General features: G+C 35.3%; 4 protein-coding genes and 1 pseudogene across 4 annotated transcripts; 3 read left to right on the top strand and 2 right to left on the bottom strand.

Annotated features, from left to right (window-relative positions):
- LOC126018330 (olfactory receptor 51M1-like) overlaps positions 1 to 626 on the bottom strand; it is a 910-nt pseudogene extending 284 nt beyond the window's left edge.
- Positions 627 to 20,175: 19,549 nt separating this feature from the next.
- On the bottom strand, positions 20,176 to 21,111 carry LOC126018474 (olfactory receptor 51B6). The gene has a single exon (XM_049780608.1). The coding sequence runs from the start codon at positions 21,109 to 21,111 to the stop codon at positions 20,176 to 20,178; it is 936 nt and encodes a 311-aa protein (XP_049636565.1).
- Positions 21,112 to 38,821: 17,710 nt separating this feature from the next.
- LOC126018473 (olfactory receptor 51B5-like) lies at positions 38,822 to 39,760 on the top strand. The gene has a single exon (XM_049780607.1). The coding sequence runs from the start codon at positions 38,822 to 38,824 to the stop codon at positions 39,758 to 39,760; it is 939 nt and encodes a 312-aa protein (XP_049636564.1).
- A 15,157-nt stretch (positions 39,761 to 54,917) lies between these two features.
- LOC126018268 (olfactory receptor 51B5-like) lies at positions 54,918 to 55,850 on the top strand. The gene has a single exon (XM_049780413.1). It carries the CDS (start codon positions 54,918 to 54,920, stop codon positions 55,848 to 55,850), a length of 933 nt encoding a protein of 310 aa, XP_049636370.1.
- Positions 55,851 to 60,905: 5,055 nt separating this feature from the next.
- LOC126018262 (olfactory receptor 51B2-like) lies at positions 60,906 to 61,841 on the top strand. Its single transcript, XM_049780406.1, has one exon. It carries the CDS (start codon positions 60,906 to 60,908, stop codon positions 61,839 to 61,841), a length of 936 nt encoding a protein of 311 aa, XP_049636363.1.
- The last annotated feature ends 10,248 nt before the right edge of the window (positions 61,842 to 72,089 follow it).

The following is a 72,089-nucleotide window of genomic DNA, read 5'->3' as shown; positions in this document are numbered from 1 at the left end:
TGTCCCCATAGACAGTGCAATGAGTACTAGGGCCAGCATCATGGTGAAAACCACCAGTGTCACTCATATAGGTTATAGAAAGTAGTATCTCTGCATGCCAAGTGTATCACTTCCTGATGTCTGAAAGAATGAGAGAGAACTCAAGATCCATAGTAGGAAAAAGTCTTTAATAGAAATGGGAACAAGACCCATGGATCCCAGAAAGATGACAACAAGGCATGTTCTGACTGTTTGCTGGCCAATAATAATGACTGGGTATTTTAAGGGGTGACAAATATCCACAAAATGGTCAAAAGACATGACAAGGAGCACTGCAGACTCCATGAAGAAAAATGAGTGGATGCAGAACATCTAGATTTGACAAGCACCGAAGTTTAGACCATTGTAATTAATCCATAAATTCTCATAGTAGTATGCAAGTTAGATACTGATAGTTCCAGGTCAGTGAGGGCCAGTAATGAGAGGAGATAGTACATTGATGTGTGCAGACAATGGTTATTCTTAAAAGGCATCAGAATAAAGCAGTTGTCTGAGATGGCCACTAGGTACATAAGAAAAATTAAGATAAAAATTCAGTGTTGGATAGTTTCCAGTCCAGGTAAGCTGGTGAGGTAAAACATGGGACTAAACTTTTGGTGTTGGATAAATCATGGATGAATACTGAGAAGAGGTGAAAGCAGAGTCCTTAGAGAAATTAATGACCTAAAAATAAATGTATATACTTTGCTATTAATTCTTCAATTTCACAAACATTTAATCTTTATTCCTCCTCAGCTTCTTTTCTGAAATCTCTTTATTGGTGAATAATTTTCATTTTAGTAATTTTCTAATCATATTATATTATTCCTCCCAACTAATGGTTATCACCCTCATGACTTTAGTTACTATACTATATGGATATCAATGTGTAGCATCAAAATTTATCATCTTTTTTATTTCTAATCTTCCTCTTATCTATATATAGATATTTAATAGTTATATAAAGTGTCTGCAAAATAGTTAACATAGTAACTTATCTCAGTAGGGCTTACATATACTCAATTATAAAATTGTAGGCTTACAAATTACTTTGACGAGGAAATAACTTGAGAAATGTCATACTGAGTGACACCAAATATTCTCAAGTAGATGCTAATTAAATGTCTCTCATGAAGGTTTTTTTTTGTTTTTTTTTTTTTTTTGGTTTTTGGTTTTTGGGCCACACCCGGCGGTGCTCAGGGGTTACTCCTGGCTGTCTGCTCAGAAATAGCTCCTGGCAGGCACGGGGGACCATATGGGACACCGGGATTTGAACCAACCACCTTTGGTCCTGGATTGGCTGCTTGCAAGGCAAATGCCACTGTGCTATCTCTCCGGACCCCTCTCATGAAGTTTAAGGGATCTAATGCCAATCTCATCATATACTTTCCTCTGCCTGATTCTCCATATAGTCATGTATTTATAATGGCAATTATACTTTTCAATACTCCTAGGCAAGATTTCTAAATTGAAATTTTTTGTTTGTTTCTTTGGGGGGGGCACACTCAGCAGCACTTGGGGTTATTCCTGGTTCTGCACTCAGAAATCACTCCTGGCACATTTGAAGAACAATATACCATGCCAGGGATTGAACCTGGGTCAGCTGAGTACAAGGCAAATGCCCTATCCCCTATGCTATAGCTCCAGCTCCATGAAATTGAAACTTTAATTATACCTTTCCCTCTTTCCATAATTCACTTTTTGTTTAAGTATTTTATGCCTCTTGATTACCCTTATGATTTTTAAGACTGAGCACCTCAATAACTCACTGTCATAATTTAAAATTTCCCACACCATGGGGCCGGCGTGGTGGCGCTAGAGGTAAGATGTCGGCCTTGCCAGCGCTAGCCTAGGACGGATTGATCCCCCGGTGTCCCATATGGTCCCGCAAGCAGGGAGCGACTTCTGAGTGCATAGCCAGGAGTAACCCCTGAGCGTCACCAGGTGTGGCCCAAAAACAAACAAACAAAAAAAAAATTCCCACACCTGCCAATTGATCTCTCTGTCACATAACTGTACAACTTGACAACCTTTGCCTCTTAATCTTTCCTTACTGCACTTTTGCATATTTATGATGCAGAAAACTCTAATTTGTTTTTAATGAACTGCTCTTAGTTCTAACGTAAATTTATAATAACAAGGTTGGAGAGTTAATATAGTGGGTTTGGCAATTGCCTTGCATGTGGTCAAGCCCACTTTGATCTCTGGCAGCACATATTGTTCCCAGAGTACCTCCAAAAGTAAGTCCTAAACACAGAGCCAGAAGTAAGGCACAGCTTACTCCACCATAGGATGTGGCTCCAGTACAAAATAACAGTTTTCTAGCATAAAGTGCAAACTTGTAGAAGAATGGTGGTGACACCATCATTAGCTCATGCATGATTCAGAAACTGTACATCTTTACATAATCATGTTAATGTCTTATAATTATTAGGCATTTTACTCCTGTTTCTCAGGGGAAAAATGCAGAAGAGATAAACAATTATTCTAAAGCTTCCCGAGGAGTTAAGATTAGGGAAGGGATTCTAGTTTAGTTTTTGCATGTTTGATTTCAAATTATGTATGGTCCTAATATTATAGTACTTTATACTTCCTTTCTGCTAATAAATGTCTTTTCAACTCACATTCTCTCAAGATTCTTTATATAATTCCTTATATGTCCTTATATCTTTTATAACATTTCTTTCTTGTTTGTTTTTTGGTTTTGGGGCCGAGTGACTCTAAAGGGTTACTCCTGGCTATGCACTCAGAAATCGTTCCTGGCTTGAGGTACCAAATGGGACATCGGGGATCAAACCAAGGTCTGTCTGAGATCTGCCATATGCTCGGCAAATGCCCTACTGCTGCGCTATTGTCTAGCCCCTAAAATTTCTTCTATTTGCTTCTTTTCTTACTTAAAAAAAACTCTACATTTTTTACCATTAAATATTTATTGATCCATTAGGATGACACACATAATCATTACCTCTGAGAAGTCTCCAGTGACTTTTCTGGGTAGAGTAATACAGATTATATTCTTTGTGTTTGGGTGGTTTCTTGATATAGTAATATAGTGCTATTAAAGTAAAAACAAAATTATTTATCATATTTTTGTATTATATATAAGTATATAAATTTGTTTATACTTATTGGTAGTCTATACTTATAGATGCTTATCAAAGTAAAATCATGTTCAAGTAATTAGTATATAAAACATGTGCTTCATATAATATATATTCATTATATTAATACATTATTTATGTTTTTATACATTTCTTTCTATATTATAAAAGTTAAAGCACATAAAATATAAATATATACTTAAACATGATTTTCTACATATGTAATCAGAAAAATCTATATTGATGTGTATTATAAATATTCTTTATATATATTTCTAAATGTTTGTGCAAATATGATGTTTCTGACTAATGATTTTAAAATGTTTTTTATTGGCAAGCCTACATTTCTCTCAAACCTCTGGAGTCTAAAACAGTATCTAATATATGATAATTGCTAGAGTATTTTGCAGAAAATAAACAGCTGAGGGAATGAATTCAGTGCACTGCTCTCCTCTTGTCCTAATTATTTATGCCTGGAATTCGTTTTCAATCTTATTTTCATTCACATCAGAGTAATATTAAGGAGAAAGAAAGAGCTCTGGGTAAAATTATGTCTATGGAGAGACTATGACAGGAATAGATCAATGAATTCTGAAAAAAAATGTTTCTTCTAGAAATGAGAAATAACTGTCTATGCAAAGGAAGCCATAATTATTTTCTCCATCTCTACTAAAAAACAGGAAACCATGAATCAGTGCATAAACATATATAATTATATTTCAATTATATATTTGGCAACACAGAGGAAACACAGGCCTGACTCAAAGAGGAGATTCTCACTCTGACCTTAATAATTAGATCTCTATTTCATATGTGTTGTATCTTTTATTTCATTTCAATTGACTTTTTTTGTCTTTTTCAAATGCATTGGTAGTAGAAGCCATTGTTTGATTTTTCTTATTTTTCTTTAGGCCACTATATCTTAGGTCAAGACAATATTCAAATGAAGCATTACCTAAACACTATAGTTCAGGTCAAATTGTTTATTCACAAATCAAGACTATTTCAATAATGCTCATTTTGTCTTAAGTATGCTTCTCATAAAGGCTGGAGGAGAATTTTAAATAAGGAATCAATATTAGAAAAGATAAAAATTATGTATTAGATAATACATGTAATTGAACACGGAAATCTGCTTTGCTCTGTTCACTAGACTGGCCATAAAATTTATTTAATAAACTTGTTGAATAAATGTATGATTGCTTAATCAATATTAAGGGAATATTTTACAGATAGCTTGACTGGACTAGATAGGAATTTTTTTCTATTGAATTTATAGTGATTTCATAACTTTTGGAAGGTTAATTGTCAATCATTATCCAGGAAGGGCCTGATCTAGCCCTGCAGCCATTTAAAAAGATTAAAATAGCTTTTCTTCACTTCCTTTCTTTTTTTCTTTTCTTTTCTTTCATTTCTTCTCTTTTCATTTTCTTTCTTTTCTTTTTTCTTTTCTTTTCTCTTCTCTTTTTTTTTTTTTTTTTTTTTTGGTTTTTGGGCCACACCCGTTTGACGCTCAGGGGTTACTCCTGGCTATGTGCTCAGAAATCGCCCCTGGCTTGGGGGGACCATATGGGACGCCGGGGGATCGAACCGCGGTCTGTCGTTCCTTGGCTAGCGCTTGTAAGGCAGACACCTTACCTCTAGCGCCACCTTCCCGGCCCCTTCTCTTCTCTTCTTTCTTTTCCCCTACCCCTCTTCTTATCTTTTCCTCTTTTCTTTCTTTTTTGCCACACCTGGCTGAATGCTTGGGAACCATATGGGGTGCTGGTTATCTAACCCAGGTCATCTGCACATAAGACAAATTCCCTATGCATTGTACTATTGCTCCAGTTCCAAAGCAACTTTTTTATTGACCTGAGTAACAAAAAATTGGAGGAACTAGATATGTCCTATTCCCTTATGAGATTACATTCATATTTTTTCTCTAGCCATGGTTTTGTGCAGTTACTGCTACTCTGATAACATTATTGGTGGAAGAGATTTTGTAGGACCCTGAATTTTCAGGTAGCATATGGTCATTCAGTATATAGAAAAGTGCTGAAATTAGAACAAAAAAAACACCTCCTTACAGAATCAGATTCCTAAATACTCTCTTCCCGCTGCATTTTATCTCTTTTTTATATAATACCCTAATAGCTATCTTGAAAACATATCACAAAATAATTGGAAAGACTCACCCATAGCTGTTCAATTAAATAAAGTAAAAAAAAGTGAAAAAGTAAGATGCTGGACCAAGTTGGTACTAGACCCACTGAGAAGGATAAGATAATGGCTGCTAAGGCAAGTTTTATCCTTCTTCGTACTCTGTCCATGTGAACCAAAGAACTCCATCTGGGATAAGTGGAAGACAAGTGTACCCAGGAAGAAAATTGTGAAGGCAAGAGTTTGTCAGTGTTTTCCTTCTTGGTCTCCATCCCTCTTTCCAAGGGTTCATGACACATAAATTGTGATGCCTGTGATTTTTCAATATTTCCACCAGAGGGAGTCTTTAACCCAATATTTCAGGTTCTATTTTCAGGTTCTCAGGCTTCCTAGCTTCTAAATCTCTGAAGTGATGCTCAGTTTGGTGGTGGGTCTATCATAGGAAACAGCTGTAGGCTCTTTTCACTCTTATTCTGATCCAAGATCCATATCTGTTAAATGAAGCTTTTCCTAAATAAAATTAATATTAACAGTCTTAGATTGATGTTGATATTTTAAGTGGGACAAAAACCAACAATAAAACAGTTGGAATTATCAAAGTAGTCTTTTAGCTTGGTCTGGGGACTCCGAAGAAAATTTCTGTTAAAGTTTGAAGTTTATTCCACTTCCTTCATCCTTGATACCCGCATCTGTGTCAGCACAGTTTGGAATATTTCTTTAGTGGGCAACCTCTTTCCAGAGTAGCGAAGTATATACTTCCTCATTATATTCTGTCATTAAAAACTAGAACCACACTTATTTTCTTTTTAATATTTTGATTGATTGTTCTGTATTTAAACTGTACTCAATAGTGATGGGAGTTACTACTGGCTCTGCTTTCAGAAATCTGCATTTCCTAGTGGGCTGGGAAAGAAGATAAGGAATGCCAAAGATAGAGCCTGGGTCTGCTACTTGCAGAGCAAATGCCCTACCTGATGTATCATCTCTACTACACTTCATTTTTAGTGTGGGAGTTTTTCCAGAGAAACCTTTTTTGAGAAGCCAAGAATTCTTTCCTTACTTGCATTCTCACTCCTTTCTGCTACCAGTTACCTGTCTTTATTCTCATTTTTCACTTATGGCTCATCAAACTCTAAGACAGGTCTCACCCAAACACTCAAGTTCTTACACAGAGATGGCTATTTCTAAGATATTTTGAACACTTTCTCAGGCTACTCTATCTTTTTTTTTTTTTTTTTTTTTTTTACAAACTCTAGGAAGAAGTAATCTGTCTGTTTGGACTAAGTAAAAATATTTTGGACACCACTATACATCCCTATACAAGGGTGACAAAGCTGAATTTTGCCATGGTGAGTACATGTTGCCATTTATTTTTGGTGAAATGATAGCAAGAATTTCGAAATTTATGTAACTACTTTATAAAGATTCATTTTTCAAAAAGATATGGCACAACATGTTAAAAAATGGAAATATTTGGTGCCAGAGTAATGACCCAGCAGCAGGGGTTTGCCTTGCACGCCACTGACCCAGAATGGATCACAGTCCAATACCCCGACATCCTATATAGTCTTCCAAGCCGAGAGCAAATTCTGATAACATAGCCAGGAGTAACTCCTGAGTGTCACCAGATGTGACCAAAAATAAGAAAAGAAAGAAAGAAAGGAAGGAAGCAAGGAAGGAAGGAAGGAAGGAAGGAAGGAAGGAAGGAAGGAAGGAAGGAAGGAAGGAAGGAAGGAAGGAAGGAAGGAAGGAAGGAAGGAAGGAAGGAAGGAAGGAAGGAAGGAAGGGAAGGAAGAATATAAAGCATTCATCACCTGAATCATGAGCAAAGAGGTAGCATTAGAGAACAGAATCTCATAATCAGTGTGAAATTACTATCAGAGTTTAATTTTTGTAAAATTCTGGTAGAAAAAAAACTATCCTTTCCTCCCAAACAAATATGAAGCTGAAGCATAGTGGTCAGATCAAGAATAAACAATTATGTTGTTTATGCAAAGTTCCATTTAAGGAGGTGTCTCATTTTCATGGTATTACAAGTTCAGGAAGATAAGCCCCTGAAAAGTAATGGCTTTTTTTAATTTGCACACAAATGTTACCTTGCTCCAAGATGCTTCAAGCAAGTACATTTATTATTTAAGTGTTAGAGACACACATATTAGGAAGTGATTTTAGCATTTATATGCTCCCCAGATATTTATAGTCAGTTTTAATAAAGAATAAATGTTTCTATAGAAAAAAGTTTAAAGTACAGAAATTAAAGGTTTAGAAAAGGCTTTCTAGAAATGTATGAAGATTCATTAATATAAATAATAATAGCATGGTAGGGGAAGAATGAGAGGACAAATTTTTTCAAGTATACAAATAACTATTAGAATATTTTCCAAAAATAATAAAATTATCTTTTTGGAAAATTACATAAAGAAAGAGAAGTTAATAATATGTAGAAAGTCAGTTTACTTTAATTGAAATCTAGCACATATTATTATTATAATTTATATATATAATTATAATTATATTTAACTGTTCCAGTATCATTCTCAATAATATTTTAAATTCATATTAACACTTGGTTCAATATGTAGTAGAGACTATAATCTGTGAAAGTATATAGCAGAATAGTTATTTGTATGGAGAATTAACAACCCTCCCACCCCATATGCTTTTAGAAAACCTGAGGAGAAATTCAACTGTGTCCATGTTTCATTGCTTTCTAGATAATGAATTTACTTATCTGTATTCACAGGCTTTATGCAAGAAGTCAGAGAAATGGTTCAGACCAGGAAGGAATCTGTTTGTAGATATAAAAGGAAGCAGTCAGGTTTATCTACAGCAGAACAGACTCTTCCTATACTTCAATAGAAATTCATGTCATCACATATGGCATAAGTTTTAGCTCTCCTCCTACTCCTGAAGTCTAACTTCTTAACTCATATCTAAATAACAGTAGCTGGCTATTTGGACTCTGCATTTATCTAGAATCCAATAGACTCTAATTATTCATCTAGTTTCTGCCAGCAAGTACATAGCACTACTGAGCCCAAAACACTTGACCCATCACCTGGTGACAAGAACTTGCTTAGCTGTGACTTTAAGTTCTCACTCAGTGGAATGTGCCTGATATGTGGCACAAGGAGAATGCAACTTCTCAGAATTAAGCAATTGATATCTCTTTTATAAAATAGTAGAAATGTAACAGACCATACCCATATACAAAAAAATATAAAGACTTAACGAGACATTCCAAAAGAGTCTCATATATTCACTTTTATAACCAAAATTTATTAAGCACCTACAATATGCCATACTCCCCAGAAGTAAATTAGAATAAACAGTTTATTCTGCCTTGTATTATCTAGCAATTTCAGCCTTAGTATCGGATGCAATTGAGTTCTTCCATTACTAAATGGCTCAGCCTTAATAACCCAAACTCTGTACTTTATCATTCACTATAAAAGATACAAAAGACTATGTCTGTAAATGATACTATTGAAGAACAGGGAAAATTCTCCCTAATTTTCTAGACTGTTCTTAATGATATAGTAATCAAAGACATCTTAGCTTAACAGAAGAAAAAAATTAATGATGTGCACATAAAGACCCTATATAGAACAGGAACACTCTGCCTCAATCATAAAGAATAAGACTTATGTCTTAAAGGAAAGAAGAGACAGAGGCTTGTGACATCAAGGACATAAGGAAGTAAATTTTACATAAAAAGGATATATGAAGAAGAGATGGTCACTCATGATTGCTCTAGATATGCTGTGTTTTTCAAATGGAGAGGACATTTCTTTTTTTGTTTTATTTTGTTTTGTTTTGGGGCCACACCCGGTGATGCTCAGGGGTTACTCCTGGCTATGCACTCAGAAATCTTTCCTGGCTTGGAGGACCATATGGGATGTTGGGGATTGGACCCAGGTCCATCCTAGGTCAGCAGCGTGCAAGGCAAATACCCTACCACTGCGCTATTGCACCAGTCCCTGGAGAGGACATTTCTAAAGATATACCTACACCTGGATGTTGCTCTCAATTTCTATTATACTAAATGGTTGAAGGAGGAGAATTCTCTTTTTTAGTTAGTGTAATTACAAAGGCTTCATGCTAGTTTCCAAAACTTTAACTTACCTTAGCTCAAAGTGCTTTTTTCATGGCACCTTTTTTGGGTCTTTTTATCTATGATCCTGACCTAAAAAAAATTAGACTTGTTAACAATGAGTTGATTTGCTCAAATAATCACAAATTTACTTTTGAGTGGATTAAACAGGTGTTGAGAGATAGTGTTCATATGTAATGGGGGAGGAAGGTTTTCCCATTTATTATAAAGGGCCATTCAAATTCTTTGTGGTCAGTATCATTCACACTTATAAGTTCAATCATTCCAACTTGCTCAATAATATTTGGAGAAGAAGTTTATGTAATAAAATTTTAATAAGACTTGGGACAATAATGTCTGAAAATGTGGTAAAATTGCCTGAAGCAGAGAAGTGGAAAATCATAGCACACCCACATTGTCAATGCTATAGCATATAACAACAGAAAAAGATAACTCTCAGTTTGCAGATTACTGATTATACTTTCTTCAGTTAACCATTTCCTGATTTCTTTCTCTAATCTTAACTATTGTTCCTGCACAAATCCTACCTATTTGTGTCTGCATCAAAACTCCCTGAAGTAAAAACCCTGGAAAACCTCGCCCTCTTTAATTCTAAGGCATTAAAGCACCTCCCCAGTAGTTTATTCTTTTAATCCTAGACTCAGAACTACTAAAGATATATAATCTCCTAACTCTGCATGTGCTCTTTGCCCAGATTGAGCTACTTGTCTGAGCCCAATATGTAGGGAGCCCCTTAGATCAGGCAGAATACTTAGTTAAAACAAAGGACCTTGTGACTTTGCTGAAAGCAGGTAACCTCAAGAATTAAATGTAAAACATTTAAGGTCATCTTATTTGTATATCCCACCTGCAGGCAGCCTTGAGAAATTGAATGTTAACCATTTAAGACTTAAGGGCACCAAACAGAGAGCCATAATCTAAGCCGGTAGCCTCGTGAATTAAACATTTAAGGTCACCTTACTTGTATACCACACCTGCCGGAGATAGGTTCCATTACCAATACATCCTGACCTAACAGAGACAGACCTCATCCAAACATTCCATCTCATTTGCTAATGGGTCCTGTTATGCCTGTTCTGTAGGTATGAGCAGAACTATACCCACAAAAAATATATAAGCTGGGCCTTGAGTTTCAATAAACTGGATTTGGATTCAGTCTTGGCTGGAATCCTTTTCTCACTTTTGTCTGTCTCCGTGTCTGTCTTTGTGTCTTTGTGTTTTTGCATCTCCCTCCAAGAAAGAATAACCACATCTTCACTGGTGTCCCTGCAGGAAGGGCACCCACACCAATAGAATGAAATAAACTCCCATTTCTCAAGTCCTCTCAATGCTCACTTGGTTAGTCCAGGTCTAATAGGGCATTTTTCCACAACAACAACAAAAAATGGCAAGGATTTCTCCTAAAAAGTTAAAAATGTCTGTCAGGAAGAGGCAAACATGGAACAGGAATAGGGCATTATACTCAATGCAAATAGAATAACTGAAGACGCTTTAAATTCCTTATAGGATCATGGGAGATCACAAATTTTATCTTGGTAAATTAAACAGGAAATGAATAAAATGTAAGAAAGAAAAATAAAAACAAACCTTTGTGGTTCTGATTCACCCATTTTTACTTTCCTAGTTTCAGTAGTTAGTGCTGCTATTCCCTATGTGATCCTGAAGAAAGGAGTGCAGAGGAAAGATAGCTTAAAATCAGAACCACTTTCTGCTGTTTAACGAATGCAGTCTGGAAATATACACTGTGCTCCTTATTTAAAAAAAGGCCCCCAAATCCAGGTGTTTTTTTTTTTATTTTTAAGATAACTGATGATGAACATGATTAAAAGGTCAAAATGCAAAAAATAACTTTTTCCGCTGTGCCAAATTAACAAGAATACAAGACATTATGATCCTCAGCAGTATGTGTTAAGGGAAAAAAATAAGTTTATATATCACTTTTCTATGTTCACACTCAAGACTGTGTTTTAGTATTTTAAAAAAAAATTATATAATCTGTGGAGCTTCATGGTAATATGTGGATGTTACTAACTAAATGGCATCATTTGGAAAAAAGCTTTCTGACCTTGACAATAATATGCATTTACTGAGAAGCTCAAGATAATATTTTTATTATTATAATTTTAGTTTTGGTTTTGAACCACACCCGTGATGCTCAGTGGTTACTCCTGGCTCTGTGCTCAGAAATTGCTCTTGGCTTGGGGGACCATATGGGATGCCTGGGACTGAACCCAGATCCATCTTGGGCTAGCTGCATTCAAGGCAAGCACCCTACCACTGTGCTGTTTCTCCAGCCCTTTCGTTATTATTATTATTGGGTAACAACCTGTGGCTTTAAAGCAGGGTTCAATCCTGAGGGCCTCTGGTGACTGACTATATGAGATGTTGAGCTCAGAACCTTTATGTGTTTGGTACCCAGGCTTCGGCCTGGACGCTGAAATCTTGAATTAATAAAACATTATCTTTTTTTGTTGTTTTGTTGTTGCTTTTTTGGTTCTTTATTTTTCCAATAAAACATTATCTTGTCAATTTATTCCGATCTAGGAATTTAACAGCTTCAAGAACACAGTCAGTGTTACTTTTCTTTAAGTGTCTGTTCTGGCTGAATAATTATAACAATTTCCAAATATTTACATAACAAACATTGCAAATTTGCCTTATTCTTGTTTTTTTTTTTTTTTTTTTTTTTTTACATTGGTCTCCAGCTATCCTATTCCCAGGCCCTGTCTGGCATTTTAACTTTTTTTATTCTTACTTTTGTGTTTTCTTGACTTGATTTCTTCCGTCTTGGCTTTGTCATTCATTTGTAATTAACAATACTATAAACCTTTCTATGGATTTAAGAATCTGTTGCTAGGGCTGTTGCCAGGGGAAAATAGGTTGGAGGAGTTGGTCTTCTCTGATTTGCCTTTTCTGGCCTTTGCTACTTGACTCCGTAGGGGGTCCAATTCTCTCTGGGCCTGCAGTGGCAAGAGGTAAAGGTTTCTTTTCAATCCCATCTCTTGGATTTATTGCATCCCAAAATGTCATTGCCAGGGTCTTCCCTTCCCTAACTGATAGTTTCACGAGAAAACTAAAAGATAACAGGCAATGCCTAGCCTAGACAAATGGTCAAATAGATAACCTCTAAGGCAGTGCTTCTCAATTATTTTCTGTCATGCCCCCCTAGGAAGAAGAAAACACTTTTCGCGCCCCCCTGCGCAACTGTGAATAGTATCTTTGTTAAAAAAGAAAAACTTTAACCTGCAAAACAAAAATATATAAAATAATTTGAGCTGATTTTTTAATCAGAGGTGAAGTCTGAATAAATGGCTACAAAGAGCACGTTTTGCAATGCAGAGCTTTTCGAAGTGGGGTTTGAAGCAGGACACAGCAACTCTCAGCTCCAGAGACATGAACACGGGGCTTAGCTTGTTCTGACAGTGTTTGCTGAGGTCAAATGCTCCCCCCTTTATGAAGCCTCGGGCCCCCCTGGGGAGCGTGCCCCACTATTTGAGAAGCACTGCTCTAAGGCCCTCAACTAATTCTAATGCATTGTAAACAAATAGGCATCCTCACATTCTTTGTAGCGATCTTGTTTGGAAGAGTACATATAAAATAACACGAAAAAGCACTTAAAGTACCACAAAATGAGCCATCTTTAACTTAGTCCTACAATATGTTCTTCCCCAACCAAGAAGTTGCTTCTTCTTCTTCCTTTATTTTTTTTTTTGGCAGGGAGAGGGGGGCCACACCCGCAGTGATCAGAGATTACTCCTGGCTCTGCTCTCAGAAATTACTCTTAGCAGGCTCTGGGGATCAAAACGGAGTTAGCTGCAAGCAAGGCAAACGCCCTACCCATTGTACTACCTACCTCTCCAGTCCCTCTGGTCTATTTTCAATGAACTTTTTCTACTTCTAACTCTTGAGACCCAGCGTTTTGTATTACTCAATATATAGTGCTTGAACCTCATTATAGAATAAATATAATGTGGAATATGGAAGTGGAATATGGAATATGGAAGAAAATGAACAGGACGTGTCTTCCTATGTCTTATAGAATTTGCTCACTTATTTCCGGTTAGTCGCTGGGCTTACTTCTGAGACTGCAGCAATTTAAGAAAGTGCCTAATGTTAAATTTTTGCAAGCAGGAAGTCAGGGATCCCTTGTGATGTATATTGGGAAAAACAAACAAACAAACAAACAAAATAAGTTTGAAACTTAAACTAGCCCAAGGCTTTCATGCCATCTCAGCAGCTCAGTGTAAAACCTTGGCCCAGAAATATGAACATTATTGCTAACCCATAGTTATAAGGTTTTGGAGGGATTTCTTTTATGAAAACTGCCCCCCCCACCAGTTTATCTTGAATTAAAATACCTGCTAATTGTGGATATTGGCTTTTGTTATTGCTTGCTTGCTTGCCTGATAATTGTATTTAGCTTTTGTCACAACTTTCTTGTTTTATTGTAGGGACTCCCTTAACTAGTCAAGCTCAGAGATAGGAGCCACCTTCTGAAGTTACAGGAATTTCTTAGTCAGGCCCAGAAATGGAGACCTCCTTCTGAATACACAACCATCTGTTGAAGTTTTGCTGAGAACCACTTTTGCTTGGTTCTTGTAACAAGCTCCTTAAATAACCTTTGCAGGTATCCTGAATTTCTGACCAGTGATGGGTGCTTCTTGGGAAGGTAACACTTGAAATTGCAACCTCTGAGTAAACTAATCAGTTAAGATCAAAGACAAGGCTTTCTGTGTTCATCAAGGCTAAAATAAAATAACCTTGTGATTGCAAACATATGTATTACTATTGTGAATTTTGTTTATCTGCTGAAGAAGTATATACTCCACACTTGAAAAAGATGATTAGAACTGCCGCTTTGGGGGCTGCACTTTGCATTCCATAATGTAAAGTCCAGTCACCTCACAGCTAATAAAGAAATTCTGACAAGTTTTGCCTAGTGCTTCCAAACTTGCCAACATGGGGAGGTTCAGAAAACCATTAAAATGAAAATTCTAGGTCTGATGCAAGGAGAATTATTGGAAAATCACCTCTGGAACAAAAGTCAGTGGTAGAAAGAATATCAAAAGACTTCAACAACAGTTAGGGAAAACTATGCCCAGACTAAATTGACTGAGGAAAGGGAGCATTTCCTCTTTGGTTTCCATCTGTCTCTGATGTATGTATAATTTCTTTAGGGCACTTTTTCCCTGAGGAAAGACTCATACACCCTGATTCGATAAGTACTTGCTTTTTCACCCTGGAGAAACTTTTATTCGCTTAAGCATCTATTTTTCTTTTTTTTCTATCCCTCTTTCTCTCACGTTTTTCTAAGTGAATTTCATTTAATAAAGCCTAATTATAATAATTATTTTATTGTTGTTTGTCTCGTTTCGTTTTGTTTTGTTTTGAGGCCACATCCAGTGATGGTCAAGGGCTACTCCTGGCTATTCACTCAGAAATCAATCCTAGCTTGGGGGACCTATGAGATGCTAGGGGATGGAACCAAGGTCTGTCCGAGGTCAGCCATGTGCAAAGCAAACGCCCTGCTGCTGCCCACCACTCCGGCCCCTATTATAATTCTTTAAATTAACGTCACAGCTTAATCTCTTGAAATTCTTATACTTTGACCTCGGCAAACACTGTTAGAACAAGCTAAGCCTCATGTTTATGTCTCTGTATGTCTCTGGAGCTGAGAGTTGCTGTGTCCTGCTTCAAACCCCACTTCGAAAAGCTCTGCATTGCAAAACGTGCTCTTTGTAGCCATTTATTCAGACGTCACCTCTGATTAAAAAATCAGCTCAAATTATTTTATATATTTTTGTTTTGCAGGTTAACGTTTTTCTTTTTTTAATAAAGATACTATTCACAGTTGCGCAGGGGGCGCGAAAAGTGTTTTCTTCTTCCTAGGGGGGCATGACAGAAAATAATTGAGAAGCACTGCTTTGAGGGAAGATAGCAGACCTGGAACATCTGTGATGAGGTTCATACTGATTCCTCCTTCCCTGCAATAACAGTTTCATATTACCTGGGTCTAAGGCTCACTGAAAACTGGGTACTAGTTCCTGAAGCCTACAAAACAAGAGGACTTTAGGCTCAACTTGACAGCTCCCTCTTTGACCTGGTGGGATTCTAGTATCTGTTCCACAAAAGTTCTTGGAACCGGCATTAGCAGTCCTGACCTATACTACTTATTTTCCCAGGTTTTTGAGGTGAGTTGAGCAGACAGGTTGGAACACTATTTGTAAAGTATGTAATCCTACTGTAGGCTGCTGGAGGTGAGACTCTGACGGCCCCTGCAGAAACTGTCAGACTTCTTCACAGAGTGACCCACAGTAAAGATCCCATTTGGTCAAATCCATCTCGACCTTTGTCTCTTCTATTCCACCACATTTCAGAAACTATGGAAGAAAAAATTGAATTAATCTAAACTCTGAATCATAGTAGAATATCTGCCACAGATTTTTTTCCCCCAGAATGTATCAACTAGGGAGTAGACAGATCTTGATTTGTCCATGTTCTAAAAATATGCAAAAAGAAATTATTTAGAAGCCAGATTGTGATTATGATGTGAAGGGTGAGGGGTTAGAGAAGGGACAGTAAAAGACAGGTTATACTATTAAGTTTCATTACCTCTTGAACGAAATACTATTATGTTCTATTATCTCTTGAACGTCATATAGACATTTTACTTTCTTATTTGTGATTTATAATAATAATAATTATATCTCACCTTTTATGTCTTTTTTTTCTTTTTTGGTTTTTCGGGCCACACCCATTTGATGCTCGGGTTACTCCTGGCTAAGCGCTCAGAAATTGCCCCTGGCTTGGGGGGACCATATGGGACGCCGGGGAATCAAACTGTGGTAGCGATCTTTCCTTGGCTAGCACTTGCAAGGCAGATACCTTACCTCTAGCACCACCTTGCCGACCCCTCCTTTTATGTCTTATAACAGTACTTATGCTGACTCTTTTAGGACAAATTGATATAGAAGTGGTGATATAGAAGTAGCTGTCTCTATTTTGGTCCATGACTCCTAGGAACCTCAATATTTTCATTCTTGAGTTCATTAATCAATTAAAATATTAAGTAATTAACATGCTCAAACTCACAGGTAGAAGGTAAAAGTTTATTGGACCATAGATGACAAAGAAGAAGGAACTAGCCATGTGGGGAGGAACTTAGCATAGGAGCAAGTAAAATATGGCTCTTTTTTGTGCCATATTTTTTTTTTTTTTTTTTTTTTTTTTTTTTTTTTTTTTTTTTTTGGTTTTTGGGCCACACCCGGTGACGCTCAGGGGTTACTCCTGGCTATGCGCTCAGAAGTCGCTCCTGGCTTGGGGGACCATATGGGACGCCGGGGGATCGAACCGCGGTCCGTCTCCTAGGCTAGCGCAGGTAAGGCAGGCACCTTACCTCCAGCGCCACCGCCCGGCCCCGCCATATTTTTTTTATAGAAAAACAGAGTCTTTGTTCAGGCCTTAAAAGGTGTTTTGCACCTTGTCAATTGTTAAGAACTGTCAATTGTTACAATTGCTACAAATATCTCTGTAATTTTAGAACCAAGGTGGGAGGAGTGGGGGTAGAGTCTATGTAAAAAGGTGTTGAAGAATTATGAGCTTGTAGAGATCTTTGCAAGAATCCTACAGAGTGGTTTGGTAGTTCTGAGTCCTTTGGTTTGGGACATTTGCCTTAGGCATTGTCTATTATTTTAGCTTGTAGTGAGCCTAAATTCAAAGGCAGAATTCTATGGTCTTGGGGTTTAAGCAGTGTAGAATGGGACAATCAAAAAGCAACGGAACTACTCACTGCAGCTGGCCAGAGGAAGTTGAAGCTTCCTCTCTCAAAACCACACTGGTAACACTTTAGATCTGGTCAAAAGTGAGCATCAGAGCCAAACTTCACAGAACATTTAATTTACAGAGTACCTCCCAATGTCATCATCTGGTTTTTCCTTTCTTTTCTCATAGATTGTAGATTTGGAGTTTTGGAGCAGTGAAACTCCAGATCTTAGCTCATGGTCTGGTTTTGGTATCTGTCTTTTGTCCCGTCAGACAATGCATTACACCAAGGTAGTGGAGAAAAGGACAGATAGCTTTTTCCCTACGTTGATTTTGGAAAATGCAAAGTCTTACCTCAGCATTGAGGTAAATGTGAATAATATGAGGATTAGAACAGAACATTAAATAGCTCTGTCAAGAAAGTTTTCTTACCTCACCATTCTTGTACATGGAGATATGATCAGACAGATATCACAATTTCAGAGTATGATTTATATTAGACAAAATTCCACAAAAAATGATATAGGGGCCAGGAGATGTCTCAAATAATAGTATACCTGCCTAGGATATTTGATCCTGAGTTTGATTCCAAGCAGCACATTTCAGATACATATACTGAAACTGAAGTCCTTTATTTTTTTATTAGCTCTATCTCTGATCTCCCCATCCCACAGAGAGAAATCAGAGAAAAGAGTGAAATAAGAGCAAAGTTTGGCCTATGAATCAAGTATGTAACTTTTAGGCTTTATAAAAGATAATAAGATCCCAACAAATTATTGATTCATGCCTGCTACGGCAGTTGTAAGTACCGTTGTTCCAAAAGAATGGGAAATTATTTTATTTGTTTTAGCTTAGATTTTACTGAATATTTACTCAGGACTGAGAAAAAAAAAAACTCTAACTCAAACAATTGTGATTGTGAAAGAAACTGATAAAATTTCACCAGGGTGGGAGGAGTGAGAATGGGAGAGACTGTGAAAACAGATAGTAAAGAATTATGAGCCACAGAAAAGCCAAAGCCACCAGAGCCAAGGAAAAAACAGTTCTGAGTAAAACACTCTGTTCTTTATATCCTCCTAAGTCTAAGTACAATTTAGTTTGTAGAAGTTCATTTGTTTGCTTGCTTCTGCATTTGAAGACATAAAAGCAGATCCGACCTTTTGTTTGAGGTGTTGAGTAGATAGTGTTATCTCTTGGAGTATTCTCTTGGTCCATGAAAATGAACTTTCTCTTCCACCTACTTGGGGTTTCAATCTCAAATCCTTGAACTTTGCCTAACATGATATTATATCTGTGAGGAATAGGTAAAACTATAGATTATAAAAGTTTATTATAAGTTATAATTTATTAATAAGTTATTGATGCCCCAGTATTTGAAACCATGAGAGATCATCAGCATTCAGGAATTAGGTATATTCAGAGACATGAGCAGATAAAAAAGCCAACAAACAGATTAGAACACACATATCACATTTAATTTCACAAATTTTAATTAAAAAATTAAGAGTTTCTGAGAAGTTAAGTAACACAATAGGAAATAAGACTTGTGTTATACCTAAAACATAGGACACAGGGCAAATCTGTAAAAGAAAAAACACAAATGTAATATATAGTACAGGAAGACATGTAGTCTTATGAGTAATTATCTATAAATCAACAAATAAAAGATCTTTAAGTTAACAAAGTAAAGATTATTTACTAGCCTAGAAGCTGTTTTTAACTTATGATTTTATGTTTATTTTCATTATTACTCAGACATATCAGGAATCCAGTCAATGCTCATTTTTCTCTAGATATGAGCCAGAGAATTCTTTGAGTGCCTTAACATAGTATTCAAAAACAGAGTTCACCTATATAAAGAAAGAAACTGAACATCTCCTCTGTAACCCTAGCAATTCATATCCTATGCTTACTTATATAATCATCTTTTATGGTTTACTTGAGATCCTGATTTGAGTGATAGTTTCTGCTAGCATAGGATGATAAATTCCATGTCCTGATGCCTTGAATGAATGAAAAGAACTATGATGAATATTTAAACCCATAAATGATTATTTTTTCCTTCTAGTTACATGCATACCTAGTGTTTCCCTTTCAACTGAAATAATTATCCACATTTTATTAACTGTGTATTTTGGATGTCCCTAGATCGACCATCCAAACTTCTTAAGATATTTTTCCAAACTGTAATTCAATACTACTTTACTATCTGAAAATGCATTTTGTTTTCTGTAGTAGCTAGGACTAACTCATATGTCACCTGATAAATTTTAAATTATATAATTTATACATAAAATTTTCATAATATATAATGTATATATTATAATATAATGATATTATATATCAGAATAATATACATTATAATATCATATATTTTATTATATATAATACCATATGTATTATAATATAATGATAAAATATAAATTATAAATAAATTATACCTCAATTCCTTTAACTATCAAAGTACAAAAATAGAATAAGCTTTATATTATTTATTATTATCTAAATATATTATTTATAATAAGAACAATAAATGATAACAAAATTACACAGAGAGATGTATATGCATTTAAGAAAATTATTCTAGAGTTCTGTGTTAAATTAAAAGCTGTGTAAAACTCATTACTGCACTGATTGTGATCTTAGACATAAATAGTTTTATGTATGGAAAAATTAAGCACATTCCAGATATGTGAAGGTCATTAATAGGAATATCAGAATAAGTACATACATAACTGAAGGAAAAACAGTGGAACTTGACTCAAATACTGTGCTTCATTCAATAGACCCAAATATCACATGTCAGGAATCATAGAATTCACCGAACAGGCTGAGTTTCTAGTGAGACAGGAAAGCAGCTGTATACTTGAAATATATGCTTAGTGTGATATGCATATTATATCATATGTAACTGCAAAAAATTAATGTTATATTATAAATAGTATAATGGGCTGCTTCCATTGATGTTTTTCCCCAGTTGCTCTGACAAACTAAGTTATTATGTTTTTGGGTCATTACCCAGATAACACTGAATTAAGGTCACTTCCTAGAACTTAAAGAGAACAAGCGAATTATACCATTCTGGATCTGTTTGGTTTTAATGCTATAAATGACAGGATTCATAAAAGGAGGAAAAAGGAAATAGACATAGCTCATTGTGATATGAACCACTCGAGGAGCATGCTTTCCAAATCTGTGGATGAATGTCAGACCCACTACAGTCACATAGAAGACTAAGATGCAGCAGATATGGGAGACACATGTGTTGAGAGCCTTGGCCCTTTCTTCTCCTGAAGCAATGCCCATGACAGTTTTGAGGATCAAAATGTAGGAGAAAAAGATGATGAGGAAGTCAAGCAGCACCATTGCAAATACAACGACAACTGGATAGAGTCGATTAAAAGTTATATCAGCGCAGGCTAATTTAATAACATCTTGGTGCAGACAAAATGCATGAGATAGTACATGGGATCTACAATAGGGAAACCAGTGCAGACGGATAATTATTGGCATAATTGATAGGCCAGCCCTTGTCAATACCCCTAACCCAATCTTGATTACTCTGGCATTAGTAAGGATAGAAGAATATCTTAGGGGATTACGGATAGCAACAAAACGGTCATAAGCCATGGCAAGCAGGACCCCAGACTCAACAATAGAAAGAGTATGAATAAAATAAGCCTGAGAAAAACAGATCCCATGACCAATTTCTCTGTGATTTAACCATAGAACACCCAAAACTGTGGGCATTGTAGTCACAGTTACTCCTAGATCTGTGGCTGCCAACATAGCTAAGAAATAGTACATGGGCTCATGGAGATTATGATCTTCTCTGATGAGAAAGAGAAGCGTGCCATTCCCAAGAAGTATGGAGATATAAACTACCAGTAGTGGGATGGAGATCCAGTGATGTGCTTTCTCCATTCCTGGAAAGCCTGTAAGCAGGAATGGGGATGCACTGTTGTTGAGCCACATTGTAGACCTTTCAAAAACAAAAGAAATATTCCCTTTAGGTTATGAAAATTAATTTTTAATTTTCTAGAAGCTGCTTATTGAACAAACTATTTATTTATATTATGCTGATCAGACCTAAATTCCAAATATTAGGAAAGGAATTTAGTGATTCTCAAAAAATTCCTAAACAGTGAAAAACAATGTACAAAGAGCAACTCTGTGTAACATCTAGGGTTGTAAATATATAAGGTTTCTAAATATTGTATAGAAGATATATATATATATATATATATACATATATATATGCTTATGCAGCAGAGACATAACCGAGTAGTCAATATAAATAATATAATTAAGGAAATGAAGACAAGAGTCCTAGAAAAAGAACTATATTTAAATAATTAGTAATAGTGTCAGACATACAGGTTTTTTTTTCCTTTGGTCCTCTTTTTTCTTGATTGTTGAGCTCTAGGTGAATTTAATCGCTCCTCAAAATAGATGAGACATAAAAGACAAGTAAAAAAATATTTAAGTTTTTTAGGGACATACAAGAAAAAATGTGGGTAGGGTGTTTGCCAACCCAGGTATCCCATATGGTCCTCTGAGCCTTCCAGGAGTAATTTCTGAGTGCAAAGCCAGAAGTAACCCTGGAGTGCTGCCAGGAATGATCCCAAAACAATAAAATAACACAAAAATTTTTTTAAACAGTATTGGATGAGTCAATATATAAAAACCTAATGGAAAAATAACAATGAAATTATAAAGAAAGATAGAAAAGGACTGATGGAAGAGAAGAAAGGAAATTGAAGAGTTTATTTGATAAAATGAACTTTTATTCAAAGTTCAAAGAATAAAGAACATTCTTTATTCAAAGAACATGTATAAACTAAGCTATGGTTCATTAGATGCTACAAAGATGATAAGCTAATGATTGTGTTTATCTTTAAAACCAATAAATATTTAATAATAAGTAGCTTACAGAATATCTTATTAATTAACCTTATTAATGTATCAATTAATAGAAAATGTCATATAATAAACACAAAATGGAAAATTATACAATAGAGATTTGCAAGCATTTTTTCTTTAAGGCATAAGACAAATTATCATTGGCATATCAACTATTTAAAAATGCAAAGTGTAAATTAGTTATTTAGACAAATTAAACATAATTTTCTTTGTTTGTTTTGGTCACACCCGCCAGCACTCAGAAATCGCTCCTGGCAAGCTCGGGGGACTATATGGGATGCCGGTATTCAAACCACAGTCCTTCTGCATGCAAGGCAAACATCTTACCTCCGTAACATCTCTCTGGCCCATAAACATAATGTTTTTAAAATTATGGATTCTGTAAAATTTTCACAAAATGCAGGCAGCAAATCTTTGGAGTAAATAAAATGCATTTGTGGCATCAGTCTAAAAATAATTGAGATAGATCCTTTTCTCTTGTGGCTGCTAAAATTTTGTAAATATTTCAAACTTCAAAAATAACTTCCTGATGTAAACTCAATACAGAATTGTCAAAGTCCTTTTTACCCAGGAAATAAATCAAAGCAAAATTTGTCAGATTACTGGAAATTCACCTTCAGAATAGTTTGGTTTACAATCCAAAAATTACTTTATTTAATATAATAACAAGACTGGAAAAGTAAACTAGCATTTAGCTTGGGTTTCAGTAATTTTTAATGGCACTAAGGATTTTTATCTTGCCCAGAATAACTGTTAACATGCTTAGCGAATAGAAAAGAAATTGCCATTATGAAGAAAAGAGCTTTATTGAGAAGCTAACTCTTCATTTTTCAAAAATTGTTATCCATTTACATACTTAGAGTTGTTCCAATCTTCTAAAGACTGGAAAACATATATAAAACTATAAGTGACTGGATTTGCTTGGACCTAAAAATGTTAAATGGGAAGTCAATGATAACAGTGGAGAATGTTTGAAATACATGAATGACAAAGGGAAAGAGGTGTGTAATAATGACTCAGTAGACTTGATGTAGTAGTTTAGCACTGATCCTTTACTGATAGACTGCAATCCTGTCTTATAAGGGGTAGGGACAGAAAGAATAATTGCTTTGTGGGTTGTAGTAAACATTTAAAAAAATATTCAACCTATTCAGAGTTAAAGCAGGAGTCCAGAAGCATAGTATAGCAGGTAGGACCCCTGCCTTGTATGTCTCTGACCCTAATTTGATTCTCAGAATCCTATATTATCCCACCAACCTCAGCAAAGAGTGATCCCTGAACATAGCTAGAAGTAAGCTCTGACTAAGCATTGCCAGGTATGGCCCAAGTAGTAGAAGAGACAGAAATTCTAGGGCACCAGAAGCACCAAATAGAGACTGGAGACTTAAAAGAACTTTGTAAGAAACAAACCAAAATTTTTAGTAGAGGGAAACAAAATTTTTCACCCTTAAGGTCTTTTATTTGGCTAACATTTTATTTCCAGTCTTTTAATACATGGAATAGTGTCTTGGGGGATGGCTCTGAAAGCTGTGTTTTCTTAGAGTTCATGTTCTCTTAGAAATATTTATAAGAATAAAGAAAAAATTCCATTTGTGTTTCCTGTCTCTCTCTTACACTCCTAAAAGTGAATGCAAATATGTGCCTTCTTAGTTGTTCAGTACAAATGAAAAAGTCAGTAATGTAAGCATTATATTGTCCATAATAACACATTTATTAACTTACATAATCAGGATGGCAGTAGGATATTTAATGTACTTCTTTTCTTTTATAATATCGACTCCTTAAAATAATCTTTAACCCCATTTTATAAAGTCATATTAATTATATATGTAAATGATAGGTTATGAAATGACAGTGTGTTCTTTATGACTGGCTAGGAAGACATCTGTACTTGCTAAAAACCTTTATAGAATTTGGTCTGGTCAAACTTGGTATTTATTTCATGTTTTGATACTGAAAAACTAAATTTTTTATTATATGAGCTGTTTTGTGTGTGTGTTTGTGTGTGTGTGTGTGTGTGTGTGTGTGTGTGTGTGTGGTACCTGAGATTATCTGTATATTCTAAGTGGGTTAGGAAACCTCTATTATTATCATCCATTATTTCTAGATTCAATCTTTGACTAGAGCTGGATTTTCATCAGTGATTATTTCTGACACCGAATTTCTGAAACCTCAAATCCTTCCACAGCCATGCATATATTCTGAATCCCCTTAGACACTTTTTATATTGCTTCATCATTTTTTCTTCACTTTTCCCAAAACTTCCTTTTCCATAGCTAATACTTAATCTCAGTCACTATTTTTAAAATATCTTGTCTTGGCTTTTATTATTTATTACAGGAAATTTCAAATATGTAATCTATTCTATTTTCTCTATTGTGCTTCCCAAAGCTCCATTCTGAATAATCATCTTGGGACAATGCCTAAAACATAAAACAAAGTGTTGCAGTTATTGAATGATTAGTTTGCCTGTATTTTCAAATCATTAATCAATTTCATGACCATCATACATACTTAATTTTGAACAATTATAGACATTATAAAAATGTCTATTAAATTCAAGAATATTAAATGTCTATTGCATGGTGTAAAATTTCCACATTTTAAAAAATTTTAAAAAATTTGCTGTCCTGCTGATTAGGTATAGATAAAATAAATCCATTCAGATAATTCGACTTGGTTTATCAGTCTTATATGAGAGATAATAACTCTCCAGAAACAATCTTACTTATGAATATTTCAAACTTATCCAACATACTTTTGCAAGAGATTCCATTTTTGGAGTTTATTTGAGTTTTTATAAGAAAAGACTATTCAGGAAGTCACCTGGTTACAATGTGGATGAGAGAGTTTGAGAGTTCAAACATGAGGAGATCAAGATATAGAAAAGAATAATTCACCAATTACACCCATTATATGATTTGTTCCCATAACCCTTATCGATTTTATGATTTTTTATTACTATGATGGGCTTTATTTCATACATCTGAGAAAGTAAAGTTACCTTCTTAAAAAGATTTGAGAAGCCAAGATTTGGAGAAGGTTTCTTTGCTGAGAAACCAACTCCTTATTTCAACTCTCTTATCTACTTTGGTGCCTGCAGTGAAGGCCTGTTTTTAAAATAAACAACAAAAAAGATCAGAGCACAATTGAACAGGTTCATATTGAAGTAATAGAGTGTTAAGATATATAATCTAATTGCAGTTGCAAACTATCCCCAAAGTGGAGATCTGAACAATCACTGGAGTTTCCTATTCAGTACTAATAAAATTAATGCATAAAAGATAAACTCCCACTCTCACCTAAGGAATAGTGACTTTTACATGAAACAATTACTTTTTATTTGTGGTAATAAAGAGGTCTCAGCCTCTTTCTGAATGGAAAAAGCTTTCTTTTTATAAATCAAACCCACTGGAAGAGCCTTTTTCTAACTAGATTATCTGATTTCTGGGTCAGGAATTATTTATTAACCAACTAAATCTCAATATTTTTGAACATATGTATACATCTATATACATTTATTTTCATCAACCTTGAGAGTTCTTTAGTTATCCTCACTGACCTGAATTTTGGTTCTATCCCATTCACTCTGAGCCATAGTCAGGAATTAGGAATCCTTACCCCATCAAGAATTTTGTCATGCTCCTATTCTTTTACATTTCTAAACAAAATTCTCAGTGGAAGGAGCATTTATTTTAGAAGCATCTCTCCAGGGGCCATTTCTGACTCCAGTCCTTCATTGCTTCTACTTTTCTGTCCTTTCCACCTCCCCTGGTACATTTCTGACTTCACCTTACTCAATTTAATTTTTTTTCTTAGGTTTTGACCTGAAATCCCCAAGGCCTCTTTGTTTACTAGCTTAACATACTTCTTGTTTCTAAAATAATTTTTATTAATTAAAATGTATTGGTTTGGGGAAGAAAGTAAAACATTTAGTCATCTGGTCTGAAAGTAGATCTGAAAATAGCATTTATCTCTCTCTAGTTGTCATGAGGATTCCCAAACCCTGTCAACTCAGAATGGATGCTAAAAATTAACCTCAGAACCAAACTGAGATGTGAGGGAACAAGGAAAGATTCCTTGTGCATTTTTTTTGTGAATGTGAGAACTGCAAACTGCCTTCCCATTGGGTCTGGAAAGACTACACCAATTTGAAGCCAAAGAAATATAATGTTTTTTTCAAATTGAGACTATTGTTCCTATACAGCTCTCATGGCATCAAGAGTTAAAAGTAAGCACAGAGAAGCATAAGGCTTTATAACAAACAAAATAGGAATGAATTTGAGAAAAATCTACTCAATATAGAGAGATTATGATGCTATTGAAAAGGGAAGTCATCACTATCCCGCCCCCACCAATAACTCGTATTACCTTGGCAGATGTCCCACCCTTAAGGAAGTCGTCACTATCCCTTCCTTCCCTCTCCCCCTTCTTATGGTATATAAGAATGAACGTAGAATGCTATGTGGTCCTTTGCCCCTGTTCGGTTCTGAACAAACATTGAACCCTGGCCGGCCAGAATAAAGAACCCCACTTGAGCTTTTGCCTGAGTGACCATCTCTTCATTTCTCCGTCAGAGCAGTATCTGGACTGCTGAACCTTTCACTATGAACAAATTAGATTATACATATTTTAACGGTTTGAGTAGATTATGCAATAATTTTAGTATAGTAGCTTTCTTATTACAGAAAAGACACAAATGTACTTAAGTAACTATGTTTTTTTTTTTTTTTTTTTTGGTTTTTTGGCCACACCCGGTTGACGCTCAGGGGTTACTCCTGGCTATGTGCTCAGAAATCGCCCCTGGCTTGGGGGGGACCATATGGGACGCCGGGGGATCGAACCACGGTCCTTCCTTGGCTAGCGCTTGCAAGGCAGACACCTTACCTCCAGCGCCACCTACCCGGCCCCAAGTAACTATGTTTTGTAAATACTTCTCTCTGCACTATATAGGGACTCTTATAGACTTTCAACATTTTTATTTACAAACGTTTTAATTGCTTTGAATAATTTTTGTACAAAGAACAACACTTTTTAAGTTACTTATAGTTGAGTTTTAGTCATGAAATATTCCAACACTAATAATCTCACCACAAGTGTACATGTCTCTCTACCAGTACTCCCATTGCCATTCCCACAGTCCCTAATCCCCTGCCTGCCACTCTGACAGGGACTTTAGATCTCATGTTTTCAATGTTGTTGAGTCTTTGAATTTATAGCTAGACCATTCTCCCACAACACCAATAAAAACAAATCCAGAATCCCTAGTATTTCCCTTTTTCATCATTTCTTTTCTTAATTATTTCTGTTTCTGTCCTCCCTAAGCTCTGGGGTCAAGGATGATCTAGGCATCTAGGTATTTCCTCTTACTATATTGCATTTCCTTATACAATTATTCTTTTTATTTTGTTTGTTTTTGGGGCCAAACCCAATGATGCTCAGGGATTACACCTGGCTATGCGCTCAGAAATTTTTCCTGGCTTGGGGGTTCATATGGGACTCTGGGAGATAGAACCATGGTATGTCCTAGGTTAGCTGCATACAAGATAAATGCCTTACTGCTGCTCCACTGCTCTGACCTCATTCTTTATATTACAGAAGTGAGATCATCCTGTCTTTGTCTTTTTTCTTTTGCTTACTTCATATCTTCCAGTTCCAACCTAGTTACAGCAAATTGCATAACATCATTATTCCTTGCAGCTGCATAGTATTCCATTATACATACGTTGTGTATTGTATAATATATATAGTATTTTATTATACATACGTTGTGTATATATACACCATTGTGTATGTCATACCTTCTCATCTGATCTTGAAAACTAAGGAGTGTGAGGTTTGGTTAGTGTTTGGATGACAGCCTCATCAGTTCTTAAGTTCCAGACATATCCCCAAATGACCAAGGTGGGTAGAGAAAAAAAAGGAAGATATCCTTTTTGAAGCAATTACTTATCTTTTTCCCACTTTATATAAACCACTCAATGAACCCTACTCCTAAGTTGGTGGAAAATGAATCTTCCAACACTAACTCCATAAAAAACCATAAAATGAGTCATATTTTTGTCCTTCAGAAAATTCCTCCCAACTAGGGAAGTTTATACCTTCTATTTAAACATATTTTTTATTTCTAACTCTGAGTCTAAGCATCTTTGTACTTCATATTTTCACCTTAGAAAATAGTGAAGAATCTGGAATTATGGACAAACACAGAAATCTACCATCACCACTTTTGTATCACTTCCTCCTTAACATGACTTCTCATCATTTTATGTGTATAGAGATGAGATCATCAAAATCTGTAGTGCTTAACCTCAATATGGAAGGGAGTGAACTAGAAGTGTAATTGTTCTATAGGATTTTCTCACTTATATTTTTATAGATATTGGGCTTACTACTGAATATGCAGAATTTTAGAAAAGTGTCTATTGTTAACTTAGCCAGAGAGAAAACTGGGTGTACCTGCTAATATGTATTGGGAAAAACATTGAAACCTAAACGGGCCTCTGAAGGCCTTTGATACAAAAGATATACATCAGGAACACTAACAACCTTGAAAAGCAAAATGTCATGACACAGATCCTAAAGAATAATAATAAAACTCCTTGGAAAGAGAGGTTCCATCTCTGGAACAAAGGCCAAAGAGGGAATATTGAGTTACCATCAACAGTATCCAGCTATCCTCCTTGGCAATCACTCCAGCAACAGACATGGGGGACAGTTTGGGAAAATTGTGCATAAACTTGACAGAGGAAATGGATCTTAACTCTTTAATCCACATCTGCCTGAGATATGTGTGTGTGTGTTTTTTGGGGGGGATCACATCCAGTGGTGCTCAGGGGTTTATCCTGGCTCAGAGCTCAGAAATCAACCCTAGCAGACTTAGGGGATTATATGGGATGCTGGAATTCAAACCTCCATCCGGGATTCAAACCACTTTCTGTCCTAAATTGACTGTGTGTAAGGCAAATGCCCTACTGCTGTGCTATTTCTCTGGCCCCTGTGCTTTCATTTCTTTTTAGGACACATTTGATCAAGGAGAAAGAACTACACCTCACTTATTGGGATGTATACTTGCTTCTTCCACCAAGGAGAAGATCATGTTTACTCTTGAACATTAGTCTCTCTCTTTTTCTCCATTGACATTTCTTTAAAAAATTTTTTAATAAAGATATTTTGCTTCACTACTATGCTTGTTTCTGAAGTTTATTTCTTTGAGGAAAGGTGATGGATCTGAAATAACTGTTCTGAACTTCGGAATGTCTTTCCATTTCTTTTTTTATAACCTGAGACCACTGCTTCTCCAGAACTTGGTGTTGGGGACCCTTTACCACACCTGATAGAGTAAGTGAATCAGCTTGTCGGGTTGATAGGATTCTAGTATCCACCCTACATAAATATTTGGAGCAGATTTTGCAAGTCTTCACTCATAATAGATATTTCCTTCCTAGTTGAGTTAAATTGAACTCAAGGAGGAAGCATGATTTTCTCAAGGCTACTTCTTTGCTTTTCTCAAATCTTTCACTTTACCCAAATCACCTACAATGAAATCTAAAGTTGAGCTTTCTTTGCCTCACTGTAAGGCTGGTCTATTAGGAATAATTCCCTTCTGCCAAACAATACCACCAATGGTTATTATAGTAACTCCTCAATCTCAGTCTGGTTTAAATTTATGTGTAAATATCTAACTGGGGGAAAGGAAGTTTATACAAACATCTGAAGAGACCATGAAAGGTAAAAGCTATTCTTTTCTGAATTCAGAATCATATTAGATTCAGAGTTTTCTGCAATATTAGAGTTTTCTTCTAAAATTTATCCTTAGCAGTGTAAGGAAGGAGACAAATAATAACTTATCCTTGTTTCAAAACCTGCAAGAAGATAAACATATATCATTATGCAATTAGTGCAACCCAACAGGTATAAACACAAGTTTTTCCTCCAGACATCGATAAGGTCAGTCTCTCAAATTTACGTTCTTTTCTTCCATGTACCCATTTTTCTTTCTTTATGATTTTGTAAATGTTTGCCATTAGATTTTCATATGTGCCCTTCCAATAATGCTAAAATATTTTTTATATTTATTTTAGGTTTCACATTCTGAGGAATCATATTCACCTAGATTAGAAAAAGCACCAATTGAAAAAAAATGCCTACTATAATCTGACACTATAACAACACGGCTCAAATAGATAGTTTTTTTCTCTAGCATTTTCTCTTCATGTTATTATCTGATTTATGTTTACTGATCTGCTATGTCTGTACTGCATATATATCTCTATTTCAATATACTTTTTTATTTTTTTGGTTTTTGGGCCACACCTGGTGATGCTCAGAGGTTACTCCTGGCTATACGCTCAGAAATGTCTCCTGGCTTGGGGGACCATAGGAGATGCTGGAATCAGGGTCCGTTGTAGGCTAGAGTGCGCAAGGCCTTACTGCCCCCACATCTTCAATATACTTTAATAATAATAATAATAATAAAATAATGATGATGATAATAATAATAATAATAATAATAATAATAATAATAATAATAATAATAATAATAATAAAGTCGTAGAGATAGCAGAAGCGGTAAGGCATTTGCCTTGCAGGCAGCTGATCCAGGAAAGACAGTGGTTCAAATTCCGGTATCCCATATGGTGTCCAGAGCCTGCCAAGAGCAATTTTTGAGCACAAAACCAGGAGTAACCATGAACACCATGAGCACTGCTGGATGTGACCCAAAAAAACAAAAACAAAATGATACTACTACTACTACTACTATTACTACCACTACTATTACTACTACTACTACTACTACTACTACTACTACTACTACTACTACTACTACTACTACTACTACCACTACCACCACCACCACTACTATATAGACAACCCTGGAAATTATGTAGTTGTTATTTGTACATTTTATTTTCCCAAATCTAGAAATATCTAGCCATATTGTCAGGATTACCTGTTAATTTGAATTTAGATGGGTCTGACAGTTTTCAATCTCTTTGTATTTTTTCTCATACCTTATTGATGTAGGCCTAGCACAAGTCTGAGATTCTCAAGTTCAATATTTTAAGATTGTTTTTTGGGTCACACCCAGCAGCACTCAGGGGTTAATCCTGGCTCTATGCTCAGAAATCGCTCCTGGCAGGCTCAGGGAATCATATGGGATGCTGGGATTCAAACCACTGTCCTTCTGCATGCAAGACCCTACCTCCATTCTATCTCTCAGGCCCCTATAAAAAATATTTATACAAATAAAGAAAATCTCCATTTGTGATTCTGATCTCTCATTGACACCTGAAAATATGTGCATATGTGAGCCTCATTACTTGTTCCAGTACAAATGAGAAAGGGAGCAGCTTGAGCATTTAAATCTGCGTAACAGCATATTCTTCCTCAAGTGCTTTTCTTGATAGTTTCCTGCCCTCTGTTCCTGACTCCAGAGACTGCTCCTTTCAGGACTTAAACAAAATGTTTTTTAAACAAGTGATTTAGGCAGGCAAGTGAGTCAATCTTCCTAGTTCTCACCCCCCCACCCCCGCTGCACATTTAAAAGATAGGCTATTTTTTTTTTATCTAACTTTGTTTATTTGGTTTTTTTTTTCTCCCTGTCTTTTGTTATGTGAATGTCTCAGTAAGTTCCCAGAAAGATCTAGGGGAAAATATCGTTCTTTCCTTAGATCAGCATGTGTCAGAAGCACAGTAGAGCATTTTATGTTCTTCTTTTATTTTTTAAATTGACTTGTTAAAATAGCCTATTATACCCATTTTATAATCATATTGGTTGCATGTAAAAGGCAATACTTTAAGAAAATGGCAGAATGCTCTTTAAAAACACAGATTTAGGAAAACGTCGGAATGGGTCAAATCTATATAGTATTCAGTATAGCCAAACTTGCTATATCTATTTTGTTTTAAACTGTTTCTATGTCTGAGCTGTTTTTGTGATATTTGAGATTGCCTAAATTTTGAATGGGTTAAAAGTCCTCTATTCTTGGGGCCTGAAGGATAGCACAGTAGTAGGGCATTTGCCTTGCACATGGCCAATCCAGGACAGACCTTGTTTCGATCCCCAGTGTCCCATATGGTCCCCTGAGCCAGGAACAATTTCTGAGCTCATAGCCAGGAGTAACCCCTGAGCATAACAGGATGTGGCCCAAAAAGCAAAGCAAAGCAAAAAAAAAAGTCCTCTATTGTCACACTTAATGTCCTCTATTTATTTTTTTAATATATAAAATCTTTATTTAAGCACCATAATTACAAGCATGATTGTAGTTTGGTTTCAGTCATCTATTCTTTATCAGTCCTCTTATCTCTATTGTCTTTGACTGGAGATGAATTTTTATGAATAAGAAGCTAATTTCTGACTTTGAAATCTGTCCACTGCTGGCTTAAAGAGAATCTGGAGAATCCCCTCATATTTCAGATGTTTGCTTACCTTCCTTTGGCTTCCTTCGCTTTTCCCAAAAATTTCTTCTCCATCTCAAATACTTAAACTCTGTCACTATTTTGTTTCTAATATCCATGATTACAAACATGATTGTATTTGGGTTTCAGTCATAAAAAGAACAACCCCAGGACACAGGAGAGCAAAAAAGTTAGAGTGCAGAATGTTTGACATGTTTCAAAACACACCTTTTTCACCATTTTTAAAACATCCTAACCTTTCTTATTTTACAGAAAACTTCAAATCTGCAATTTGTTTAATTAATTAATTAATCTGTTCAATAAATCTGTTTATTTTTTTAGCATACAGATATCTTATTATAGAATCAGTGTAATACTCTCTAATTTCTTTTACTTTAAGCACATGAGGTCACAGACATTATAAAATGTATTTTTAAAATGTGGCTTATAGGGAGTACATTATTTTTATGTTAGTATTACTATCTAAAACACAATGTTCTGCAGAGCAAAAAAAACTCTAAGTGCTGTCAGTAGTAATTATAGATGTATGAAGAATAAATGGGCATACACAAATGCATTTTCCTTATTAAAATTATCAAACAATGCCTGAGGGTTAGCAGAATGAGTAGGGTGTTTGCATTGCACTGAGACGACCCGGATTTGATTCCTTGCATCTTGTATGGTCCATTAAGCCTATAAGGAGTGATTTCTGAGCCCAGAGTCAGGAGTAACACTTGAGTGCAGCTGGGTGTGGACCAAAAACAAACAAAAAATTATCAAAACCAGTAAATTTTGTCAGTAAATTTTACAAATGACACTGGGGAAATAGCTACAATGGTGTAGCTATTTCCTGTTTGTGGGAAAATACACTGTTACAGCATTTAATTTTTAAATTAGTTGTTTGTCTTTTGGGGGGGGTCACATCCTATATAGTGCACAAGAATTATTCCTAGCATTCCACTCAGGATGATTCCTGGTGGGTTCCAGGGACCATATGTGGTGCCAGGGAGTAAACCTGTGTTGTCAGTGCAAAACAAGTGCCCTAGCCATTATTCTATTGCTTCAGTCACAAGTTTCTTTTTTCCTTAGTTCCTTTCAAAGTCTGTGAGGCCATAAGGACAATATCTGATATATAAATAAATCCATTGCATAAAAATTCATTACCACTTAAGAATTTCATACTTTTTTTTCCCCACAAAAGTTGCATTAAGTCCTTAGGGAACATTACTTAAATGTTGCATCCCTTCATAGGAGGAGGGGTTAAAATAGAGAGAATATGTTTTAACATCCCAATTGGTTGGCAAGAAAGAACTCTGGGGAGGTGCTCTCAAAATTAATAGCCTCATCAACTGAGACTATTACTAGACTCTGAAAAGAAGCCATGCTATTTAAAATTTCACTCAGGATTCAGGAACTCATCTTTATACCCCTAAGAACTAAAGTCTGTTTTAGGTGAGTGTGTACAATCAATGGTGTGGCGGCAGCAGCAGCAGCAGCATGAAGGAAGGTGATAGGAAACTCTTTTGTATGCTATCTAGAGAAAGGAAAGGGCTTTTTCTCTTTTCTTTTTCTTGTAATGCTGTTCTTGGGATGTCCAGGAGTCACATAAGCTTGATTGTGATGCTTGAATACTCTTCTATGGTGCATGCAAAGGGTCACACGCTTTTAGCTGCAGTGCTCACACATATCCGTCTTTATTTAGTTCATGCATTTCATACTATGTCGTGGCATTGTCTCAAACAGCAGAAACTGTGCTTTGAAACATATACTTGAAAACTATGGGAGTCTCCAATGTTTGGAGACTCTATTTGGAAACTGTAATAGGCACATGTACACAGCATTTGAAATAGAATTAGTGACTTCAGAGTTGCAAGGCAAGAACTTTTGCCACTGATCCCAGCAATGATTCACAGTTTTTTGTGTTTGTTTCGATTTTTGGGCCACACCTTGTGACATTCAGGGGTTATTCCTGGCTATGTGCTCAGAAATTGCTCCTGGCTTGGGGGACCATATGAGACGTGGGGGGATCGAACCAAGGTCCGTCCTAGATCAGTCGCGTGGAAGGCCTTACCATGGTACCACCGCTCAGGCCTCTGACTCCCAGTTTTTGATAAATGCACAGATGTCAGTCCAAAGTTGGTAATAATTGGGAAGTGATTTAGGCATGAATACAAGCCAGCTTTAAAGGTACAAATTTATTTAATTTAATGTATGTGTATGCCTCACACTCTTTCCACTAAAATAATATTAGGGTACCTTTTACTCTATTACACTTTAAATAGGGCACCAATCACTTATGGGTATGAATGATTACCCACATTTATACTTATTCAACTAAAATTTATTCTTCTTGGTTCTATTCCCAGATTTGTCAGCTCGATCCTTTCTATTGTGTCTTCTCAATTTTTTATTCCTTCAAGGATCTTTTTGAAAATCAAGAGAAACTCAAGCCAATGAAATACAAATTTGTCCCAGAGTTATTATTAGATAGATCTGTATAATATTATTCAAAATAATGAAGAGAAAATTGAACTAAAGGTTATAGGCTAAGTGAAATTATTCCTTCTATTTTGGGGTCGTTTCCTTAACAGTGATTTACTACTTGTATTGTATATTCTTTCAAGAGAAAGTTCTTCACAAAATTGCATTATAAAACAGTAATGTTAAAGAAACTAATAACTGAAAGTCCAGAAAAATAAGGAGGATGAGGGTGTAATTACACAATAAAAAGGACATAGCTATATGAAACTGCATTTGTGGTTGAAGGTATAGTTAGATCAATGAGAAGTAGCTATATGGTACTCATATTTTCAATGATATTAAATTGTGGTTTGTATCTATCATGCCTGAAAACAAAATATGGACAATGATAATTGATTCTCATCAGTTTTCTATCTCTTAGAATTAAGTCAAAGTGTCTAAAACAATGCCTCATCCCCAATTGTCTGATACCTTTTTACTGCAAAAGCTTATAGCTAGATATTATCTGTTAAGATGAAATGAAAGTCAGTTCATTAGAAGCAGCATAACTGTGATGGTTTATATGAACAAAATAATTGGAAAAAGAAATTATATTTTAATTAGTATTTCTTTTTAGGTTTTACTTATTTGTTAAAAAATAGAAGAAATATAAACTTAAACATACCAAATTGTTTTACTAGTGGGAGTAAAAAAGTAGCACATGCAAATACTAAGTTTAATTTAGACATACTTATTTGTGACCTGATTTTCTCATAAGCATATATACAGATATTTTACATAATTATTTTTGGGGGGGCTTTGGGTTACTCCTGGCTCTGGGTTCAGAAATCACTCCTGACAGGCTCAGGGGACAATGTGGGATGCAGGGATAAAACCACGGTCAGTCTTGAGTTGGCCACATGCAAGGCAAACGCCCTCCTGCTGTATTATCATTCTGGCCCCCACATACTTATTTTTAAATAAATAACTGATTTATTCTTTTATTTGTTCAAGAGAAAATTAAGAATAAATATAACTTTATTTTCTCGTAATTCCCAATTTCATTTTATATCATGTCATAATACTGAAATATATATCATTACCCACTTCACCTTTTTTTTTTCTCTTTTAGATAGTTGTCTTCTCATCAAAATCACTTTTAGGTGCCCTCTAGATTTTTTTCAATAACATTTTAACATTCCTTTGTATTTTGCCTTGCAGATTATCTACTATTACAATAGGTAGGTCACATGATAATTTACTAAATATTACTACTTAATTTTCACTAAGATTTAAAAACTACCAATGTTGTTTCATAAATTTTTGATAAAACACAGTATCTATTTGCATCTATAATACCTATACGACTTTATCACTTCTAGGATCTTTGACTTGACTTATTACCTCTATCCAGATGCAGTATATATTTTTTTCTACTGGTAGAACTATATTTCTTTGTCTATTCAAATGACAAATTTTCCTTGTTACTTATATCTTAATTTAAATGTAATCACCTTAGAGAATCCCAGATCACTCAAATTATTGTTAGCTTACATTCAAAACATCTCTACTAAATAAAGCTGCTTTATTTTTAAATTGCACTAATATTTATTTAAAATTCTCGTATTTTCAAAGTCAGGAGATTGGTTAGATCAGAGAATTTGTCTTATCACTATTTAATTCAGCTCTTACCATGTACATCTGATGTATCTTGCATAGATAAATGTACATGTACATCTGATGTTTATGTGCAAGACATCTATTAATGCAGGTTACTTGATCAATATTTGCTAGGTACTGAGCAGGACAATTACAATGTGTATTTTTTTTTTTGGTTTTTTTTTTTTGGGGGGGGCCACACCCTGTGAGGCTCAGGGGTTACTCCTGGCTATGCGCTCAGAAGTTGCTCCTGGCTTCTTGGGGGACCATATGGGACGCCGGGGGATCGAACCGCGGTCCGTCCTAGGCTAGCGCAGGCAAGGCAGGCACCTTACCTCCAGCGCCACCGCCCGGCCCCCACAATGTGTATTTTTATATGTAAGAATCACTTTGTCTAGATGGAGACTAGATGTCAAAAACCTTCTAAAGGACATATATTTTCCCTTAATAGCTTCCTGTTTAAGTAAGACTGGAGTTTTCATTTAACATTATATAGAAAAGATTGAGAAGTCTCTAATTCTATAAAGAAAAGGGTGGAGATGAAGATGATGGCTGTTTAAATAGAGTTGGAGAGTTGAAAGGAGAGAAATGATTCTGAAGAGTTATTCTGGTAACTATATAAAATATTATAAAAGGAAAAATAAAATTTATATACAAATACCGTATTTTCCTGCGTATAAGACGACTTTTGAAACAAAAAAAAGTCAACCGAAAATCGGGGGGGGGTGTCGTCTTATATGCCGAGTATATCCCGAAAAATGTTTCAATATGCCACTAACCAAAACAAAGAAATATCAGGCTGCAGAGTTTCCAAATCTCTTTCTTGGGGGCTCCCAAACAGTACTCAGGAGATCTGGGGGCCACTTCTAGTAAAACCCAGCTAACCGTGTTGGAGGTTCAGTGCTAGGGTCCAAGGATGGGGTGTTGTTTGGTTCATGTAGTTGGGGAGATTACTGACACCACCAGAGAATTGCCAGAAAAGGTGCCTATGATAAGGGACCAATCACTGCAAGGCTGCTCGGACCGCCTCTCTAACTCAGCCCATCCAAGCAGGCTTTTTATGCATGCAAATTAGACAATGTTCTGGACCCGAATCTGTCAAAAGCCTGCTCAGATTGGTCAGAGTCAGAGAGGAAGTCTATTACAGTATAGCCTTTGAACTTTTGCTTGTTGTGATTGGCTCACTGTGATACATACACTTGCAGCACAGGAACGTTCTGTCTGATACAGCGAATATAGGCCTAAACCTATGTTTTAACTGCAAAATTAGGGAGTCGTCTTATACACCCAGTTGTCTTATACACCGAAAAATACAGTAAAACATTTAAGCAGGAGAAACCATCATATATCATGCTGTTGAACTGATCCAAACATTTAGACCAGCCTAAGATTTTATCTGATTAGTGGTTATTATTGAGTGAATAAGTAGAAAATAATTATTTATTGCTCAGGAAGAGCCTAACAAACTTTTTATGTGGATATTTTTGATTATTACTAATCTAAGTAATTGGTAAGAGAATAACTTTTTTCATATCAAATTTCATATCAAATAGCAATAGTAACAATGATACAACTTTTTATTTCTCATAGGCTGTTTTTCAGTCATCTGGAATTCTTGTTGAAGATTCAAACAAATTAGTGTATTCAAGATAGTTTAGGACCCAGAGTGGGTAGGATGTTTGCCTTGCATGTGGCCAACCAGGGTTTGATCTCTGACATCCCATATGGTCTTCTGAGTCCACCAGGAATGATTCCTGAACACAGAGCCATGAGTAAACCCTGAACACCATCAGGTGTGGCCCCAAAACAAAACCAAGAGATATTGGGCAAGGAATTGCAGATGATTCCTTTTGGTAATAAATGAGAGTAAGGTCTAGGTTGGATTTATTAAAATACCTCAAATATGGGATTCATTTCTGATGTATGTTAACTTGATGGGAATTTTTTCTAAACTGTAGTTTTCTGAGGAAGTGCATTAAAATGTCAGTGACCAGATAAAATACCAAGAATTTGATCAACAAGGTAGGAAATTATACATGGAAAAATGCACTTAAGAATACAAAAAGCTACAGGTAATCTATAGGAACATGTTCTGGATAACAATGGCTTATACAAATGTCATTATCACTTTCAGAAATAATTCTGAGATAATGAAATTGGAAAGATATCTTGAAAGCAGAGTAACACTCCTGTGATAATAACTCAGATGAAAAAACAGACTTTTCTTGTGGCTAAATCTGACATGTGGCCCAGCAGCAACTCCAGTTCCTTCCTGTTAACTGGTTTTCCAGGCCTAGAGGCAGCACACCACTGGATTTCTGCACCCTTCTTTTTTGTCTACATTTCAGTCCTTTTTGGCAATGGAACTCTCCTCCTTCTCATTAAGGAAGATCACAATCTTCATGAACCTATGTACTACTTCCTGGCCATGCTGGCAGCAACAGACGTAGGGCTAACCTTGACCACACTGCCTACAGTATTGGGAGTTCTCTGGTTGAATCACAGGGAAATTGAAAATGTCGCCTGTTTTACTCAAGCTTATTTTATACACTCACTTTCTTTTGTAGAGTCTGGTGTTTTGCTTGCTATGTCATATGACCGTTTTATTGCTATTCGTGATCCTCTTAGATACACTTCTATTCTCACTAATACTCGAGTGATGAAAATCGGACTGGCTGTTCTGATGAGGGGATTTGTATCTGTTGTGCCTCCAATCTTACCTCTCTATTTTTTCCCCTACTGCCACTCCCATTCCCTTTCCCATGCATTCTGCCTTCACCAGGATGTCATCAAACTGGCCTGTGCTGATATCACCTTCAATCGATTGTATCCAGTTGTGCTTGTAGGCCTCATATTTGTGCTGGATTCTCTGATTATCCTTTTCTCCTATGTATTGATACTTAAAAGTGTCCTGAGTATTGCTTCTAGAGAGGAGAGGGCTAAGGCCCTTAACACTTGTGTCTCTCATATTTGTTGTGTTCTAGTTTTCTATGTCACAGTGATAGGATTATCTCTGATTCATCGATTTGGGAAGCATGTCCCACATATTGTTCATCTCATTATGAGCTATGTTTATTTTCTATTTCCTCCCTTAATGAATCCTATAATCTATAGTATCAAGACCAAGCAGATTCGAAGTGGTATACTTCGCCTTTTCATGATCCGTAAAATGGAAGCCTGACCTGTGGCTCCTAAATGATATATGAAAATGATATATGATATATGAAAACTCAGTTTGGGCTGGGATTCAAAGAAGTTTCATATAAACCACACATTATCATCTCTGTTGGTAAATTAATGTTTAATGTAGAGATACAAATTGTTCTAAGGTAAGTTTAGGCCTTGTTTTAATTTTCTTTGTAAAATTATTATTCTTATTAATATATATATATATATATATAAGGAGCAATAGTATAGTGATTAAGATATTTGCCTTGTATTGGTGACTTCGATTTTATTACCTGACCCCAACACCCCAAAACCCTGCCAGAAGTGATCTTGAACACTGAGTCAGGTGTAAGCCCTGAGACCACCAGGTGTAGTTCCCCCCAACAAAAAATAAGAATTTTGTATATTGAATATGCCTTTCTGCTTAACATTCAAGGTTTTTGTTATTATAACTTAGGTATTTAGAGCTATTTTATAGTATAATTATATGTATTTCTTTAGGGTAAGAACTATGGTAGATAAAATAAAATACTCAGGTGTATAAATTAAGTAAAAGTTGAGCTTTTATATACAATCCAATTTATAGATCATATGAATTATACCATACAAATCATTCACATGAATTGTGAATCTTATATTTGAGCTACTATATTTCAGAACTTTTTCTGACAAGAAGCATAGATTCTTTCTTGACCAGCTTAGGCATCACTTATTACCCCGATCACCTCATTTATTCATTTCCTTATAAATAATTATGACTTTGTCTTAAGAGTCTTAAATTTGTATTACATAATTTTGAAAATAAATTTCAATGAGAGGAATCATGGACATATGATTGGAAATAAACATTGCTAGCACTTTCTTCCATCTTTTCCTCTAATTCTACCACCTTAGGTTTCTTTATATATTTTTAAAATTTACTTACTAAGACACCATAATTTACAGGGTTGTCCATAATAGAATTGTTTTGTTCAGTTAAAAGTTGTTTGTGTTTAAGTTTCAGTCGTACAATGCACAATGTTCTTCACCAATACACATTTCCTACCACCGCTGTGCCCAGTTTCTCTGCTGTCCTTCCCTTGTCCTCATCTATGACAGACAATTTTCTTATTTTTCTCTTTCTCTCTCTGTCTCTGTCTCTCCTTTTAGCACTATGGTGTGCAGTATTTTTACAGCAAGGGCATCATACAAATCACTTTATCTCCTTTCAGCACCCATTTCTTGTTCAGAGTGATAATTTCCAATTGTCATTGTCATAGTGGTCTTTTTTTTGCCTTAACTGCACCCTACAACTATTCTTTCTATTATGGACCAGTTGTCTTAGCCCTTGTCTCTATTTTTGCTGGATATTATTGCTATACTATATTTTTATAGCTCATAAATGAGTGCTATCATTGTATAGCTATGATTCTTCCTTTGACACATTTTGCTCAACATAATATTCTCCATATCTATCATGTATAAGCAAATTTCATTACTTTGTTTTTATTAACAGATGCATACTATTTCTTTATGTAGATGTACCAGGATTTCTTTATCCACTCATCTGTTCTCAGGCACTTGGGTGATTTCCAGTTTCTGGCTATTTTAAATAGTGAATGCACAGGGATTTTCTGCATTGTGGTTTTCTTCACCATTCAGTAGCTCTATATTTTTAATACTGACTTCCTAGTAGAAATACAAAAAGTTAAGTATGAAATTATCATAAGCTCAAAAAACAAAATCCACAACAGAATGCTCAACTAGCAATGAACTGCTTAGTAAACCTTCATACAATGACATAATGATCCAATGTGAGATATGACAATTTTCATTTTAATGAAGATTTTTTTTTGTATTTTTTAAAAAAAGCCATTACAATTATTTGTACTTGCCAAGGGGCAGGTTTTGGGGAGGTAGGAAAGCTGGAGACAATGGTGGTGGGATTGTTGTTGGAATATTAAATGGCATAAATAACTATATTTAAGCAATTCTGTAAACTATGATGTTTAAAATTAAGAAATTTGGTAAAAAAAAAAGAATTAAAAATTCCTCAAGAATCATTAGTTATCTGGTTTCATGCTTTCCTGGAATTAAATAACAATAGTTCAACTTCCCACTGATTTTATAGTCTAAAAAAACCCCTCAATTTGTCTTAAGTTGAACAAGCTTAATTTGAGTTTGAGTTGCTTGTAACTTCATAGTAAATCAATTATGTCATTAAATTACAGATGAGTCTGTCTGTATCTGAATATTAAAAATCATAAAATAGAATTCGAACCAGACCATATACTCACCAGCAATGAATGAGAGTTTATTTTTTACTCATCCCTGATAATACTAGTTTTTGCTAGTTTTTTATGTATGCTAATCTCATATAGATGTTATGAGATGTTTTGATACCTTATTTTGATTTTCATTTGTATTTTCTAACAAAAAGTGCTAATTACTTTTTCATTGGTAATTTATATGTCTTTTTTTGTAAAAATGTCTATTTATGTTCTCTTGAGATTACTCGTAAAAAGTAAAACTATCTGAATGAATTGTTCCACTTCCTTGCAATACCCCCCCAAAAAAAGAAAAACCTACACAGAAACAAGGATCCAAAATATATGCATCTCTATGTTAATTTCAGTGCTTTTTAACATGGCTATATTAGTAGCTAGGATATGGACAAAAACAAATTGTCAATGACAAATGATAAAAGTTATGGTATATATGCACATTGGAACTCAGCTAGAATAAAAAATTAAACCATGCAGATTATTGAACCTGAAGGGAATAATAGAGTCAGAGGGAGAAAGATATATACAAGATGGTCTCACTTGGAGCTTGAGCTATGGCGCAGCATAAAGGCTTTTACCTTGCACACAGCTGACTCAGGTTGACTTCAGTTCAATCCCCAGCATCCAATATAGTCCCCCAAGCCAAGATCGATTTCTGAGCCCATAGCCAGGAGTAACCCCTGAAAGTCACCGAGTGTGGCTAAAAAACAACAACAACAACAACAAGATGATCTCACTTATCTGTGGTATATTAAGTAGCAAAACAGGCAGCTGCAGTTTTTAAGGTGGGAAATATCCTTGTCCCCGGACTATTGAAATAAGAATGTCAAGAATGGAAGGGATGAAAAAAAGAGTCAGTCTGACTAGTGGTAACATAGGGGCATTGACCTGGTGCTTAGACAGTTTGGTAGTGTATATGTGAGGTTCCTACATATAAAAAACATATAAGATCCAATACTATGCCAAAAATGTGTCCAAACTATAATTAAATATATAAAGTGAGATTGATAAGGAGGAAAAGTAGAGGATGGGATGGAATCTTAGCTCATTGTAGAGGTATGCTGAAATTATGGTGAGTCTGAAGTTAGAACATTGGATGTCTTAAATTCCATTATTAGCACTATCATAAATTATGGCACCTAAATAAAATATTTAAGACATTATAAAATATTATAAAGAATGATTTATTTCCCCTGAACAGGAAATTAATATTAAAAATATGAGAAGAAAGCAACTCACTTTTGAATGAATTATGAAAAGCAACACCTGCCCCACCTCCCCTTTTTTCTTTTTTTCTTTTAATTTTATTTATATTCTAGATAAGCGCTCCTGCCTTTTTCTTAGAAACAGAGAATTTGAATCACTTTGTTGTCTCATATTTCTGTCTAGAATTCTACAAATTGAGAAAAAAAAATGTGGGTGGTGTCAGGAGCGTAGTGGTCTCAGGAGCATTGAGTGGAACAAAAAAAGATCAGATCTAAATACTCAAGTGAAAGTCAATGACAACAGAATCAAGAGACCCAAACTATAACATGCTAAACACAAAATGGACCTGTTATACTGGTAGTCCAGAGGGCTAAGGGTGGAGGTATGGGATGAATGCTGGGAACTATGATGGAGAGAGGTCAACAATGGTGGTGGGAATGGCCCTAATTCACTGTCACTAAAGGCCTGGAATACAACTGTGAAAGACTTGTAATTCACAATGGTCTCAATAAAAAATTTAAAAAAAAAATAAAAATAAAAAGGTTAATTATTTTCTTTATACAAAGTATTTGCTGGGGCCAGAGCGGTAGTGCTAGAGTTAAGGCATCTGCCTTGCAAGCACTAGCCTAGGATGGACAGCGGTTCCATCTCCTAGTGTCCCATATGGTTCCCCCAAGCCAGGGGTGATTTCTGGGCTCATAGCCAGGAGTAACCCCTGATGTCAAATGGGTGTGGCCCAAAAAAGCAAAAGAAAAAGTATTTGCTTATGTTTGAAAATTAAATTTTTATTTAAAAATAATTTATAAAATAAATCACTATTATTGTTAGTATTATTTTGATTTGGTGTCACACTCAGTAATGTTCAGGGATTACTCCACACTTTGTGCTTGGGATCACACTTGACAGTATTTGGGGACCATATGTGATACCAAGAATCAGCTAAGATTGTTTTCATGCAAGGCAAGTACCTTAATGCCTATACTGTCTTTCTGGCCAGCAACTTATTTTTAAATAACACTAGCTTCCCAGGGCACTACAAATTTGTTCTGTGTACATATGCAGGATATATACCAAAGTGGTCAATATTCCAGAAAAAAAAAGGGAAAAAGACCGTAAATATAAAATGCTGAATTTATTATAAAAATACATTTATGTATGGTCTATTTAAAATAAAAATTCTTCAACATAGGGCTTAAAATCTATAAGAATTAGAAGCTATACACAAGGCTGTATTACAAAACATAGATTAACCTCTTAGATATAAGGTAAGTCTGTAAAATGATCATTAAAGATGAAAAGTAACTTAAGGTCGAAGCAGTAATGCAGTGGTAGGGTGTTTGCCTTGCACGTGTCTGACCTAGGATGGACTTCGATTTGATACCCTGGTGTCCCCTATGATCCCCTAAGTCAGGAGTGTTTTTTGAATGCAGAGCCTGGAGTAACCCCTGAGGGTCACTGGGTGTGACCCACATCCCCCCCAAAAAAGATGAAAAGTAACTTTTATGAAGAAAAATTTTATGACCAGTGAGTTTACTGGTGCCTGCAGAGAAAAATCACCAGTTTGTTTAGCTACAGGGAATCTAAGATGTCTACACACATATACTAGAAAAAAATCTTAGCAAATATACAAAGAACATTACAAAAATTACTATAAGGATAATAAGGATATTGAGTTTAAATGAGACTGTTTGAAGTGTTTCTATGGAAGAACAGAGCTAGTTTTAAATATGCACTGAAAGTGAAGTAGAATCATTGAAAAGCTATAGCATTATCAGATTATTTATTCTCAAAATATAAAATGAATTAACCTAGATGAGAGCAGATAAATTTAATTTAGAAAATTAATAAGCAATTGTAGATTTTTTCTAAATGATATGTAGACTGTTTCTGTGTAAATAAAATTTGATATATTTGAAGATACTCACTAGCTTATATAGGTGTTAATTTAGATACTAAAAGCAATTAGAGATATTTAAAGTACAGCTCTTTATAGATTCAAATACATACTTTATATCATTTTAATCAAATGTTAAAATAAATGTTTTATTTTATAGCTTCTAATCCTTACCTGGCAGAATCATGTTTATAAAACTCATTTTTATAAGAAATTCAGCATTTTATATTTATTGTCTTTATTTCCTTTTTGTTTTTGCCTTTTCTTTCGCTGGAGTGTGTGGGCACATGCCCTGTGATGCTCAGGGCTTACTTCTGTGCTCAGAGATAATTACTGGCAGGGCTCAGGAGACCTTATCAGTGCTCAGTATTCTAACATGGTTCAGACATTTGCAAGGCAAGCATTTTCCTGCTGTACTATCTTCATGACACCAATCTCTTTTTTCTTTAAACATTTATTTCAGTTTAGAGGCTACACTGAATTTACAATGTTTACATCTGGCTCTCTATTCTGGTATAATTCCTGGTGAGGATTGGGGAACCACATTTGGTGACACAGATAGAACCTGAAACACCTTCTATAAGGCAAATGCCCTACTTGCAGAACTCTCTTTGTTCTAGTTAGTTAGAGTAACCAGGTTTTCATTCTATTCAGGATAATTCTTCTTTGCTGGTGCTGGTCACTCATTGGACGGGAAGTACCTTTGAATTGAAGCGCCTTTTGGATTGGTTCCTTACCATATCTGTGTGGTCTTTCGCTTCCCAAAAAAGACATCATGTCTCTGGGAGAAACTGCTTTTTTTCCCCTTTCCACTGCTGGGTTGACTGCTGTTATCTTAGCCTGCTGGCTTGTGGTGGAAGTTCCCAAACCTGTTTTATCTCCCTAACTGTGAATGGTTTAATTCCTGTGTTGGTATTACTTCCAAAACCCAACTCTCCCCAATCCCTTGAGATTGGGGCATGAAAATTCCCCTTCACCTGTTTTTAAATTTCTGCTGCTTATCATATTGCTGATAGGCTACTCTACAGAAGAACTTAAAAGATGGGGTTTTCACAGACTGATGTGAAAAGCTGAAAACAGGCAGATAATAAATCTAAACTCCAAGGAAAAAAGAATATTGTTTCATGTCACAGGTTTACTAAGAAATAGAGATACCCACAAAATAGTGTCTAGTATAAAGACTTTCCTGACCACTAGTGAAGATATTTAGAATGCCTGTGAGTTAATTTTTTTTTGTTGTTTTGGTCACACCCAGCAGCATTCAGGGGTTACTCCTGGTTCTATGCTCAGAATTCGCTCCTGGCAGGCTCTGGGGACCATATGGAATGCTGGGATTCGAAGGGCTGTCTTTCTGCACACAAGGCAAACACCTTACCGTGCTATCTCTATGGCCCCGAGTTATTCTATTTTATGTAAATTCTTTAGGAGAACTTCACAATTGAAAATAATGCAGACCAAGATTTAAGGACAAGAAAATTTAGGTATGAGTATTTTAGGTACCATGCTAAAGAATGTAGCAGTATGAATATCTTCAAACTAGGCATTGTTGTGAATTTGGAACTCTTAGGCCCAGGAAGTTAGAGGCTATTATTAGATGACTATTATCAAGTATCACCATATCAACAACTGACTTTTATTAGAAGATGAGATGTTCTTTCAAGTATGAGAGATCATATTGCTGTAGTTTGTATTTTACAGGTAGTATGATAAGAAGTTAATAGTTTTTAGGAAACACAACTATGATAACCATGAATGATTAAGAAAAAAATTGATTGACTTTGTTTTGAATCTGCCTGTTTTTTCCCACTACCTAATAAAACCTATGTTTTTTGATGAGAACCAACACTCTTATTCTCCAGAAACTTGCCCTATGCTCACTCTGTGGGAAATGTAAATTTAATCTAATCAAGTCATCTTAATCTCACCTCCTCTAAAAAGGTATCCACTTAAAAATAGATGCTGGAATGACTAGAATGAGAAATAACAGATAAGAGAATACCCAGTTAGGAAAAACTTAGAAAGGGAAGAAACACACACACACACACAAACACAACACACACATCAGGCAGAATTAGGGAGAGCTATAAACTCAGATAAAAGACAGAACATGATGGAGTTCTTCAGTTTAAACAGATGGCAGAACATGGCAGGTTTCTTAAGCCCAGACAAGGTACTAGTCACAATACTGAGTCTCACTTTCATGGTACTTAGTTTCATCCCCATGTATGTGGCTGTTGCCCGAGACTTAAGGAAAGCTGGGACTAGAAGAAAAAATTAGGGTGATGTTTTATAGAGTCCCGAAACAGGTTATGGAACAGAAGCACCAGCAAGGAGACATAGGTAATAGGGTTTCTCTTATCTAGACAGATTATAGATAAGGAAAGCTGAGAGCAAGAATGGCATAGGGACAAGACCCAATCGTCATATATTGAAGGTAACCAGGACATGGTAATGGAGACTAGGCAGAGAGATGAGATCAATGACCTTGAACTTGAGGAACCTGGGATTATCTATATCTATTTGAACTGTATACTAAACTAACATCTTAAGCATCTGAGTTTGTAAGTAAATCTTGCATACAATTCTCACGAACTCACTAGAGCAAGAAAAATCTACTTTTGTGTTAATACAGCTAATACTAAAAATAGTTGTTTTCAAATTTGATTTCAATTATTCCTAAGGCAATAATTATCACCTCTAGGTCAAACATACATTAACAAGTTAAATATTTGTTTCTTGAAAGATATTTTTTGTCTACAATTGCACTTATTTGTAAGAAAATATCACTTCTTGGTCTCAGGAACATTGAGTGAAAAAAAAAAAAAAGCCAGATCTAAATATCCAAGCCAAAGTCACTGACCGAAAATTGAATCAAGAGACTCGAACTACAACAAGCTAAACACAAAATGAACCTGTTATACTAGCAGCCTAAAGGGGCAAAAGGTGGAAGTATGGGGTGCATGTTGGAACTATGGTGGGGGGAGGTCAACACTGGTGGTGGGAATGGCCCTAATTCACTGCCACAATATGCCTGAAATACAACTGTGAAAGATTGTAATTCACAATGGCCTCAATAAAAAAATTAAAAAGAAAAAAATATCACTTCTGTAATATATATAACAGTACTAAAATGAGTAATCTTATCTGAAACTAAAGCAAGGGTGGCGAACAAGTTCAACACAAAGAGCCAAAATCTTAAACTGTGAGAGTCAGAGAGCCACACCTCGCAGTGACCTGCCAAAGCATCTAATTAGATCTAATTAGATCTAATTAGATCTAATTAGATGCCAAAAGCATCTAATTTTTAACAATAATATATTAAACACATATTGCATTTTGCCATTTTGAGTGAGGGTAAAAATCCTGTTCGCCACCTCTGAACTAAAGGATGTTAAATTGTTAGATAACTGCTATTTTTATCATGAAGTTTGTTCTTGAGCTATACTATTGATATTGGAGTAAGGAAGAGTGTTACTCTTGGCTCGGTGATGAAAATCCTCAGGGTTAGTACTTCTTCCCTATATGATCTCTCTGCTTATTAATTTTAATGAACTTATTCAGTCCAGGATTAATAAAGTCACTTCAATGTTATCTCCCCTTTGGAGCTAGGGATCAAATAGTACAAAGACTATTTGATAGCATGATTTTGGTGTCTTAGCTAGTTACAGTACTGTTGTCATCAGTGAAAGTGTGGGTTTAAAGAATACTATGAGGAATCATGTCTTTTCTCAAAGGATGCCAGAAAAAAAAAAGGTTAATTTTCCCAGAAGCTTAATTATCTAGCAATTAGAGGGACCATTTTTCTATATAAAAAACTTCACCTAATAACCATGCTAGTAGTCTTAAAAGACAACCTTTGCAGTTACTACATCAATATTTAGGAATTGTTCCAATCCTTAAATCCTGATGCCCTAGGTAAGGATCTTGTGACTATGGAGAATAAAATGAAGACAATAGAAATGATAATAATGACTAGTCTTCTTGAATTAACCTCTAGTGTAAACTTCAGAGAACAGCCGCTGTTTACACAAATTCTGTTGAGTAAACAAATTGAAGAATAAAATTTCAACTGTTTAGAATACACTGATCCAGAGCTAAGTGATGTTTATTTGTTATGGTTAAGGTTGATCTGAATATTGCAGGGTGAGGTCATGCTACCTGTAGGTATCAGTAGTTTTTCTTCTCTTCTTGGAATTGAGGACAGAACTTTTTCTCTCAAGTCTTCTTATGTTACCTTAATAATACCCTGTTTACTTTCTTTAGGCTTTTATTCCTTTGACTAATTCTAAATTGTAGGGAAAATTATGTGCATGCTTTTGCCCCAATGACTATTAGATAGGATTTGACAGTGATCATTCATATCCACCACTGAGGAAAGCAGATGTCTTCAGAGATTTATCAGTTCCACAGATGGTTATTAAATGGATATTGTTTTGGGAAGAAGCCATATGTGGTAAGTCAGTTTACATATTAACCAATTATGGTATTGTTATAATTTGTTAGAGGCAATGTATTTATTCAAATTAGACTAATAAAATTAATTTAAATATTAGTTTACCAAAAAAATGGTGTATCAATGTGTTATTAAGGAAATAATTACAATGTCAAATGATTGAACTGAAGTACATAAAAAAAAACTGCCATTCCTCCTCCTCCTCCTCCTCCTCCTCCTCCTCTTCCTTCTTCTTCTTCTTCTTCTTCTTCTTCTTCTTCTTCTTCTTCTTCTTCTTTTCATATTCTTCTTTCTTCTTTTTTCTTCTTCCTTCTTTTCTTCTTTCTTCTTTTCTTCTACTTCTTCTTCTTCTTCTACTTCTTTTCTTCTTTTCTTTCTCTTCTTCTTCTTCTTCTTTCTTCTTCTTCTTCTCTTCTTCTTCTTCTTCTTCTTCTTCTTCTTTCTTCTTCTTCTTCTTCTTCTTCTTCTTCTTCTTCTTCTTCTCTTCTCTTCTTCTTTTCTTTTCTTCTTCTTCTTCTTTTCTTCTTTCTTCTTCTTCTTCTTCTTCTTCTTCTTTTCTTCTTCTTCTTCAGTTTTGGGTCGTACCTGCCAGCACTCAGGGGATACTCCTCGCTCTATGCTCAGAAATCGCTCCTGGCAGGTTAGGGATCCATATAAGATACCGGGATTTGAACCACTGTCCTTCTGCATGCAAGGCAAACACCCTACCTCCATGTTATCTCTTCAGCTCCTGTCATTTCTTATTTTTTTCCTGTCATTTATTCTTAAATAACTAATGTATTCATCTAGCAATCAATAAGATGAGGAAGGGGGAGGGTGGGAGAGAGAGAGAGAGTGACTATAAGAAGGAGAAAGAAAAGTGTTAAGATAGTAGTAAATTGAAGTATATTAGTAAATAAGAAAAGAATCACCAGAGCCCCCAAACTAAACAAATCAACTAAGCTATGATGTGAATAAAAAATAAAAAGTGAGGCCAGAGAGATAGCATGGAGTTAAGGCATTTGCCTTGCATGCAAAAGGACAGTGGTTCGAATCCCGGCATCCCCATGGTTTCCACAGCCTGCTGGGGGTGATTTCTGAGTGTAGAGCCAGGAGTAACTCCTAAGCACTGCTGGGTGTGACCCAAAAACCAAAAACCAAAAAAAAAAAAAAAAAAAAAAAAAGAAAAGCCAAAAAACCAAAGCATATTGTTGTAAGTTATTGAAGGTGTAAAGATCTTTGCCATGTGGCATTTTTTTAATAGCTAGTACACACAACTGTTCTCAGAGCTCTCTATACTCTCGGATCGCTCACTATGGGTGTTGCTTGGTGAACCATATGGTTGCCCAGTATTGAAACCTAATTAGGTGCATAGAAGGCAAGTGTCTTACTCATTTTGTTATCTTTCTGACTTTTGAGTAAGGTGATTTCTAAGTGAAAGTATTTTCCCTAAGTACAATAAACAAAACTGTAAGATTAAAGAGAAACATAAATTTAAACAAAAATTAAAAAAATACATGATATTTACATTATTTGTTTTATTTTGTGGTCATATCTGGCAGTGCTCAGGGGAGTAACTTAGGGCTCTGTGCTCAGGGATCACTCCTGGTGGTGCTTGGGGAAACCATATGAGGTGCATGCTATTGAACCTGGTTGACTATATGCAGGGCAAGCACCCTATCCACCATGTTATTGTTCCAGCTCTTCACTACATGTTTTGTTTGGGTGCCACATCTGGTAGTACTCAGTACAGTACTTACTCCTGTGTCTGCCACTCCTGGCAATGTTTTGGGGACAATATGTAGTGCCAGGGCTTGAAACATTGGAAGGCTAAATGCAAAGCATGCTTCCTGCTATTTTACAGTCTGTTTGGCCCTGCATCTTTTACTTAAATTTATATATAATTTCCTATTATTAAGTATTATATATGTTTGTCACTTTGATTTTCTTCTTGACAATAAAATATTTAGTTATGATTTCTTCTCCATGTTTGTAACTTGTAAGAAATAAGAGATACTCTCTGATTGTGCTTTTGTTTTTGCATCACACCTAACTGTATTCAGGACTTATTTCTAAGTCTATGCTAAAGGATCTCTCCTGGCAATGTTGGGGGACCAGCTGGGAAGACAGGGATCAAACTGGGATCTGCTGTATATGCAAGGCAAGTGCTTTAAACCCTGTACCTTCTCTTCTGCACCTCTTTGATTTTATTAAAATACATCATCTTTTAAAATAATTTACCATTTTACTTCCTTTTCCCTCTCTACCATTTTTTGCCTATGTGGGTTGTTGCATGAGTTGGTTTTGTATATATGGCTGTATTGCTTACACTCAGTTTTGATGTTAGTCAGGGATCTTATGTGCTGGTTAGGGTGCTTTTATCCATTTAGTTGTAGTGTGCTAGAGATTATACTCTCATTGAAGCACTAGAGATTCCAAACCAACCATTGTGTTCAACGTATGAAAGATACTGGAATTCTAACTTGCAGTTGCATTTGCAAAGAAGACACACTAAACTATATGGGCACCAAACTTTTATTTATTTTTGTAAGGGTCATACCCAAGGTCTACCCCTGTGATGCTTAAATACATAGTGTGGGCTGTATGGAAATCTGTTCTGGCCAATGATGCAGAGCTACTAAACTCTAATAATGATGGGGGCCATCGAGGCTACATAAAATCATACTTAAAGGACTGTTGAATTGAAATCAAAGTCATGCTTGTGAAACAAAATGCTTTCCAATTGAGTTATAATTTCCAGTACCCCCCCCCTTTTTTTGGTTTTTGGGCCACACCTGGCAGTGCTCAGAGGTTACTCCTAGCTATCTGCTCAGAAATAGCTTCTGGCAGGCACAGGGGACTATGTGGGACGCCAGGATTCTAACCAACCACCTTAGGTCCTGGGTCGGCTGCTTGCAAGGCAAACGCCACTGTGCTAACTCTCCGGCCCACTAGCCCCACATTTTATTTTTAAGTTAAGTTTGAGGTTTGGAAAAAATTAAAAAGAAATAGAGATGTCCTGTGTACTATTTTAAAAAGAATAAAATAAATTAATTTAAATCATATTTCAAGCCCAGGTTTTACTTAGAATTTAACCTTAGTTTTAAGCATCCTATGTATTTGTTTTTTAATTTTTGTTTGTATACTTTTGGGCTTTACCCAGTGCTTAGGGTTTACTCCTAGTTCTGTGCTCAGAAAGTATACCTGGTAGTTTGGGGGTGGAGGGAGCATAGGGGATGCTGTGGATCAAATTCCCTTTGGCTGTATGTAAGGCAAATACCATCTACACTATATCTCTGGCTCTGGATTCGATATCTTTAAAAAAAATGATAGCAATACATAGGTCCATCTTTTACTAACACACAGAATATTTTTACATAAAATTTCTGTGCATTTCCTGATTATCCATATCTTTCCCAGTCCAGGAAACCACTGACATTATCAATGCCTTTAAAATGTCATTTTTGTTTTAAAATGTCATATTGTTATAAAGTTGAAATAATAGACTAAGTAGACATTTCAGATCGCCTTTTTTTTCTCTTTTTTTATTTAAACACCTTGATTACCTACATGATTGTGTTTGGGTTTCAGTCATGTAAAGAACACCACCCATCACCAGTGCAACATTTCCATAACCAATGTCCCAAGATCGCCTTTTTACATGTTAAAATATATTTTTAAGGTTTATACCATTTTTTCTATGTGTATAGAGATCTTTTCTTTTAAGTCGAATAATATTTCATCATTTGGATGTACCATAATTTACTCACACATTCACCTAATAAAGTGCATCTTACTTCCAATTTTTGATCATTATAAATCAACATACAATAAACATCTAAATGCAAGATTTTGCAGAAATAAATTTCCCCTTGTTTGGGTAGCCACTAAGCAGCATGACTGAAATTCTGAGGTTAAAATTGTGTTAGATTTGATAAGAAACAATGAAACTGTTCTCTAAGTCAACTATTCCACTTTCATTGAGAGTTCTTGTTGCCCATTTCCTCACTTATAGTTGGTATTATTGGCTACCAGTATTTTGGTCAATCTAATAAAAATTATTTAGTATTTTTAATACTGTAGGTCTAACAGAAAACTGTAATATTTACAAAAGAAAGAGGTGGGTCTGGGAGGTAGTAAAGCAGTTAAGTACAGCATGAACCCAGCCTAGATTCAACTCATTGAGTCATATAATATCCCCAAGTACTGTGTAGAGGTAGTAGAATACTTCAGAACTTGCTAGGGCATTACTAACACCAGAGACCCTGAGCAGTATCTTATCCTTGTGTCCTTGTGAGAACCAATGACTTGGTTGTTTGAGAATTACCAGGGCCTTTTTCAGCCTAGGACCCATTCTCTACTGACTTCCATTAAATATAAAAAAATTAAAATAAAGATGCAGTATATTACTAAATAATAGGGGCACCCTATTATAGCCTATAGTCAAAATGTAAAAATTAAAACATACATTTCCAAGGCTCATATTCATATTCTAATTTCTGAAACAAATTCAATGTTACCTTGAAGGAAAAAGTTGTGAACATCTTAAAGTTTGGTAAAGGTCAGAAGGTAGCTATCAGACAGCTCTCTTTTGGCCTTCAGGGATGGGATATAGAATATATCACAGAGCACTGTGATAAGTACTTCAGTCTAGTTAAATCTGAACAATCAAAAGAGGTATTATTTTCATTAAAATATTGTGAGATTTATATCATTAATGTTCATTCCTTTTTTTTCAATGTGGCTATTATCATTGCCTATTTGTTGAGGCAATGCAAAAGGTCATTGTAGAATTCAAAATAAAAGTAATAACTTTCTATAATATAAAATATGTTCTCAATAGAGAGAAAAAACTGGAAGACAGACATGGAATGGAGAAAGGGTCCTGCAATTCAGGTGAGTCTAGGATGGATATTCAGGTAAAATTTAGTAGAGGATTCTGACAAAGATAATGAGAATTTAGAAAATATTGTATTAGAAAAATTGAATGGGAAACTTATAAAGGAGAAATAAAACCTGAACATAGTTCCATATAAAGACTATGGCAGCTTATTTTTCAAATTGTGATATAATTTTATAATCTAAACGTTTATAGTCCAATGCAATGGTTTTATAGAAATGATTCTTTGTAAGTGTGAGTTATAGCATAAAATGTAAGCTATCTCATGCCTGGATTTATGCTGATTATAGCTTGAAATGTTAATATTTTATTTATATCAAATTAAATAAAATATAATCTTAAATTTATTGTTATTCTTTCTTTTCTGCTTACTCTAATGAAACATAAAAAGATCTTCATCTCAAATTACACTTCTACTAGAACCAGATAATTTCGAGTGAGTCTAATGGTTTTGTTTATTTTTAGGAATTCACAATGTGGGTCAACATCAGTGCACCCCCCTTTCTACTAACAGGCTTTCCAGGCCTGGAGATATTTCATCCTTGGATTTCCATTGCTTTCTTTGTCATCTATGTCTCCATACTCCTTGGCAATGGCACTCTCCTCTTCCTTATCAAAGAAGACCACACTCTCCATGGACCTATGTATTACTTTCTAGCTATCTTAGCGGCCACAGACCTAGGAGTGACTTTGACAACAATGCCCACAGTACTTGGTGTCCTGTGGCTTAATCACAGGAATATCAGCCATGGAGCCTGCTTCTTTCAGGCTTATCTCATTCATTCACTTTCAATTGTGGAGTCTGGAGTCTTGCTTATCATGGCCTATGATCGCTTCATTGCTATCTGCAATCCCCTGAGATATACCTCCATTCTCACAAATGATAAAGTGATTAAGATAGGTCTAGGAGTTATAATGAGAGGATTTATACTTATTGTTCCCATAATCATTACCCTCCCACAATTTCCCTACTGCCGATCACATGTTCTCTCCCATGCCTTCTGCCTGCATCAGGATGTGATTAAACTGGCTTGTGCAGACATCACCTTTAACAGACTCTATCCGATAGTTTTGGTTTCAGTAACTGGTTTCTTGGATTCTGTACTTATCCTTATTTCTTATATTCTAATCCTAAAGACTGTTTTGGGAATTGCTTCTGGTAAGGAACAAGTTAAGGCTCTCAATACATGTGTCTCCCATATTAGTTGTGTTCTGGTTTTTTATGTCACTGTGACAGGACTGACCCTCATTCATAGATTTGGCAAATATGTGCCACATATAGTACATATTATAATGAGTTATGTCTATTTCCTTTTCCCACCATTTATGAATCCAATAATATATAGTATTAAGACCAAGCAAATACGAAATGGGATAAAACATCTTTTCAATAGAATTGGAACCTGATCCATTTATCTTGGGAATTTCTTGGCAGAATTGACCATAAAATGTTAATGAGTGCAAAATTTAAAGTACTAGCATTTCTGTCACTTAAAAGCACAGAATTCTTGCTCTAAAGCTGAGACCTTTACTCCATTAAATTCCCATTAATTTGAACCTCTGTTGTTGCTTGAATTTATTCTTAATAGTAAGAAGAATATTCTGATTCTGCCATAGTATATGCTGCCATTGCATTGTATATACTGGCAATATCCCTGCTTATAATGGCTGCCTAGTCAATGGTACTCAAATGATTGCAAATTCTATCAAAATACAAAGAACAGAGATACTTTAGAAGTTCAGCATGAGGCTAACAAGATTGTACAGCAAATAAGGTTCTTGTTTTGCACTGTCAACCTGCTGTAATCCCCAGCACCATAGATAGTCCCTGAGTCCTGCTAGGAGTAACTGCTGTGGCCCAGCTTACCACTCCCTCACACTTATAATGAGTTCATTGTTATTGTGTAAAAAACAGTTAAGAAAATTACTCTGTGCCTGATACTGCATCAAAGGAGATGACAATTATCAGACATTATGTTCCATGATTCCAGAGTGGGTCAAATTTTATATAGGCAAGATATTAAGACTAGAAGAGGTCTTAATGCCTCAAACAACCATGGCAAAAAAAAATCTCAGATTTTAACAGGTGCCAGCATAGTTGTATGTCCACCAAAGATAAGACGAATAGTTGAAGGTATCTTTTATATAATGGGAAGAGATCTCTGAATCACCAATAACACAATAAAGTTCTAGTTCTTAGACAATTGTGTTTTTCATACAATTCATAAAATATATATGCTAATGAAACTGAGATAATAGTCATAGAAGCATTCCAATAATTCTTTTGCAGAGGCAACTTTTTTTTGTGGCTCATGGGAAGGGATAATAAACTGCTTTTGAGAAATGCTATACATTTTTTCCTTACTTTTGTTTGTTTACTTTTTAACTAGGCTCAATGGTTATTCCTAGTTCAAACCATTTGAGCTAGGCTCAAAGGTTATTCCTGACTTTGCACTCAAATATATAGGGGACCAGATAGGATATTGAGGATTGAGCTTCGGTTTGTCACATTTAAGGAAAATGTGTGCTACTTGCTGTACCACCTCTCAGGCTCTGATTACATGGGCCCAAGACATTATCTTCAAACAAAGTTCACTTCATGTTTCTCATACATTCTATTTCTTGCAGTATCAATATAGCCAGAAAGTATATTTGTAATATAAAGAAAATTTTATTATTTTAATTAAGATATAAGAAGGGATAGGGAAACTAATCATATTAAGGAAAAATGATAAAAAAAATTTTTGTCAGGGCTGGAGCAGTGGCGCTAGAGGTAAGGCATCTGCCTTACAAGCACTAGCCTCGGACTGACTGGTTGGGTCCTCTGGCATTCCATATGGTCCCCCTATGCCAGGGGTGATTTCTGAAAGCATAACCAGGAATAACACTTGAGCGTCAATGGTTGTGGCCCAGAAACCAAAAAAAAAATATATATATTTTTTTGTCAAAAGAAAGTATAGTAATTTGATTAACAATTGGCCCAGTATGTTTTTTTTTTTTGGTTATACATTTGAGAAAGTTCATGTCTTCATATATTATCATTATCTCTAAGATTATTATTTTTTCACTTTTTCCTTTAGTTTCTGAGTCATGCCTGGTGGTTCTCAAGGGTTCCTCCTGGCTCTGCTCTTAGAAATAACTCCGGGAAGGCTCAGGGGACCATATGGGATGTCAGGGATTGAACTTAGGTTGTCTGTGTGCAAGGCAAATGCTATCCATACCCACTGTGCTATTGCTCAGGCCCCTTGAGATAATTTTCTATAACCAGTAATCATGCAAAGAATTTTACTTTTATGTTGAGTTATCGGCAAAACAATGATTGAACTCATTAACTAAAATTTTAAGTTTTTCTATTAAATTTATGAGAATGAGGCCTGAGTGGTAGCACAGTGGTAGGGTGTTTGCCTTGCATGTGGCTGACCTAGGACAGATGTGTGTTTGATCCCCAGCATCCCATATGGTTCCCAGACCAGGAGTGATATCTGAGAGCAGACCCAGGAGTAACCCCAGAGTGTAGCTGGATGTGCCCCAAAACAACAAAAACAAAAAAAAGTTTCCTATTGTATTTATGAGAATAAAAGAAGTGATATATTGTAATTTAGCTTATAATTTATAGGTAACAAAAATTAAAATAAAGAAAAATGATACATTGAAAATATTAAGTTAACATGAAAAGAGTCAAGTGTAACTTAATAAAAGCCTTTGATAAATTTAAATCTGAAAATTATCAAAAATAATGAATAGATAAGATAACTCCATATTTATAATAACTATTTAAAGAAAGTGTAATATATTTTGATCCCAGTTTAATCCTTGGCATCCCATATGGTCCCCGAATCTTCCAGGACTGATTTCTGAGTGCAGGGCCAGGAGTAACGCTTGAATGCTGCTTGGTGTAACCCCCAAAACAAAATAAAGTAATATATTTCAAATATCCTAGAAATATATGTGCTAAAACTCTAAGCAATCTAAGATAGCATTAATAGATATACAGTTGCCAATCAATTTCAGTTATTATATCATTAGATTATTGTATAAAATTTATTCTTTTACAACATATAATTTTCCTTGGAAAAACTTTTACAACATATACTTTTCCTTGGAAAAACTGGAAAAAAACATTTATGGGCATGGTTACAGCTTCCAGGCTTCCTGAAAGAAGAGAGACATGTGGGGTGAGGCTTGCACTAGCTCCCAAAAATCCTGGTGATATCAGCCCCCAAACTGATATACCAGAAGTGTGGTTAGAGTGGTGTCCCAGAAGGGAATTATAGAGGTTCAGTGTTGAGGCAGAACTATTGGGGAGGGGCCGGGAAGGTGGCGCTAGAGGTAAGGTGTCTGCCTTGCAAGCGCTAGCGTAGGATGGACCGCGGTTCTATCCCCCGGCGTCCCATATGGTCCCCCCAAGCCAGGGGCGATTTCTGAGTGCATAGCCAGGAGTAACCCCTGAGCGTCAAACGGGTGTGGCCCAAAAACCAAGAACAAAAAAAAAGAACTATGGGGGAAATGATGGTTCTGGGTGATGGAGGCTACAAGTGTGGCTTCAGCAGGGTGGGGGCTTGGCCAACCCTCTTCTCCAGAGATAGCTAGCTTTGTGCTGTGTGGACTACTATAACCATAATCTTTTACAGAGCAGTTTATATCTTGTTTGAGAAAAAAGTGAGTCTATGGAGCTGGAATGATTCAAGCATGAAGAATGTTTATGAGTATGGCTACAATTCACCTAAGTTTTCAATGCTAATTAGTTTATATTTGATTTTATAATTTTATTCATTCCTGTTTTTGTATAACACCTGGCAGTTCTCAATGCTTACTCCTGATTATGGACTCTTGAGACTGGGTAAGGAACTCAAGACAAAACACATGGAAAGCAAGTGCCCTACTTGCTGTCCTATTTCTCGGGCTCCTTGGCACCTTTTATTTTAACTATAATAAGTTAGTATTTTTATTAACGCAATTTAGAGCAAGTTGACTAAAAATTATGATGCAAAATGACATCAGGCAGTGGTGGGTGAGAATGGAAACTGGGGACACTGATAGAGAGAAGAGTGCACTTCCAGTTGTTGGAAATGGTTGTTGTTGGAAGGAACTCAATCATAAGTTATTTTCTAGTTCACTGTGATGAAATAAAAATAGGCTTAAAATAAGTTAAAACATTATAAATAATAAAAATTTAAGCAAAATTAGTTTAAGTAAAATGTTAGAGATTTTCCATTTATGTTGTTTACAAATAAAGAGGCACCTATGAATCAGAACTGTTTTTTCTAATAATAAAATAAAATAAATAAAATAAAAAGGAAAGATATAAATGTTGAAATTCAGATTTTCTAGGACTAACAGATTTTGGAGACATATATTCTGAGAGTAACTGGTATCCTCTTACTCTTTGAGTTAGGTCAATAGGAGGACATATATGAATGGGTTTGTTTAGTGTTGATTCTGAGTATCTTAGATTCATCTAAACAAGCCCTAGCATCCCAAAATTAGTAATAGTTGAGTTTCTAGCTTTTCCTATCATATTCTTGAGGAAGCATGAATAGTTTGAGGACATTGACTCAAAGACTCACAAAAAAAAAAAAAAAAAAAAAAAAAAGAATAGAGAAATGAAAGAATCTCCCAAGTGGCTAGAAAGGTAAAACTCTAGGGAGATAATTTCTCTAGATGTACTCTCTAACCTCAGCTCTTAAGCTCTTCAACCATTTTTTAAGAAGTGCCTAGCTAATTTCTCAAATAAGATAAGATAAGGAACTTGGAGCAACAACACTGTGAGGTGGACGAGTACTAGGAGCAGAACTTGAAGAGTCCGTTCCCTTTTTGATGTTGAATGAAGTCAATAGAAGATAATAGAGATTGGCCAGGGATCTGCATAGCTGGATTTATTCCACTGGTGAGCATCACATTAGCACTGAAATTGAACAACTTTCTCAAGGCAGATCAGAAGACTTTATGCAAGATTCAAATATAACCATCAGAAAACTGAATACTGAATATTTTAGTCAAAGTGTGACTGTGACATTTTTTTACTCTACTATTTCTTATGATAGAAAATTATAACTTGTTGAAATTCCATAAAATATTGGTACTCAGTTTTAAAAATTACTTGTTTCTGTTATAGTCTAGCATTTTCATAACCATGTGATCTAATATTTTAAAAATAATTTATATATTAATTTAAAATATTTTAATTGAGAAAAATTTGACCATTAGCCCATTATCATTGATGACTTGTAAAATGATACAAATTTTATCATTGTATTATAATAACAATCAATAAAATCTAGAAATATATTCTTTAAGATAATTATAAAACCATATCTATAAAGTAATTATTTTATGCATAGAGATTATGTATGAAGCTATTGAGTTATATTCATACAAAGGTAGCACAAACTAAAAATTCTGGATTTCTGGATATATATTCATAATTTTTATATATTTGCTTATATCACCTATGGACATAACATGTGGTCCAATAATAGTGGTGCCCCTTTTTTACTAACTGGGTTCCCAGGTCTGGAAGAACTTCATCCCTGGATTTCCATCCCCTTCTTTGCTGTCTATGTCTCTGTTCTTCTTGGCAATGGCACACTCCTCTATCTCATCAAAGAAGACCACAGTCTACATGAACCTATGTACTATTTCCTTGCTATGCTAGCAGGCTCAGATTTGATGGTGACACTAATCACAATGCCAAGTGTGATGAGTGTCTTGTGGATAAATTACCGGAAAATTAGTCATGGAGCCTGCTTCTTGCAGGCCTACACTATTCACTCCCTTTCCATTGTGGAATCTGGTATCTTGTTTGCCATGGCCTATGACCGTTTTGTTGCCATTCGCACCCCACTGAGATACAGCTCCATTCTTACCAATTCCAGAGTGATGAAGATTGGACTGGGAGTACTAATAAGGGGCTTTTTGTCCCTTGTACCCCCAATTCTGCCACTCTTTTGGTTTCCATATTGTCAGTCACATGTTCTTTCTCATGCTTTTTGCCTTCACCAAGATGTCATGAAACTTGCTTGTGCTGATATTACTTTTAATCGTATATACCCAATTTTTTTGGTTGCTGTTACTTTCTTCCTAGATGCTCTGATTATTCTTTTCTCCTATATCCTAATCCTTAAAACAGTTATGTGTATTGCCTCTGGAGAGGAGAGATCTAAAGCCCTTAATACTTGTATCTCCCATATCAGTTGTGTTCTAGTCTTTTACATCACTGTGATTGGCCTGACTTTTATTCACAGGTTTGGGAAACATGCACCACATACAGTTCGCATTAGCATGAGCTATATTTACTTTCTCTTTCCCCCATTAATGAACCCCATTATATACAGCATTAAGACTAAACAGATTAAAAAAAGCATTATTCGCCTGTTTTCTGTACACAGGAGGGCTTAAGGTTTAACTATAGATTTTTGAGGACCCAAGGATTTTTTTCTTTTCCCATTATCAGAAGAGCAGCCTACTTTTATAACCAGTCTCTTTCCTCTTCTCTTCTCTTCTCTTCTCTTCTCTTCTCTTCTCTTCTCTTCTCTTCTCTTCTCTTCTCTTCTCTTCTCTTCTCTTCTCTTCTCTTCTCTTCTCTTCTCTTCTCTTCTCTTCTCTTCTCTTCTCTTCTCTTCTCTTCTCTTCTCTTCTCTTTTCTTCCCTTCTCTTGTTTCTCTTCTCTTCTTGAGGTGTCATTCTTTTAACTCAATGCAATCATATACATATGTATATGTATACATATATATGTATTCATATATATGTGTATGTATATATATATATATATATATATAGGCCACACCCAGTGGCGCTCAGGAGTTATTCCTGGCTTTACACTTAGAAATTGCTCCTGGCTTGGGGGGACCATATGGGATGCTGGGGATCAAACCTGTGTCTGTCCTGGGTCAGCCTCAGCTGTGTGAAAGGCATATGCCCTACTGCTGTGTTACCACTCCTGCCCTACAATCATATCTTTTATAGGATTAATTTCACAACTCCACTGAACATATATCCACTAGAATATTATTATACCTTAATTAAGATTTGGGATAGAAATCTATAGATACAAAAGTTTGGAAAGAGGAAAGCAGAATTTATAATGTCATACCATAGACTTTGAGAAGAGATTAAAATTAGTGCATCAAGGGCCAGAGTGGTGGAGCAAGAGGTAAGGCAAGGTCTTGCAAGCACTAGCATAGGACAGACCGTGATTTCATCCCCTGCCATCCCAGATGGTCCCCCCAAGCCAGGAGCAATTTTGAGCACATAGCCAGAAGTAACTCCTGAGAGTCAAATGGGTGTGCCCCCCAAAAAAAATTAGTCCATCAAAATAAATTGAAATGGTATTAATTTATTTGTGTAAAGGTGCTACTTGATATAAATTAGTACTCCATATTCTAAGATTATTTATAGAAAATAGCTAAATGCTTTGTATTAAAATTTACAAGATTATATGTTTTGAATTTAATAAAGTAAAACATTTTTTAAAAAGTTGTGGATGGAGCAGAAGTCTTCCATACACCACAGAAGCACCAAGGGGAGAGTAAATAAACCTGAAAGGAGTCTATAGTTAATCTCATGAAAATATACTTCAAGGGTGGAGAAACCCTGTATCTCTTAGGCCAAGGGAATTCCTTTTTGAATAACCCCAATAATTACTGTGCCTGTGCAGGAAGGAAGAAAAAAAGAAAAAAAAAAGGCAAAAAGCACAAAACAATTTTTTTTATTTATTTAACTAGTTTTTGTCGAGTTCTTTGTTTTGGTGGGGTTATTGAAGTTGTTGTCTCCATTTATATTTATTAATATATTTTTCTTCTTTTCTTTTCTTACTTTATGTGCTCTGCCATGTTTTTTTTTTATCTCAAGATCATGGTTTTTATGTGGTGCTTATCTTTATTGTTGGAGTACTCACTGGATATTTTATTTGACACTTCTTTTTGTACTGTTGTGGTGTTTCACCTTCTTTTTCCCCTTCATCTCTCAAACCTAGGATGAGAGCCTCTAGAAGGACTCCGCCCATTTTCGGCGCATTTGATTTTTTCCCCAATTTATTACTTTTCTTCAAACAAACTATATAACTTGAACTATCTAGTCCAGCCTCCCAGTTAGAGGGGCCTCCCAATTATAAGGGAGGTACCAAGACCAAACAGGTGTAATACCACTAAGTAGTAAGCTAGGTACAGAGGGGACCACTTATTTAGCAACCCCCGGGGGTGAAGGAAGAGAATATGGGAGGTAGGACGGGAACAGAGATGAAGGGAGGACAATTCGGTGATGGGAATTCCCTTGATTTTATGTTATATGTACCTAAAATATTATTGTCAATGATATGTAAAGAACTATGCTTAAAATAAAAATTATATTAAAAAAGTTGTGCACTAATGGAACAGGTTTCTATCAATACAAATATCTCAGTAGAAAAAGCAGCTGGTGTATTGCTACATTTTGAAAACCCAGACAAAATATTTTAGTAACTTACTGATCTGGCTAACTAACTAGCTAACTAATTCTTATGAAAAAAATTAATGAATGTTTCGTATGCCAGTTAAAATCCTTTGTAGATGGGGATCTTGCATTTGTAATTTTATTTTTACTGTTCCTTTTAGAAACAGTCAGTGGTTTGTATTTACTTGATACAATCTCTTCTAATTCTACCTCAGGTAAAAATAAGCACAATGAGTTATAATCCTTTTGCTCGCCACCACGTGGGTCTAGGATGAGTGACGTCTCTTTCAAAATATTAGTTTTGCTGTGCCACTTTGTGCAATGGAACACGTCTTCATTCCCTTTTCAGAGAAATACCAATGTTTAGCGCGCGTGCTCTCTCCTCTCTCACTAACTCCCTCTCGCTCTAGCTCTCTAGCTCCCTCTTTTTCTCCCTCTCCAGCCCTTCGGGATCACGGTGCATGTATGTATCTGGTGGGGGAAACGTGAACTTGGATACTACTGGACGAACTAGAGGAAAGTAGAACGCAGCTTTGGGTCTCACCACTAGAGGGAAAGCAATGTCCATGTACCCAATGAATGACAGGATGGGTTGAATCTCGTCTCCTGGAAACTCTGAAATTTGGGGGCTTTCACCTGAAGTGAGTAACCTCACCTCACAAAAACAAGACACCTGGGTGCTTCACTCAACTTTTTCCTCAGTTATATCTCTTGAGAAAGTGTTGACAGTCTATTTCTAATAATAAAGCAAGGTTAAGAAAAAAAAATCACCTTACATTTTCATAAGGTCACAAATCTTAAGAAAATTTAGTAATTTTTGGTTCATGACTACAGAAACAATAATATTATATTCCATTAATGTATTAAAATTTGATATTTTTGTTTGCTTGTTTTCCGGAGCCACTCCTGGCAGTATCCAATGCTCATTCCTGGCCTCTGTTATCATGGATTATTCTTGGTGGGTTTCAGTGAATTATTAAAATAAATATAGGCCTGATTCTATCATCCACAACTGAGCAAAAAGTTTCCTGGCACCATAAAAAGTCCTTGAGGTGTGAAAGGAGCATGTAAAGAACCTGTAGTTATTCCCATGACAGTATGCTTCAAGGGCAGAGAAACCCTGTATCTTTTAGGCCACGGAAATTTCCTTTCTAATTTCCCCCAGATTTACTGTACCTATGCAAACAAACAAACAAATCAAAAACTCCTTGCCACACCAGCCTCCTTTCTTTTTTTTTCTATTCTTTTTTTCTCAGAGTTATTGTTTGGTTGTTGTATTTGTTGCTGTGGTGCTTTTTAGTAGTTGCTGGTTTTGGTCTTTTGTTTGATTTTTGTTTCTTTCCTGTTTTGTTTATTTTGTTATTGTTGGTTTTTGTTTATTGCATTTTTTTATTTTTTGTTATGTGGATCTTCTATAGTTCCCTTTCTTCTTTTTAAATTGATATTTATAATCTCTAGATGGATTCCTCCTGGTTTTTTGTTGTTCTTTGCTTGTTTTTTGTTTTTTTTTTGTTGTTTGTTTTTTCCTTTTCTTCTTTTCCTTTTTTCAAACAGAACCACATAACTTGAATCATCTTGTTCTGTCTCATAAGTTGAGGAGGAAAAAATGGATGGTACAAGAACTAAACAGTCATATGAACATTGAGTAGAAATAAAAATGATCAGACTTAAACACCAAACCCAAAGTCAATAATAATAGAATCAATACCCATCTTCAACAAACTAAACACAGAGGGGACCAGTAATACTAGCAGTTTGGGGGGGGACAAAGGAGGAGGATGCTGGTAACAGGGGTGGAGACAGGACAACACTGGTGGTGGGAATACCACTGATTCAATGTCACTATATACTTTAAATATTATTGTGAAAGTTTTTTAGTTCATGTTGGTCACAATTAAAATTATATTAGAAAAGAAAATACCCTCATAAAAATATATATATTTCTTGAGAAATTAGGAAAGAAATATTGACTCTCTTTCTCTAATCTGTTTCTTTTTATTTCCTTCCATTGATTTATTTATCTCTCTTGCCCTGATATGTAAAAAGTAAGTAAAAAGATTCACACCAGACATCTCAGAATGATTTCTGCTAGGGAGATAAGTGAGATTATGAAGGTAGTTTTACTAAGGGAACTTTTCATTTTTATTTATTTACTTTTTATTGCTGTCATGTTCTATAATATAAATACATTTTATAACTACAATTTTGGATATATTCTTGGGTATTTGAATTATACTAAATTCATTTAGATAAGATGTGTAATAACTATACTAGTGCATATAAAACCTAGAGCAGCAATAATATCTATAGGGTACTTAACTATATATCAAAAGGTACTGCTTATATGGTTCTTGAAGCTTGGAACTATAAGTTAAATATGAATCACATCACTGAGCTCTATATGTAAATTTTATACCTACATGTAGATATTATATGTACAATAATACATTTTATGATCATAAGTTCATATAAAATACCTCTATAGTAGCTCTCTCTTGCTCTTGTTCTTTCTTTATATATGTGTATGTTCCAAAGACTCCATTAAAACTTTCTCATTTCTGATTTTATATGCCTCTTTATACATGTGACAATATACTTAATATTTAGTAATATTTGTCAGAGCATTATTTTTAAAATTCAAAAAATTGACTATACAATGATTAGTTATGCTTTCCTGTTTATCAGACGGAATTGCACATCCATCATTAAAATACTTAGTAATGCTTTTTCTTGACTATAATGTATCATGTAGAAGAAAATTGGATATATTGGATATTTATTGCATTACAATAATTTGGTTAGTTTAATAGCATTTATATTATTAATAGAAAGTTGAGGTTTAGAGATGGCATTTTCTATTTTCTAATCATTTAGAGGCTTTCTCTTGAATTTACTACTACACAACTTCCTCAGATTTTAACAAAACTTATCACAAATTTCTATAAACACTAGTCATTATTAAATTCAATCTTTGTGAATATATGTAAGAAATACATGTGCACACATTCTTAGTTGATCACCAAACCCAAAGTTAATGACAACAGAATAGATACCCAATCTACAACAGGCTGTAAAGTAGAGATCAGTTACATTAGTATTCTGGGGAGTAAAGGAGGGAGATGTGGGACACATGCTGGGAACAGGGGTGGAAGGAGGACAACACTGGTGGTGGGAATGCCCCTCATTCATTGTCACTATATACCATAAATAATTCTGTGAAAGATTTGTAATGCAAATCTTTGGTCACAATAAAAATTTATTTAAAAAAAAGTAGAAAAATCAAGAGACAGAATTTCCCAATGATGTCTTAATTATTATACAAAGTCAAGCATATGTACTTGGGAAGAAGGGAAATATGCGTAACTTTTTTGTAGGGTAAGGCAAGGTTGACCTTGCCATCATTTTTAGAGCAGAGTAAACTTTGTATTATTAAGACACGAAAAGAGTGCCAGAGAGATAGCACAGCAGCAGGGTGTTTGCCTTGCCTGCAGCCATTCAGGACAGATGGTGGTTTGAATCCCGGCATCCCAGATGGTCCCCCATGTCTGCCAGGAGAGACTTTTGAGCACAGAGCCAGGAGTAACCCCTGAGCACTGCCAGTGTGACCCCCCAAAAAAAAGAAAACAAAAAACAAACAAAAGAACACAAAAGAGAGCATGAAGTGAACAAATTAATGGATGGTTTTTATTTTTTAATTGAGGGAAAATAGTCATAGTTTAGGTTTATGAACTTTGAGCTCCTATTCTCTCTCCCACTATCATTCATTTAGGTTAAAAATGATCGACTGTTTCTCAGTCCTAGGCTGACTCATGGTAAGGCCAGTCTTAGGACGCTGTAAGGATTCTGATAGCACTATCTACAGGGACAGGACCCAGGAGTAGCATCTCCCACCCAACCTCTCAGCAAGGTTTGCTTATTTACATATTTAAAGGATGTTTTTATTTTGAAACAAATGTTCAGTATCCTACCCAGTCCTGGTGCGACATGGAAACTATCAAAAATATTTCAGATTCTGTCTGCTAATTTGCTCAGAATAGGTAAATTAATGAGTCAAATACATAAATTCAAGTGACTGGATAGCATTTTAGGAGGTTTAGTTCTAGCCTGTATAAATAATGTTAGACAAATTATATCTTGTTGCAAAGGCCCTGTTCTTAATAATGGTTCAGTTTGTTATTCTGTAAACAGCAGGTTAAAGTAAATGGTCCTTCTTCAAAAATAGAATTCCTGCTAATTAAATATATATAAAAAATTAAATCCTAAACTGATTATGTTATTGAATCCAGTATTCAACTAGCAAAACATTTCTAGGTTTCTTTCTCCCATCAATAAAATTATTTTACTACAACCAGAGGATACCAGTTGTGTGTATGTAAGTGGGTATATCTTTGTATGTGTTGTAGTGTGTGTGTGTGGGTGGATGTACCTATATCTTTTGTGCAGTGGATCAGTGTTTTGGCTCATTTGTGGAATAAAGACTTTTTCATTTTATTTTTATATATATCCATGAAATAACATGACAAACATCCCCCCTATTTAGACACCTCCATAACCTCCTTTGGAGAACTCAAAACCCTTTGTTTCAGGGAAATATGTCTAAGGTACATGTTAGTCCATAAGACAGCACATACTGCTGCCTTTGTCTACAGTAAGTTTTGAGAAAGTACACAGGATCTGAAGATGTCTGGAAACTCAGAAGTTCTCAGAAACTGTATATTTTAAGTAATCTCATTTGTAAAATAGACTTTTAACATGTGAACAATTGCTGTGACATTGAATGAATTAATGAAAGCAAAGAATGTGAAAAAAATACCTTATATAATTTCAAGTAGTCTAAAAAAGTTGCTGAATTTATATATTATATTGAAATCATTCTTTTGTATTATGTGCTAGGTACCAAAACTATTCTATTATGTACTTTGAATCAGTTCATCTATAAAATTAACTGCAAATGAGTTATATTGAAGATTTATTTATTCAGCAGTTTCCATATTAATTTGCTTGCTTAGCTTATATAATTTATTTTTCTTCTGGGATCAAGAAATAGTACATAAAAAGTGCAAAAAAAAAAAGAAATAGTATACAGATTGTGGAGCAGTGCGGTTAGAGTAGAGAAGGAACCATTATGACAATAATAATTGAAACTGATCACTCTGGACAAGAACTGGATGAAGAATGGAGATAAAGTGATATTCTTAGTAATCCTTCATTAACATGGTGTCTAAAATGAAGAAAGACAGTCAGAGAGAGATAGAAAGATAAAATACCTGCCGCAGAGACAGGCAGAGAAAGTTTAGAGGGAAACTGGGAACACTAGTGGTGGGAAATATTCATGAGTGAAGGGTAGTGTACATTATAAGACTGAAATGCAATTATAAACTACGGTATTTAAATAAAAGGAAAAAGGATAAATAGAACAATATCCACTTATGGTATAAATAGTAATTTATTTGAATTTATTTGGTGTCCTAAACTGTGTTCTATGAGTTCAATTATATATATATACACACACACACACAATAATAAAGTTCAACATATTAAGAAAAAGTACACAGATTTAAAAAAAGTAGCTTTGATGACTATTTTTAGTTAAATATCTGGTTTTGTGAAGTCAAGGACTGTGGTGACCTGTTCACAATTATTTCTCTAGCATGAATTGTGTGAATTTTATTTCATACATAAAAGCATTTAAAGAATATTTTACAGAATTAAGGTTTGAGTCATGTAATATCATAAAGGATAAATTTGTTTTAAGAACTTTATAATACTAAATTCTTTACAAAAATCATGAGCTATTCTCTTGAAAAAGTATTTCAACCATTATTGTGTGAATGTATAGCACAATATAATGGTTATAGGTAGGGGAGTTACATATGGAAATTCTTTTCTCTGTAGAATACTGATCTTGATAAATTCCTAACTCACATAATTTTGTGGAAGTCTATGCTATTATATTTTATTCCTTGCTCCCTCATCATATACACAATTATGAACTTAATATGAGAGTAATCTCTCTTTACACATGTTGGATAAATGAACCAAATTACCAAGTAGAAGTGCTAAGGTAAATAGGTAGAGTAAGATTTATACCTAAGATGAATAAAGAATCAGTAAGAATTATAAGCAATGTAGAAATCACAGTGTCCTCCACACTGACCCCACCTCAAACCAAACTACATTTAGGGCTCCAGCAAATGGTACTTTGGTGCTTAGGGAAGCCTGGGCTCAAATCAGTAGTCACACAGGATATGAAGAGAAAATGAGATCCCATGTCTAAATTTAGAAAATTTTCTTCTTGGGGCCTGAGCAGTCAGGGAAGTGGTAGGGCATTTTCCTTGCACATGGCTAACCTAGGACAGACCATGGTTCAATCCCCCTGTGTCCCATATGGTCCCTCAAGCCAGGGGCAATTTCTGAGCACATTGCTAGAAGTAACCCCTGAGCTTTATTGAGCCAATAAAAAAAGAAAAGAAAAGAAAATTTTCTTCTTGTGACAGAGAACCTTCTGTTCCAAAACTTCATAACTCTTCAATTCTGTCTGTTTCATCAAAATCTCTTCATCTCCATCCCAAAATTACTTTTCCAGTCTATATCTATGGATTTAAAAGGTTTCTTTTGATGAGTATGATCCAACATCAGAGGCTAGTTTTCAACTTCTAAGAAGCCCTATTACCTCAGTGTTTTTTTCTTGTCTCCAGACATTGATCTTGATCCTTCCTCCTTTCTCTAAACTTTCTTGATCACTTGAATATGATTTCTTAAAACATAATTTACTAATAATTTATCTCCAAATACCTGTATGATTATAAATCCCTGTCCAATTGAAAAAATAATTATAATAGGATTAATAAATGAAAGAAAGAAAGCATAGAGATGAAGAATAAATAATAGTTCTGTTGGATGAGCATAGTATTAATGATCTAAACAGTCACTACAATTTGAGTTTAGACATTCATGTAAGGTTGGGCATGTAAATGCTTGTTCTTAGATGAAAGCATACTCCAGATTTGCTGCACATGTGCTCTTTGCTGAATGGTAAGTAGTATTAAATGGGTGATTTGTATGAAAGCAGGGATTCAGGACTATTCATGAAGTAGGGGTGAAGTCTGTTACTTTGGAAGAAGAGGCGTCTGCTGACTTGGACATCATTATTTTTTTGACTCAGCAAACTCAAGTACTCCTCGAGGGCTGTAGGAACTGCTATGTCAGACATGTTTATCAGAGGTTGCAGAGAAGGCAGAGCCCGGGCTAACTGCCAGCTATCAGAACCCAAAAGGGATATTAGACTGTCTATTCAGATAGACTGCTAAGGTATACTGATCAGCTTGGCCGACTGGGTGGAGTTCGTGACCCTCACAGGAGATAAACTATGAGTACAGGGATTCTGAGAACAGAGAGAGACAGCCTAAAAGTATTTAGCATTGTTTTACCACTTTAGATACACCATCCTCCCAATTAAGGGAAGGTAATGATCCCCTATAGGTTAGTTTAGGCATTAAAGAAACATGAATAATAATTTTATCTTTATTCTATGATAGTGAAAGTAATTTAATTCAGAGCTATAGGGTCCCTGGGGAACAGGTATCTCATAAGAACAGTGAAGTTCTAGAAAATAGTAACCATTCTTAAGAAACTATTTTAAATTCTGGAAAAAAAAATGAAACTCACCACGAGTGGTGAGTGCAGTTAGAGAAATAATTACACTAAGAACTATCATAACAATGTAAATGAATGAGGGAAGTGGAGCTTGTCTTCTAGAGTACAGGCGGGGGTGGGGTGGAAGGAGGAAGATTTGGGGCATTGGTGGTGGGAATATTGCACAGATGAAGGGAGGTGGTCTTTACATGACTAGAACCCAACTACAATCATATTTGTTATCAAGGTGTTTAAATAAAGATATTCATAAAAATATACTTTCAAAACCATATATTGAATTTGGCAATGGTCTCAGATGTTGAGTACCAGAACCTTCCAATCTTTCCAGGTACTACAAATTAAGATAATCTCTCCAGGTACAATAAAGTCTAGAGCTTATTTTGAGTTGAAATACTTGAAACTATAAAGGACTATAAAGATGAAAGATGCATATTAGGAAATATAACTTCACTGTGAGTATGAACAAGCCAAGATTCTGAAACTTAGTGGGATACTAAAATCTGACTCACATTGAACAGGAAACAGGGTGATTAAGATGCCAGAGACCATGGAGAGATATTA

This window comes from Suncus etruscus, chromosome 9 (assembly GCF_024139225.1).
Source record: "Suncus etruscus isolate mSunEtr1 chromosome 9, mSunEtr1.pri.cur, whole genome shotgun sequence".
NCBI lineage: Eukaryota > Metazoa > Chordata > Mammalia > Eulipotyphla > Soricidae > Suncus > Suncus etruscus.
Note: the sequence above shows the minus strand (reverse complement) of the source record. Positions and strands in the feature narration are given on the sequence as shown.

Coding starts and splice junctions, on each gene's coding strand:
- LOC126018474 (XM_049780608.1), bottom strand. CDS start 21,111: ATGTGGCTCAACAACAGTGCATCCCCATTCCTGCTTACAGGCTTTCCA.
- LOC126018473 (XM_049780607.1), top strand. CDS start 38,822: ATGTGGCCCAGCAGCAACTCCAGTTCCTTCCTGTTAACTGGTTTTCCA.
- LOC126018268 (XM_049780413.1), top strand. CDS start 54,918: ATGTGGGTCAACATCAGTGCACCCCCCTTTCTACTAACAGGCTTTCCA.
- LOC126018262 (XM_049780406.1), top strand. CDS start 60,906: ATGTGGTCCAATAATAGTGGTGCCCCTTTTTTACTAACTGGGTTCCCA.